Source organism: Acanthochromis polyacanthus, chromosome 3 (genome assembly GCF_021347895.1).
Source record: "Acanthochromis polyacanthus isolate Apoly-LR-REF ecotype Palm Island chromosome 3, KAUST_Apoly_ChrSc, whole genome shotgun sequence".
In the NCBI taxonomy this organism is placed as follows: Eukaryota; Metazoa; Chordata; class Actinopteri; family Pomacentridae; genus Acanthochromis; species Acanthochromis polyacanthus.
This window is the reverse complement of record NC_067115.1, coordinates 44,542,331-44,614,419: the sequence shown is the minus strand read 5'-3', so window position 1 is coordinate 44,614,419 and position 72,089 is coordinate 44,542,331. Positions and strand designations below refer to the sequence as shown.

Here is a 72,089-nt window from a genome sequence, read left to right as displayed (position 1 = left end):
TGAATTTTTTTTGGGTGGAAAAAACAAATTAAAAAAAAAAAGTTTAAGAGCATCCAGAAACAGTCAACCAAAATCCAGTGAATTTTGCTGTCAAATCTGGGAATTTCTTATTTTAAAAAAATAAAATTTTTGAGGGAAACTTTTCAGGAATTTTCTTCCTGAAGATTTTGCAAATTTTTATAAATTTGGGGAAATTTTTTCAGATTTTTGGACTTTTTTCAGACAAGGCAACAACATTTTTTGGTAAGGACAACACGAGGCTTAAACCCAAGAGCACTAAACCTACTGTGAAGCACGGTGGTGGCAGTATCATGCTCTGGTGCTTCACACAAAGTTAATGGAGTATTGAAGGAGGAGGATTACCTCCATATTCTTCAGGAAAGATGTAACAGATGATCTGTCTGTAGATCCACTCAGCGCATTAATCACGGCAGTCTGGCAATACAAACAGGGTTTTTATTCACCGCACCGTCACCAATGTCAATAAACAGTTTTTCCTCTTTGCCTGGCGCTCCACCGGACCTCGTCCGGTCAACAGTCTCCAACTTACGCCCGGTGTTCCACCGGATCTCATCCCGTAAACAGTCTCCAGCTCGTGCCCGGCGCTCCACAGGACTTCGTCCGGTGCACTGCCCACTCTACCGGACCTCGTCCTGTAAACTGTCCTCCACCGTGTGTCTTCTTCTCTTGTCCTCTCTGTCTGCATGCCTTTTGTCCTCTGCTCCAGCCTGCTACTGCAGAGAGAATCAGAGCGGTCTAATCGGTGCCACCTGTGTTAATTAACCTGACGCTGCTTCCACACACCCTCCTCCACACCTCTCTCCCCTGCAGCTGAGCTCTCCCACGCCCATCGCCACAAAAGAATAAAGTCGTTAGCCACAAGTTTGGATCTTGGATCCAGTTTGGTGTTCCAATAAAACAGGAGAGTCAAACTCATTTTAGTCCAGATTCTACATTCAGAACAATTTGATCTCCAGTAAAATCAGTAAAACTACAGCATAACAACCTAGAAATAACCACAACTCCTGATGGTTCCTTTGTTTTAGAGCTAAAATGTTCACATTTAAGGAATTATCTTTTTACAAAACACCAACAACAACCTTAAATTTATGAAGAAAAATAAATTCAGTTCCATCAACATTCATCCTCAGTTTATCATTTCCACATCACAACTTCCAGATCACAGAGTGTCTACAAAAGAACACAACATTTAGTCACCTGGAACTGAACCATGGAGGATTTACTGGAGGATCAACGCCACAAAAGAAGACAAAAAAAAGGAAAAATCAACAAAAAGAAGAGAAAATATTACGAAAATGAGACACAAAATGACCAAAGAACAAAGAACAATCTAGTATTTTACTTTCTGATTAAAACAACTTGTCATCGTCTAGAAATGATTTTAAATTTATAGTTTTACTAATTTACAATCTGCAGTTAATGTCTTCTCTGTAATTTTTACACTTTGATTGAACCCTCTGGAGGACTGCTGTTGGCATGTTTGACACTCCTGCAATAAAACAGTGACCCCAGACAGACATCAACAATGGTAAAGAAATGGTTAAATCAGGGTAGAATTGATAACCTGTGGACCTTAACGATGAAACAAGTCTGTCAGAAAGCTCAATAATGTCTCTGAATTGTATCAATTCTGTGGAGAGGAGTGGTCAAAGATAAAACAGAAACTGGTGGACGGCTACCAAAAAGACATGACTGAAGTGAAAAAGAACAAAAGAATGTTTAAACAAATATTAGAATTGCTGTATGTATATTTTTCACCTTATTTTGACCTGTAATAAACATGTTAAGAAACAAAATGCATGCATTCTGTGTGTTTTAGTGTTTCAGTCATAGAGACTTAGGGGTTGTATACATGGTCTTTGTAAGCATGTGTAACCTTTTGTTCATGACTTCATGCTGCTTTTCTTTACACACGATCAGAGGTGGGTAGCAACGAGTTACATTTACTCCATTACATTTACTTAAAGGCATTAGAGGAGATTTAATTTCCTACGACTTTGAACATAGCATGCGCACATACAACCTCTCCCTCACCCCCCTCTAACCTCCCCCCTCTTAACATTTATGAAGAAACCCCCCCCTCCAGAAACTTGCGTAGGACTCGTGAAGTTGCCTACAGCCGCAGTATAATCAATAATCAATAATACATTTTACCTGTCCAGAAGGACTTTAGCAACCAAGGCATCTGTCTTTAGGTCCATTTGTTGCTTGAGCTGACGCCATCGCCCAAATGACTCGCCAATAATCACTTTTGTTTTTGCATTCTCGCGATCCAGTCGTCTTTTATTTTCTCTGACCTCAAAAAATGCCTTTCTTTTACGGCTGGGTCCCCCTGGATCTTTATCTGCCATTATGTAAAAAAAGATGAGCAAAACAAGTCGCCAGCTAACTACGAAGCTATACCAAAGCAACACATACAGAAAACACGGAAGTCCAAGGCGTACGTAATCTACGTAACTCGGCCTGAGCCGGAAGATTTTTGATTGACAGGAAAGGGAGCAAACCAAACGCCTCGGTCTGAGCGCGTTGATTGGCTGATGTTTTTCAGGTCCTGCCATGTCCACAGTTATTTTTTTATTTTTTATTTTTTAGAAACCATACATACAAGTCCACTAAAGGTCAGTATATTCATTTTATGTGAATCAGACAAATTAAACAAAAAAAACCATCCTCCATAATGCCTTTAAGTAAGGTTTTGAAAAAAATGTACTTCTAAGAGCAGTTTTTCTCTGCCAAACTTTTTACTTTTACTTGAATAGATTTATGATGAAGAAACGCTTCTCTTATTTCGTTACACTGGGCTACACTACACTCGTTACTTTTTTATTTACCATATTACATCTGCTTTATTTTGCCGGACAGATGCCCCCAGTAGATCTACCACATGACTGTGTTTCAACAATCAGACACAGCAACAAGAATCACGGGACTCCGTTTCACCAGACGTCATCCTGTGGTCACATTAGCGGCACAAATTCTTCACACATAGCAGACAGTGAATGATAAAACGAAGGCATTTTCGAGAAACGTGATCTTGCTTCAGAGTCCGACAACATTAGCTTAGCATTAGCATGGATATCTCCGTCTTCAGCTTTTGTCTTCTGTTTGCTAACACGGGCAAAGTGAAGCGTGACGTCAGGCTTGGTAGCTCAGCGTGATACAGCGGGGGGCGGGGGTGATGGGGTCCGAATATTCGGATCTCTAAGTCAATATTCAGATACCACCACAACCACCGAATATTCGGATATTCGGGTCCAGCCCCAGTTGTAATGTTATTTTCTCTCTACTAAGCCTGTGCCATTTGGAGGGAAGGGAAACACAGTCTACCTGGTCACTGGAAGTAGTTTTCACAGTTCAAACACAAAAACGTTACCTTACTACAGGTATTTGTTTCTAAAGCTTTATGTTGTGAAAAACTGAGATTTGGACATTTGTGTTTCTTGTGCCTTAACTTGTCATTTTGTAAAGATGTTGTTTATTTTAGCTAGTTTTTTTATTTTATTATTTGGAAATACCAGAATTTGCACATTATTTTACATTTTTGTCTGTCTGATCTCATCATTTCTAAAAAATAAATCGGACATTACAATCAAACAGTTACTCAGTACTTTCACTACTTGAATAATCTTTTCAGCAAATACTTTTTTACTCTTACTTGAGTCATTTTTTGGATGACTACTTTTTACTTCTGTGAATGTGGGTGTGATTGTGTGTCTGTATATGTAGCCCTGTGACAGACTGGTGACCTGTCCAGGGTGTCCCCTGCCTTCACCTGAGTCAGCTGGGATAGACTCCAGCACCCCCCATGACCCTAGTGAGGATAAAGCGGTGTATAGAGAATGGATATTTTTACTTCTACTTGAGTGACATTATTTTGAAGTAACGTTACTCTTACTTGAGTACCATTTTTGGCTACTCTACCCACCTCTGCACGTGATATTCTGGATACTGGGCTACAAAAAAATGGACCTGGCTTTTAAAGCGCAGAAAAAAATCCCACACATTGCTGCTTGTTAACTGATGAAGAACCCCTTTGGACTGGTGTTTCCAGCCTCTCTCTGCTTTGATTAGTGGTCTAATTATCCTCTTGTGCACTGGATCTGACAATCATTTGGTTTCTTTCAGATCAGATCTCCTTTTTAAAATTCATTTTAAAGCTTTCTGTGGGTCAGATTAACATAAATCATCAAACCATTTGACAGTTTAAACAAACATTGCAACAGAACTTTTCGTTGCTCCATCTTGGTTTAGCTCATTTCTAATAATCTAAACTGTGAATCAGCTGAAGACAACACGTCTGAAACCAAATGAACTCATCCTAAGTGTGAAGCTGCAGCAGAGACCCTGTAACATACCGTAAATTCCCGTGTTGTGACCGTGTTTGGGGAGCGTAATGACTACCACATGCTGCTGTGTGTTTCTGTGTCGCAGTTTGTTTCCAGTCTGACTCAGAACATAATGGCTGAATTCTGAAGCATGTGCATCTCCAAAGCCACATGATGAAGAAAGAACAACACCATTTAAAGCCAGCAGATGAAATGACTCACTGCTGAACCGTCTACTGCCAGTGAATCTGGTGGTCTTTCTGGTGCTCCGATGACTTCAATCAGCCCCGTCCGGTTTGGGTGGTCTGTTGTTTCGGACAAATATGGAAATCTACCACTCCAACTACAGACGGTCGACCGTTCCCAAACAGACCAGTAGGTAGTGCTGACAGTAAAAGTACTGCTTTGGATGTATTTTCACTGCTTTTGGTTTGTGGGGTAAACATCTGTGGTGTCGCTCATCAGCCTCAGGGATCTAAAACCTGGAAGGAATCCACGTGGGAGAGACCAAACCACGGCATGCACCATATACCAACAGCATCCCAGCAGAAACCTAAATGAGTTTGACACCAGCTGCACTAGTGGCGTTTTGGCGAAGCAAACTGGGATTTTATGAATTTGTTGTGGTGAAAAAACAGGAAGTGAAATGGCAACCGTAAAACCAGGATCAAAGTCAGAGTGTGGAAGCTAGCGCTGCAAGCTAAACACCAGATCCAGCAGATATCAGGGTGGTCTGGAGGAGTGGGAGATATCTGGAAACCGAAAGGCCAGTGGGTCAATCAGTCCGTCAGCGTGTACTGCTGAAGAACCAGGACAGAAGAAAGCCTCAGGACAGAGAGATGATCCTCACTTCATCTTCAACCAGAAGGTCACCATGAGGTCAGGATCATCCTCGACAAATTAACCTGTCCTTCAGCAGCAAACCACCTTCTCTGTCCACCATAAGGCCTCTACATTAGGTCCTCGAAGACTTAACTGACGTCACAGCTGTAGAGCCACATGGTTCCAAATGGTAGGTAGGTAAGGAGGAATGGGGAACACTGCCATGACAGAACAGAGCTTGAAAACAATCCATCCATTGCTACGTGCATTTGACTCCATTCACACTTTGATTAGCTTGTTTGGAAAAGTCTGCAGATATGTAGACAGATACTACCGGGAAGTTTGTTCAAGCTCACGTCAAATCTTAGTTCTCAGCTCACCTGGACGCACCTGCAGGATTCATGACATCACTGCTGGTTTGGAGCCAATCACAGTCCAGTATTCAACATACAGAAGTGTAAATCAGACATGTGAAGTGTCCAGGTCTCAAACACTGAGAACCTAAATATTCAGAAAGGCTTTGTTTTTACATTTAGTAGAAATATTAAAGCTGCTGTCCGGAGTTCCTGTTTGTTTTCAATTTATGTATCATTGTTTAACAAAGCTTAAATGTGTTAGTCTAGTTCGATACTATAATATAAAGTTAGTATGACGCGATATGAAAATTTGTTCCTGAGCTCCGCCTTCCTCTCATAGACCCCCATGTTATTCCAAAAAGCGCCGGTCGCTGCCGACCAATCAAGTTCGAGCTTCAGCTTTGTCACGCTGTCAATCAACGGTTACGCGCACAGCAAGCAAGCCCATGCAGAGGTGGGCGAGCTACGCACTACGCAACCGCGCACACATTTGTTTTGCTTGTGGAGGAGAGAGCATCAGGGCTCAGCAACTTCCAGAAAAGTTACCAATCCCACGGCTTGTCAGGCCAAGAGACTGCAGGACGTTTTTTGGCTCGGGGTGCTCGCGTCGCTCCCCGACCACGGCCTCCATAGCCCGCCTGACGGCTTCGTTTAGATGCCCGACCTCTGGAGGAAGATGTTGGGGCGTCTGGGACATACTCTTCGTCAGAGGAGTCATGCAATTCTGAACTCTAGATAGAAATAAATAAACAATGTAACACATATACACGCGTAAATGCACTAAGTTTGATAAACAACGTCATCCAGAGGGATACACGAGTGTAATCACATATTGAAACTTTACTCGTTCGTCCTAGCAGATTCATGTTATTTTGGTATTAGGACAAGTTAGACTCAATACAGCATTCTAACGTAATTCCTTTATTATTTACTAAATGTACTAAATGTAGAAGAGGGGAAAACAGCAAAACAGGCGAGATGCTGCAGCACTCCGGGCACTTCTCTCATGTACTGCACGTGCACAAATAAAGGGGTGAAATCAGAGGGAGGGACCAACAGTGTTTTGGGAGACGCTGCGATTCAAACTCCGGACACGAGCTTTAACAGAGATTTTATGGATATTCAACAAGGTAACTTACCATTCACAGTTGACTATTTTACGATGTCTTAAAATGTGCTTCGTGGGTATTTATAAGTTTCATAAAGCACTGGTAAAACAGCTAAATGCACTACATGGTCTGCCGCTAAAATATTGAAGTATTGTACTTGGAGCTGACTGCAGAGTTGGTCAACATTTAAATCTGGCTTTTCAGAAAAATCCCATCATTTGGATGTTGGCATCAATGACATTAATGTGTCCTTCAGTAATTCTTATATGGCATTAGGAGAGAGCTCAAACCAACAACCCCGCTACAAATGAAGGACTTTAGAGATGCTGTGCAGGGAGAGGGACCACAAACACCACAGACCTCACACAAGCATTAATGAAGCCTGTTGCATCCAGTAATGGCCCTTTTTTCTCACAGCAATTGTTTCCATCCAGAGGCTTTTTAATGGCCCAACCACCCGTGAATCCACCACAAGTAGTTCTGATCGTTCTAATCAGCTGAGTGTTACATCCATCCGTTATCTATACCCCGCTAAAGTAGGGGGCTGGAGTCTATCCCAGCTGACTTATGGTTCTTTTCCACCAGCAGCTACTGGACTCTACAGGGTTTGTGAGGTTTTCCATCAGGACGTAGTTCCTGGTACCAGCTACTGTTTTAGTTCCTACTGGGCCGGGGTTCCCAGAGAGCTGATTGGAGCCGATAATGTGACGTCTACAGAGTGCAGGCCTCTGATTGGACAGGGAGTGATGACACACCAGACCTGTGGAAAAATGAAGAGACTTTTCTGTCTTTGGTGGTGGACCAAAGAATCCAGAGGGAGCTGGATGGAGAAAGTTCATCAGGAGGTCTCTGAGCAGATGTCTGTCCATGGATACAGCAGGACAATGAAGCAGTGTCTGGAGAAGATGAAGAAGCTCCAAAGTGACTATCACTCCATCAAGGACCACAACGGTCGGAGTGGGTCAAACCAGAGGTGGTGGAAGTGGTTTATCCAAATAGACGCCATTTACGGCACCAACCGGTGATCAACGGGAGGAAGAGTGACCTCGACCCCACCACTGGATTATTGGAGACCATGTTGGAGGACGGAGAGTGTTTTATGACTCCACCCACGATGAGGTGGTGCTCAGCTGGAATGGAAAACCACCGAGCTGAGTAGGTACTAATGGAAAAACGCATTTAGGGTGAAGGCAGGAGACACCTGGACAGGAAACAGTCAATCACAGGGTGACACAGAGAGAGACAGTTTAGAATCACCAGTTAACCTCAGCATGTTTTGGACTGTGGGAGGAAGCTGGACAACCTGGAGAAAAGCCACACATGTACAGGAGAACATGGAGACTCCATGCAGGAAGATCGAGGAAGGCCGGGACACGAACCGAGGATCTTCTAGCTGCAAAGCAACAGAGCTAACCACTGAACCACTGTGCAGCCCTTAAGTGTTTCACATGAATGCTTTTTATGATGTTCATGACTTCTAATGTTCTTCTACCAATTCTGCACTAGCCGATCATAATATACAAAAAAACGTGTATTATCTAATCACTTCCATTTCTTTATTCATTTGGACATTCAGTGCATATTAATGAACGTACTATCTCATAAAGTTCACACAAAGTTGTCGTGAATGAGCTGGATTTAGCACAAGGCTAATTTCCATCTGTTGTTCCAAACATAAAAGAAAAGCAAACAGAGTTACTGATGTATAAAAACCAGATAGTAGAAACAAAATGATGAATTAGCTCTGTTTGGGTTAAACCTGACCTGAAGGGCTATTATTTAGTAAAGTGCTTTCTGAAGCCTGTCATAAAGTGCTTCAAGTTAAAGTGCCTGTTTTTAAAATGTTCTCAGCGTTCCAGCATGTAGATGAACAGATCTGGTGCTGGTGGAGGGGCTACATTTGTTCTTTGTTGGAGCTAGGCTGGTGCCATCATCCCACAGAAACACACAGAAACATGAAAGTGATAACTGGACTGCTGATCATTTGCTAAGTGTTGCATTGTTGCTTCCTGAAAGCTGAACTGCTAAAGAATCCACAGCTGAGTAGTACTTGGAGTCATGACATCTACACATGTACATGTAAGTATAATCAGCAATCATGAAGCTTTTTGTTCCAAAGAGAATCCCAAAAGGACTGAGATGAATAAGTGATCTCCACATGGTAATGACTGGTCCCTGAAACCACAGTGACTGCAGCAGAGTGCAGTAGAAGGTAAAAACTGCTCATTATGCAGCTGTGTGTCCTCCTTCCCTCTGAGACCAAAGCAGACTTCAACCGATCGATATCAGATCAGACCAGCTGGCAAACACGCTGTGATCCTCTGGCATGCTTACTTTCTCAGAGATGTGGGACCAATTACTGCTGCTGATTCCAAGCAGGAATGTACTCTGTGTGGATCGTTTGTTTAATGAAGTCAGGGAGAGAAGCAGAAAGTCTGGGATATTTTGGTCTGCCTCACAACAAGCAGCCAACATGTCACCATGACTCTTAAACCTCATTTATTCTCCTTCGCTCCACAGAACGTCTGGACAAAGCTCCACTAAAATGACTTTTCTCAGCTATTAAAGATCAACGAGATGGTGATGAGTAGGGTGAATTATTATTATTTATTGCACTGGGACGAGCAATAAATTACACGTGAAATTCCACACGTCCTTGTGATTGGCTGAAAAACTTTCAACAGGATTTAAAAAAATTTTTTTATTGTGTATTATGATTTACAATGGTTAGCATCGACGGAATGGGGTGAAAGTAAGCCGGAACGGTCCGGAACTATTACTAATAGTTCCGGCAAGAATTTAAAACTACTTTCACCCCTGGGTGGTCAGGTAAGGCGACATACTCATCCAGGTGATTCTTCTTCTGTGTGATTTTGTCCGTGTGCTTTGGTTCGTTATCATGCTGGAATATCCTTCCTCTGCAGACTGGGAGTCATCATGTCTGCCAGTATTTTAGTTTTTCTACAGACATTCATGGTGCCATTTATGAATGTCACCTTTAGCACTCATGCAGCTTCATATCTTTACACTCCTACCTCCATGCTTCACTGTACTAGTCCTCCAGGTTCACACCAAACATGCTGGACTCTATTTGAACAAATTTATCTTGGTCTAATCTGATTAAAGGATGTTCTCGATGTATTAGTCAGGCTTCTTCTGGTGCCCGTCTGTTGTTCAGATGTGAAAGCAGGTCTCTATCTGTGGTATCAGGAGGATACCGCTGTAGTTGGTAGTTCTATGGCTCATCCCCAACCTCAGAATTACTGCAGAAACTGATCTTTCTTTATCCTTTTCCATCTTTGGAGAGTCTCACAATTAGATTTTCAGTTTTTTCTGGCAATTCTTTTCTATGTGGAGCCATAAGACAGAGGTCCAAAACTAAGGAAGTTTTATAAACTTGTTCTTGCAGTTAAGTCAACTGTAAATCACATGTATTTCTAAACTATGTGTTTTTTAATGTTAAGAAGAGGAAATGCTCTGCTGGTTTCCTTAGAAAAGTCTCAGAGAGTCACACATGAGTGCAAAGACGAACGAAATAACTTCACGTGGAGAGTTGTAATCTAGAACAAAGATGCATTCTAGGGGGAACATATGTTCTCATGGTAATTCACAAACATAAAATCGTTTACCCTTTTAAACTGGAAATGGTTTTTAATAAGCAAATACTACCATCTGGCCAAATGGAAAATATACAAACTCTTCACATGAGACTCAAGCTTCACATCATAATAAGCAATGTTTGGTTTTCCATGAAGAAGAAGAGGTTCCATGAAGAGAACGTCTGACTTCATCTTCATCTTCTCCACTGTAAACATTCTGTTTAATGTTCAGGTGTCTGAGGATCTACAGAGATGGACCCTCAGCTTCACTGAGCTCCACGATGAATTTCTGCTTCTTCTTGCTCAGCCTGTCGTTTGTTTAAATTTAAGGTGTGCTTCTGGTATTAAAGGCCTGTGGAGGGGGAATGATAAAAAAAAAATGAAAATAAACTCAAGAGGAAAAGGCTGGGAACTGTGGCTTTTCTCTTCCCCATCATCCTCCACCACAAACCTAAAAACCAGACAGATAGGCTCAGATATTCTGTTGGAAAGTAAAAGGATCCAGCAAGAGCAAAGGAAGAGAAAAACCATTCCACTGAAGCCAATAAAAGTCCTAAAAGTCAAAACAACTCGAACAAACCCAATAAAAGTGGGAAGAATTTGAACAAAGCTGAAGAAAAGTATTTCCAAAAATGAGAAAGAAGAAATCAGAGCAGGAACCACAAGAGAGAAGAAGGTTTTAAAAATGCTTTTATAGAACTGGAAGTTTACAGCAGAAGAACGCTGGATGAGATCACTGAGGGAAACATGGAATTATGGTCTGTGGAGGAAAATGATCCATATATTAAACCATAGCTCAGTAATATACACTGATCAGCTACAACATCATGAACACTGACAGGTGAAGTGAATAACATCAATCTTACTGTTCTATGAGGAGTTCTGCTGGAGAACCTTGGATTGTAGCGTCTGTGTGGATGAGACTTAGACACTGAAATAATCGTTGTCCCAGAGCAAAAACACTCCTTCATGCAAATAACAATCCTTAACATCACTGGTCTAGCCCCACAGGAAAACACACCCCACCATGTCCCAAGAACATCGACCAATCAGGAACATTCTGAGGAACAAGACAGTCACCCACGATGTTGATCTGACCTCCAAACTTCCGACACCCCATTCTGATCAAACATCAACAGGATGCAGAACCCAAAGGATCCACTGCCAACGTCATGGTCCACACCCCATAGCACGTCCTGATTGGTCCTCTGATCTGGACCCCATAGGATGCCCTGATTGGTCCTCTGATTCACACCCCATAGCACGCCCTGATTGGTCCTCTGGTCCAGACACCATAGCACGCCCTGATTGGTCCTCTGGTCCGGACCCCATAGGATGCCCTGATTGGTCCTCTGGTCCAGACCCCATAGAACACCGTGATTGGTCCTCTGGTCCGGACCCCATAGGACGCCCTGATTGGTCCTCTGGTCCGGACCCCGTAGGATGCCCTAATTGGTTCTCTGGTCCGGACCCCATAGCACGCCCTGATTGGTCCTCTGGTCCGGACCCCATAGCACGCCCTGATTGGTCCTCTGGTCCGGACCCCATAGAACACCGTGATTGGTCCTCTGGTCCGGACCCCATAGGACGCCCTGATTGGTCCTCTGGTCCGGACCCCATAGGATGCCCTAATTGGTTCTCTGGTCCGGACCCCATAGCACGCCCTGATTGGTCCTCTGGTCCGGACCCCATAGCACGCCCTGATTGGTCCTCTGGTCCGGACCCCATAGGATGCCCTAATTGGTTCTCTGGTCCGGACCCCATAGCACGCCCTGATTGGTCCTCTGGTCCGGACCCCATAGCACGCCCTGATTGGTCCTCTGGTCCAGACCCCATAGGACGCCCTGATTGGTCCTCTGGTCTGGACCCTATAGAACACCCTGATTGGTCTTCTGGTCCAGACCCAATGGTTCAGAGCATTTTCGACAGCGTAAGAGGGACCAGTACAGTATTAGGTAGGTGGTCATGATGTTGTGCCTGATTGGTGCATGAAGGGGTTTAGATGAACAGATCCCAGTGCAGTGTCTTGGTGAATGAGAGCATTAAGGCATGGGCTGTGTGGAATAGTGGTGAGTCACAGCAGATTCAGTAGGAATAAGTTCTGTAATGGTTTGATCTAAGGTTCAACATCTGGGCAGTTCTCACAACACTCCCACCTCTAGTTCCATTCAGTGTCACTCTGGAGCTGTAGATCTTCTGAGGTTGTTTCTCAGCTGCTGTATCCAAGGTCCAGACTAAACTCAGTCTTCAGGTCCATGTGGACAGAGACCCAGTCAAGTGCAGTAAAATAATAAATATATCTACATGGACGGATACCACTGAAGAGGACTTATGTTTAGGATTGGGCAAACCGGCTCTTGAAGAACTTGAGAAAAGAAGCCAAACTTGCTTCATTTCTTGTCTTCTGGTCACTGATGCTCTTAATCAGACAGATTCAGCAAATTCACAAACCTCTGCAGACCACAGACAGTCTGAACTCTGATCCACAGACGGTGTTCAGTCCTGACATCTTAATGTACCTGACCTGTGACCTCCTGCAGGTTTGGGGCTGATATCAGCGGTGTGGAGGGAAACCAGCACATGTTGCTGATCTAAACCCAACACCTTCAGAGCAGACAAACACTGCAGCCAGTCAGGGAACAAGCATGAGCCTGATGCTTCTGATGTGCTCTGAAAATACTGGATATTTCTGGAGAAGAACACAGAGATCTTCAAGCTAAACCAGGGGTGTCCACCATGAGGCCCGTGGTCCAAAAGTGGTCCTCCAGAGGGTCCAATCCGGTCCTCAAAGTGTAAAAATTACACAGAAGACATTAACTGCAGATTGTAAATTAGTAAAACTATAAATTTAAAATCATTTCTAGACCATGAAAGGCTGTTTGATCAGAAAGTAAAACACTGGATTGTTCTTTGTTCTTTGTTATTTTGTGTCTCATTTTTGTAATTTTTTTCTAGTTTTTGTTGTTTTTTGTCTTTTTTGTCTGACTTTCATCTCATGTTTTTGTCATTTTGTTTCTCATTTCAGTCGTTTTGTGTTTCCTTTTCGTCTCGCTAATTTTGTGTTTGGCTTTATTCATTTTTTGTCTCGTTTTTGTTGTTAGTCCATTTTTTTGTAGCTTTGTAACTTTTTTGTCGAATTTTTTTGTCTTTCTTTGGTTTGGTTTGAGTTCTTTGTCAAATTTTTGTTTGTTTTGTGTCTTGTTTTGTTATTTCTTGTCTTATTTTTGTTGGTTTTTTTATCTGAATTTCATCTCATTTTTTATTGTTTTGTGTTTGCTTGACTTGTTTTGCGTGACATTCTTGTCGTTTGTCCATTTTTTGTCATTTTGTGTCTCATTTTTGTATATTTTGTCTTGTTTTTGTTGTTTTTTGTCAGATTTTCGTCTTATCTTGTGGTTTTGTTTCTCATTTTTGTCGTTTTGTGTTTCCTTTTTGTCTTGTTTGTGTTTTTGTCTTATTTTTGTCATCTTGTGTTTCGCTTTGTTGTTTTGCATGCCATTTTGTGTATTTCTGTCTCGTTTTCGTCGTTTGTCCATTTTATTTGTTGCTTTGTAAGTTTTTTGTCTGTTTTTTGTCTCTTTTTCTTTTTTGCTTCATGTCATTTGTCAAATTTTGTCTCAATTTGTGTCTTGCTTTGTAATTTATTTGGCTCATTTTTGTAATATTTTGTCTTCCTTTTGTTGTTTTTTTATCTGATTTTCGTCTCATGTTTTTGTCATTTTGTGTTTTTTGTGTCATTTTGTCATTTGTCCATTTTTTTGTTGCTTTGTAACTTGTTTGTCTCATTATTTGTCTCTTTTTTGTTTTTTTTACGTTTTGTGTCTTATTTTCACAATATTTTGTTTTGTTTTTGTTTTTGTTTTGTCTTTTTTATCTGACTTTAGTCGTTTTGATCGTATAGTAAATCAGGTCCACTTCAGATCAAACTGGGCTGAATGTAGAACTTGAACAAAATGAGTCTGACGCCCCTGATTTAAAGGGTCAGTTCACCTAAATGCCAAAACTATATACACTGCATTGTATTTTCACTACGGCAGGAACACTAAGAGGGTTCAGAAGTGTCTCAGATAAACCGTATGACTACATGTTAGCGTGGAGCTGAATTTTCTCCTCAAACACTGGACATGAGAAGCTTCAGAGAGGTGAACGCTGTGCTGCTGGGCTCTTCTATTGATTCTCTGGTCCAAAATAACACGAGGGCAGCGTGAAGCTAAATAAATCACACATGGAGATTAGCATTAGCGGTTGGTTAATATACGTCTGCAGGCCTGAGGAGGACTGATGACTGCAAATGGTTTTCTGGAAGCCTGCAAATGAAAATAAGTAATTAAACTCTGATTCAGCATAAAGCTCCCACCACAATCTATAGTGTAATTATGTGACCTTGGAGACTCATTGATTGGGAACAGCAGAGGTTTAGCGACGATACGCTGGTTTTATGTAGTCAGTCTTTCCTTAAAAACAGAACATTTGGCTGTTTAGTAGCTTAAGATGATCTAAAGTTCAATGTTATTGTTAGGAGGCCTCTAGTGGTCATGTATGTCCACCTGATGGCGCCATCTACTGGCTTTGGTAGTTCTGACAGGAGCAACGAAGGTCAGGTGATGATGTTCGAAAGCAGGGATTCAAACTCATCTTAGTCCAGGTTCCACATTCAGTCCAGTCTGATCTCCAGCAAAACCAGCAAAACCAGTAAAACCAGTAAAACCACAGCATAATAACCTATAAATAACCACAACTCCTAATGATTCCTTTGGTTTAGTGCGGAAATGTTCACATTTAAGGAATTATGTTTTTACTAAACTTCATGAACAACCTGAAATTTATGAAGAAAAATAACTTCATCCTCAGTTTATCATTTCCACATCACAACTTCCAGATCACAGAGTGTCTACAGAGGCTGCATCCATATCTCCACCCTCTGGACTTGCAGACTGAGCCCTGAGGGACTTCAGTCATACGTAATGTGACGTCTTTACGTAAAGTCTGCAAGAGCGGGAGTCTACAGCATTATGAATGGAGCTAATAGACAGACTTGGAGTCCGTTTCAGTCGTTTCCGTGACACTGTTTGAAAAACTATCATGTATGCGCTATAATATTAATTAATTTGGGTATTACTTACATTGGAGGACTTGCTTTCGTCCTTTTCCCGCCATTATTTTTCTCAGCTCATGATTTCGGCTTCAGACTGCACAGCTTTTATAGGCCAGACGCAATACAAAAATCAAAAAATTTCAATGTCATGTCCGTATTGCAATGAATTGTGGGTAATCAAACTGGTGAAGTCTGCAGAAGTCTGCACCCCAAGCAGACTCTCTGGAAGTCTGCAGAAAGTCCGCTTGAGACCCCTTGTGGACTGGATGAATCGTGGATTTGGACAGCCCTCAGCACTCCCGTGAACGCGCCCCACAAAGTCCACGAGTTCGCAAGTGCGGTGAAGTCCAGAGATTTGGATTCAGCCAAAGGAACACAACATTTAGTCACCTGGAACTGAACCACAGAGGATTTACTGGAGGATCACAACCACAAAAAAAGACAAAATATTACAAAAATTAAACGTAAAATAATAAAAAATGAGACAAATGACACAAAACAAAACAAGACACCAAAAAGTTACAAAGCAGCAAACAATGGACATAAATGAAACAAAACATGACAAAAAAAGGAACAAAACACAAAAAACCGGACAAAAAACACAAGCAAAGCAAAAAGGAAACACAAAACGACAAATACAAGAAACAAAACGACAAAAACATGAGACGAACGACAAATCAGACAAAAAAGACAAAAGACAACAAAAACAAGAAAAATATTACAAAACGAGACACAAAATGAGAAAAGAACAAAGAGCAGTCTGGTATTTTACTTCATGAGCAAAACAACAACTTGTTCTTGTTGATTTTGTCGTTTGTCTCATGGTTTTTGTCGTTTTGTTTCCGTTTTGGCTCACTGGTGTTTGTTGTCTGATTTTTGTAATTTTGTGTATCACTTTATTTGTTGTTTTCTGTATCGTTTGTGTCGTTCGTCCATTTTTTTGTCACTTTGTAACTTTTTTGTCTCTTTTTTGGTTTGTTTCGTGTTGTCTCACTTTTGTCGTTTTATGTCTCATTTTTGTAATATTTTGTCTTGTTTTTGTCTTTTTTCTGTCTTCCTTCTGTGGTTGTGATCCTCCAGTAAATCCTCCATGGTTCAGCTCCAGGTGACTAAATGTTGTGTTCCTTTGCAGACACTCTGTGATCTGGAAGTTGTAATGTGGAAATGATAAACTGAGGATGAACTTATTTTTATTCATAAATGTCAGGTTGTTCATGATGTTTAATAAAAGATAATTCCTTAAATGTGAACATTTCTGCACTAAAACAAAGGAACCATCAGGAGTTGTGGTTATTTAGAGGTTATTATGCTGTGAGTTTACTGGTTTTACTGGAGATCAGACTGGACTGAATGTGGAACCTGGACTAAGATTATTTGACATTTCTGGTGCAGATGATGTGAAAGAAAAGGTTGTTAGATGAAAGTGTTGACAGGACAGCAGAGCTTTCTGTTTTTCTTTGGTTTGTTACTGAGAATCCAGCTCAGAGGGAAACACAGCAGACAGCGCCCCCTACAGGACGGTCAGCGGCTGCAGCCCAACGTAGAATCTGTGACAAAGTTTTCATTAAACTCTTCTAATAGCTCTCTGTGTTCTCTGAAGACCAGCTGATGAACTTTCCTTCCACACATCTGAGCTGAAGACACAACAAGCTTCCCCTTCTGTCACTGGATCTGCAGAAAACAAAGTTACATGCTGAATTTCATGCTTCAATTCTGAGTATTTAGTGATGGAAACTGGCTTCCTCTGAGTTACAGCTCAGTTATTCCAACTGTTTCCATCTCCAGCTTCCACAGACGGACGTATTACAACAAACCGAGGCCTCGTTTCCCCACGAGCATCTGAAGACAGAGACCATCACAAAGCTTTTCCTCTGAACCTTCTGAAAGTCCACAAGTGTTTCCTGAAGGCGTTGGAACTCACAACGCTCTTATAAATGATCTAAAGCAGGGATGTCGTTCTAGTCCAGGTTCCACATTCAGCCCAGTGTGATCTCCAGTGGACCAGTTTTACTGTACGAGCAAAACGACAAAAGTCAGATAAAAAAGACAAAAAAAGACAAAATATTAGGAAAATGAGACACAAAACGTCAAAAAAAAGAGAGAAACGACACAAACTAAAACAAATAGAGACAAAAAAATAAGACAAACAAATTACAAAGCAACAAAAAAATGGACAAGCAACAAAACAAGACAAAAAAACACAAAACAACAAAAGAAGCACACAATACAACGAACAAAGCAAAATATAAAATGACAAAAATAAGACAAAAACACAAGCAGGATGAAAAAGAAACACAACAAAAACAAAATATGACAAAAATGAGACACAAAAGAACAAAGAACAATCCAGTATTTTACTTTCTGATCCAAACAACTTGTCATGGTCTGGAAATGATTTTAAATTTATAGTTTTACTAATTTACAATCTGCAGTTAATGTCTTCTCTGTAATTTTTACACTTTGAGGACCGGATTGGACCCTCTGGAGGACCACTTTTGGACCACGGGCCTCATGTTGGACCCTCTGGAGGACCACTTTTGGACCACGGGCCTCATGTTGGACCCTCTGGAGGACCACTTTTGGACCACGGGCCTCATGTTGGACCCTCTGGAGGACCACTTTTGGACCACGGGCCTCATGTTGGACACCCCTGGTTCAGATTAACACACTCCAAAGAGGCTTCAGGAGCTCCAGAACTGAACGCAGCGACCACAAAGTTGTCATTTTTAATTCTGCAGTAGTTTTGTTCATAGTGAACACCAGCGTTCTGAGTTAAATCAGATTAATCATGTCTAACAGTCAGAGACACAAACACACTGTTAGTTTGGATCATTTTCATTTGGTTAGAACACTAATTTGACAGTTTTACCAGGATCTGAACAAACAGAAAATAATTGTTGACAAAATCGAGACCAAGCACATGGACACTGCAGCAGACAGGTTCCTGCATGTGGCCACTGAATGATCAACAAACCAGTTATCCTCGTCTTTTTTCATCGTTGTGCAGAAACGTGTACAGCTGTGAGGAAGTGTTTCCATACACCATGAATATCACTGCAGTCCTGAGCTTCCAATGGCGCTGAACTCTCCAGATGGAATCAGTGAAACCCATTTATTTCTCCTTTTTAATAAAAAAAACTAGAAAGCATTTTGGCTCCTTCATAGATTCTCTGTTTTATGAGTAACTCTGCAAAACACACATGCATAGACGTACAGTTTGTGTGATGCAGAAAGCTGTTTTAACCACATTTTCATACCAACAACGTCCCCTGAGCGCCTCTGATTGACCCAAACAGACCTGAAGACGACAAAGCTCGACTGGAACAGGTCAGGAAAGTCACAGCTCCTCAAACTTCACATTTCCATGACAAACTTGTGCTTACAGCTGTGTGTTTGCAACATTAATTAGAAGTGTGTTGCTGGGAAAAGCTCAGCTCCAACTGGAAACAAGAAATAAAGTTTAAATCTGATCGATAATCTGGATCATGAGTTTATTGATCCCTATGTTCACTGGAAATCACAACTCTGTCATCAGAAGAGAAAGCATAAAACTGTCCACAAGCACAGCTCCTGTACAAGTCATACGAGTCACAGCTTCATGTTCCTGCTCAGAATCAGGACAGCAGCTCAGTGCTGAGCTGGGAGTGGAACCAGTGGAACCAGTGGAACCTCTGCTGGCTCCATCAGTCCGCTCTTTCTCCAGCAGGTTTGTGTTTGAGGGCCGCCTCAGAGCGGACGGAGCTCCTCATGGCTCTCTGCATCAGCCAGGTGGCCAGGTGGACGGAGACAAAGGCTCCACCGGCCGCCCACATCCAGTTCCTCCTGATCCAGCTCTGAGGCTTCATCACAGGACGCTCTGCAGGAGGAGCAGAGATCACAGATCAGACGGAGAAATCAGAGCACAAACAACCGGCATGTCCACAGAAGAAACAAAGGACGACGAGTCTTCCATCTTCTGGCCCTGGTCTTATGGAGAAACCTCATTTACAACTATGGTTTTATTTGAACCCTTGTGCCGTCCTGCAGGTCAAACTGACCCGTTTTAAAGATTGAAAATGTGGGAAAAAGTTACATTTTCACAGTGAAAACTTTCACAATTTTAGGAAATGATTTTGGTGTAAAAGAAGGAAATGTTAAAAAAATGTTTCTTTAAGAACATTCAGAAAAAAAATCAAGTCTTTAGGACAGACGGACAGACAGACAGACAGGCAGACAGACAGTTATACAGAGAGACAGACAGACAGTTATACAGAGAGACAGGCAGAAAGACAGGAAGACAGACAGACAGGCAGACAGACAGGCAGACAGGCAGACAGACAGGCAGTTATACAGACAGACAGACAGTTATACAGACAGACAGACAGACAGACAGTTATACAGAGAGACAGGCAGACTGACAGACAGACAGACAGACAGGCAGACAGTTATACAGACAGACAGGCAGACTGACAGACAGACAGACAGACAGACAGACAGTTATACAGACAGACAGGCAGACTGACAGACAGACAGACAGACAGACAGGCAGACGGACAGGCAGTTATACAGACAGACAGACAGACAGACAGTTATACAGACAGACAGGCAGACAGGCAGACAGACAGGCAGACAGAGAGACAGGCAGAAAGACAGGAAGACAGACAGACAGGCAGACAGACAGGCAGACAGGCAGACAGTTATACAGACAGACAGGCAGACAGACAGGCAGACAGACAGACAGGCAGACAGAGAGACAGGCAGAAAGACAGGAAGACAGACAGACAGGCAGACAGGCAGACAGACAGGCAGTTATACAGACAGACAGACAGTTATACAGACAGACAGACAGACAGACAGACAGACAGACAGTTATACAGACAGACAGACAGACAGACAGACAGACAGGCAGACAGACAGGCAGACAGACAGGCAGACAGGCAGGCAGACAAACTCGGCTCACTGCACAGACGCTCTGAGGAGTTTCATACCTCTGTTTACTTGCTCTTGGCTGCAGGAGGAGGGGGAGGCGCAGCGGCAGGAGGAGAAACGAAGGCGACGATGCCCGGCTCAGGGATGTAGTCCTGTCTGTCCTTGTGCAGCAGAGGGTTTGCCTTCAGAGTGTACCAGCCCCAGTGGATCAGCCCCAGACCTGTTCCCATCACAATCAGCACCTTGTAGTTATTCCAGAAGTCCCGCAGACCCATGACTTGACAGGAGGAGCTGGAAGAACAAGCAAACATGACTCACACCTCACAATACTACTGGACCAATAAGGCTGAAATGCAGGGGATTCAAGTGTTAGACCAGGGGTGTCCACCATGAGGCCCGTGGGCCAAAAGTGGTCCTCCAGAGGGTCCAATCCGGCCCTCAAAGTGTAAAAATTACAGAGAAGACATTAACTGCAGATTGTAAATTAGTAAAACTATAAATTTAAAATTATTTCTAGACCATGACAAGTTGTTTGGATCAGAAAGTAAAATACTGGATTGTTCTTTGTTCCTTTGTGTCTCATTTTTGTAATATTTTGTCTTGTTTTTGTATTTTTTTGTCTGACTTTCATCTCATATTTTTGTTGTTTTGTTTCTCATTTTTGTTGTTTTGCATTTCCTTTTTATCTTGCTTGTGGTTTTTTTTGTTGTGCCATTTTATGTTTTGCTTTATTCACTGTTTTGCGTGTCGCTTTGTGTTTTTTTGTCTTTTTTTTGTCATTTATCCTTTTTTGTTGCTTTGTAATTTGTCTACTTTTTTCTCTTTTTTGTTTTATTTCATGTCGTCTGTCAAATTTTTTGTCGTTTTACCTCTTGTTTTTGTTGCTTTTTGTCTAACTTTTGTTTTTCATCTCATGTTTTTGTCGTTTTGTTTGTTTCAATAAAAACACTAACAGGGTCAGTGATTTTGACTCATTTTTGTGTCTTTGAGATAATTTTTGAATCATTTAGGACAAATTTCATGCCATTGTGCACTAATCTTTAGTAATTATGGATCATTACCAAGTCATTCTGGACGGGTCAATATATAATTGTGGGACTTTTTGTATTATAATTGGTATTTCAGTAATATCCAGTCATTTTTTTATTATTAAGTGATGGTTTACATAATAAATAATTATGGAATTTGTAAAGACATGATCATAATGAACATAAAAACATTAGTTTTTTTTTACGTTTAATAAAAATGTATGCAAATATATCCGATGGACTTCAAATGTCGCTCAGTATTGACCCGACTAAGTGGGAGAACACACTCTGAATACGTACAGTAATATCTTCCTGTTGTTATTATTGGGCTATGATCTGTATTTCCTTTTTAGTAGATACAACACAGGGTTAAATGAAGGGTTTAACCTCATAAAAGTGTGGTTGCTAAATAGAAAGAGTACAGCATGAAATATCTAATTAATTTGTCTCGCCTGTCAGGTATCAACAACACAATCAGAGGTTGTTTACTGTGTGTTTATCAGATTTAAATCACACAATCAACTGCAGCTAAGAAAGCTAACAATGACGCGATGCTAGCAGCCTGTTAGCCGGATGTCTAGCCTGTTCGACCGCCTGATTATAAATCTGAGCAGGAGGAATCAAACTTAATCAAAGTTAACATAAATAAATCAATTAAGTAAGATGCTTCACCTTCAGAGATCAGCTGTTGCTCCTGCGCCGACCATGATGTCCGGATCCGGATTGAAGGCGACTGACCAGATGCCTGAACTGTGTATTTCGCTGCGTCAAGTAATTAGCCTAACTGTTCAAAACAGAGGTAAATTTAAAACACGTGTATTCTTATATATTTTATATATAAGTTTACAGGTTACGTGAATTAAAACACAACCCCCAAATACGTTGGTGACTGCATAACTGCTTTTACACACAGGCAACACAGCAGCAGCCTCACACGTCACGTGATATGACGGCGGAAGATTAAGCCCGTGAAAGGGCGCTGAGTTGTTCCTTTCAAAATAAAATAACTACTATTCTAAAAATATTAACGATAAAAATTAGTAGATAGATAGATAGATAGATAGATAGATAGATAGATAGATAGATAGATAGATAGATAGATAGATAGATAGATAGATAGATAGAATTCAATAATATAAAGATTTCGGTTTCTTTTCTAAATATATCATACTGAAAGCAAAACCTGAGCAGTCATCCATCCATTATTATAATCCTCATTAACATAAACCTACTTTCAAGAACCACTCATGATGAGTATATTTAAAGATATTTGTCATCATTATAAAACATGACTATTATAAGAAATATAGAACAGTGATTTCCTCACTTGACACACAACATTCAGGCGTGCTCCAATCAAGTGCATGAGGACTTGGGGCCATCCCACTAACCAACCATCAAGTGCATGAGGGCTCCATCAAGGACATTTTGAGCTTATTACTTTCTGTTCGTCTGTATTTCTACAGACTTTTCCTGAGTCAGTTACCCATGGTTCATTTGCTGTGACGGAGCCAAAACAAGTAGTGGAGCAGGAACCAACCCCAAAGTTACTAGAAAAAGTTTACATGTAAATAAGCACACGCAGCTCACAGCTGACTTACAGCCACTGATGTGTGTAGTTGATTGTCCCATAATGACGTGATGAAAATCATTTTTTATTGTATGTTGTGAGTGTTACAAACTTGAAATTCACTGAGGTAATCCTTTGCGAATCCGTGCCCCCTCACAGCTTCCAGTCTTTGAATTGCACTTCAAAAGGACCAGCTGCTTTACAGTCAGGTATATATTATCTGGAGCTGCTTCTGCTAACAAATGTCTACATGAGCAAAGCATGTTCTGCTGTTAGCAGAAAGATTGAACACAAGAGTTTTCATGCACTCCCAGCATCTGAGGAATTAATGATCCAGTGGATTACTCTTTTTTCCTGTTGGCAATGTTCCAACGACAACAGGATCATCCAGAGTGTTAGCACACGGTGTGGCTTATGTAGCTAATATTGTCCTTAGCTTTGGTTGTGCACGCAGGTCAGAGCAGACATTAGAGACAATGGAAACTTCAAGAACAATGTAAAATCAAAGAACAAGAACTGGATGGGTTACTGCCAGAGAAAGTCTTGGTCTCACAGACAGACTGACATCTGTGTGGACTGTCCTGTGGGTAGCTCTGGTGCTATGTACTGTCAATCACAGACACAGAGAGAGTCTTCTTCCTGAAGGGGTGTGGAGCCCCTTAAGCAGCAAGCAACAGACACTGAAGCAGCCCATTTAGACCAGGCCTAGAGTCAGGGGTTACAGTCATGGTGGAATGAACTGTGGGTAATCTGTTTTTTTGTAAATTCGTGTCATAAAAGTCAGAATGTACTGACGAGGATTCACAGTGGAGAAGCAGTAAAACATAACTTCCAAAAAGGAAGCTGTTGTTTTTTTAAAAGTTACAATAAATAGAGAAGTGTCTCAGTTATCATTTAAGACTATTGCCATGGCGACAGAATATTCACCATCAAACAGAAAGTTGTTTTCAGAGGCTAGAATACTGAAAACACATCAAAGCTTGTCTCATGGGTCAGAAGTGGTGAAGATTTTTATTTTTGTGGGCGTTGTTGATGGATATGACCAAATGGCTCAGTGAACCAGCTATAAAATTTTAATAATTTAGCCTCAAACTTCATCAACATGTAGGAAGTTAAACTTAGATTTACATCCATTGTGCTACTTAAATATATATATTGTTCCTATATATATATCTGGCCCTAATTCTTGGGACTGTCTTGGGACTGAATGCCTCTATATGTGTTCAGTGACTGCATTGGAGGGTTGGTTAACCAAACAATAGTGGCAAATAAAGCATGAGTGTTATTACTATTTCTATTGTTGATACCAGAGAAGCGGTACAATCTAGTTTTTGCAGATGCTATAATGAATCTGAAGCTTTTTCTTTCATTCTGCCCTCCTGGATTCTCTCTTCTGATTTTTGGAATTAAAATGTCAAAGAAGATTGATCAGTTTGACAGAGCTTCCATGAATAGCATCCAAATACATTTTCTGGACAGTCTTAGACCCTGTTTGAATATGTGTGGAAACTGATGCAAAGAAAATGTTCAGGTCTGAAGGGAATCTAATGAGGGAGTGAAGGAGAATCTAATCTGGACACTAGGGGGCAGAGTGGTCATAACGAAAGAAAAGAAGAAGTACACAGCTACAGAAGCCGAACTGGAAATGTGCTTGAATTAAAATACATCCTTAAAACCAACAGCTATGTTTCCACCCTTTTTTTAATCAATTCTAGAAAGACTGGAAACGTTAAAGTTGAGAGCTGCTTCAATCAGAACTCTTGCGTTGCTGCTACTGTCCAACCATGTTTTCATTAGAAGCATGAAAAGTAGCTGCTAAGAACTGATAAAATCATTAATAATTAGAAGGACTTGCAGAAATTTCTGGCACAGTTAAACATTCTGTCTGACTTTAGGTGGTGGAGTGAGCATTAGTGCTTTCTTAATTGACTTGTTGCTGTGTTCGTCTCTGCAGCAGACAATCAGTCCACGTTCTGGCTGGAATAGATGCTTTTGATCTGATGCAGGGTCAGAGGAATGCCAGCCATGTAGACCACAGGGTCCACCATGAGGCCCGTGGTCCAAAAGTGGTCCTCCAGAGGGTCCAATCCGGTCCTCAGAGTGTAAAAATTACAGAGAAGACATTAACTGCAGATTGTAAATTAGTAAAACTATAAATTTAAAATCATTTCTAGACCATGACAAGTTGTTTGGATCAGAAAGTAAAATACTAGATTGCTCATTGCTCTTTTGTTGTTTTTTGTCTCATTTTTGTAATATTTTGTCTGTTTTTGTTGTTGTTTTGTTGTTTTCTGTCTTTTTTTATTCGACTTTCATCTCATATTTTTGTTGTTTTGTGTTTCTTTTTCGTCTCGCTCATGTTTTTGTCTTTTTTGTCATTTTGTGTTTTGCTTTATTCATTGTTTGCGGTGTGTGTGCCGTTTTTGTTATTTTTTTGTGTTTTGTCTCGTTTTTGTCATTTGTCCATTTTTTTTGTCGCTTTGTAACTTTTTAGTTGAGTTTTGTCTCTTTTTTGTTTTGTTTGGTGTCGTTTCTCAAATTTTTTTGTCGTTTTGTGTCTTGTTTTTGTCATTTTGCGTCTAATTTTTGTAATATTTTATCTTGTCTTTGTCTTTTTATTGTCTGATTTTTGTCATTTGTCTCATGTTTTTATTGTTTGTCGTTGTGTGTTTCCTTTTCATCTCATTTTTGTCATTCTGTGTTTTGTTTTAATCGATGTTTTGTATCATTTTTGTTGTTTTGTTTTTTTGTCTTTTTTATCTGACTTTTGTCGTTTTGATCTTATAGTAAAACTGGTCACCTGGAGATCAAACTGGGCTGAATGTGGAACCTGGACTAGAATGAGTTGGACACCTCTGATTTAGCCGATCTACCGTGAAGGCCTGACTCTTGGACTGCAGCACCAATGTTTTTGAATGATTGAAAAACAAAGCTAACTTTCAGTAGGATTAAAACCCTAAAGGTTCACTAAAGGTCCCATATCACACCCCTTTTCTGAAAATTAAAGTCCTCAGAATGTGTAATTGGATTTATCAGCTCAAAAATATCACAAATATGGTTTATTTTACCCTGACTCCACTTTCTCCTTGCAGCAAGAAGATCCCCGGTTCAAATCCCGGCCTGGGATCTTTCTGCATGGAGTTTGCATGTTCTCCCTGTGCATGCGTGGGTTTTCTCCGGGTACTCCGGCTTCCTCCCACAGTCCAAAAACATGCTGAGGTTAATTGGTTACTCTAAATTGTCCGTAGGTGTGAATGTGAGTGTGATTGTGTGTCTGTATACACACGTGGACAAAATTGTTGGTACCCCTCAGTTAAAGAAGGAAAAACCCACAATTCTCACTGAAATCACTTGAAACTCACAAAAGTAACAATAAATAAAAATTTATTGAAAATTAAATAATCAAAATCAGCCATTACTTTTGAATTGTTGATTAACATAATTATTTAAAAAAAACAAACTAATGAAATAGGGCTGGACAAAAATGATGGTACCCATAACTTAATATTTTGTTGCACAACCTTTTGAGGCAATCACTGCAATTAAACGATTTCTGTATTTGTCAATGAGCGTTCTGCAGCTGTCAACAGGTATTTTGGCCCACTCCTCATGAGCAAACAGCTCCAGTTGTCTCAGGTTTGATGGGTGTCTTCTCCAAATGGCATGTTTCAGCTCCTTCCACATATGTTCAATGGGATTCAGATCTGGGCTCATAGAAGGCCACTTTAGAATAGTCCAACGCTTTTCTCTCAGCCATTCTTGGGTGTTTTTGGCTGTGTGTTTTGGATCGTTGTCCTGTTGGAAGACCCATGACCTGCGACTGAGACCAAGCTTTCTGACACTAGGCAGCACATTTCTCTCCAGAATGCCTTGATAGTCTTCAGATTTCATCGTACCTTGCACACTTTCAAGACACCCTGTGCCAGATGCAGCAAAGCAGCCCCAAAACATTACTGAGCCTCCTCCATGTTTCACCGTAGGGACAGTGTTCTTTTCTTCGTATGCTTGCTTTTTGAGTCTATGAACATAGAGTTGATGTGCCTTACCAAAAAGCTCCAGTTTGGTCTCATCCGTCCAAAGGACATTCTCCCAGAAGCTTTGTGGCTTGTCAACATACATTTTTGCAAATTCCAGTCTGGCTTTTTTATGAGTTTTTTTCAGCAGTGGTGTCCTCCTTGGTCGTCTCCCATGAAGTCCACTTTGGCTCAAACAACGACGAATGGTGCGATCTGACACTGATGTACCTTGGCCTTGGAGTTCACCTTTAATTTCTTTGGAGGTTGCTCTGGGCTCTTTGGATACAATTCCAACGATCCGTCTCTTCAATTTGTCATCAATTTTCCTCTTGCGGCAAACGTCCAGGGAGGTTGGCTACTGTCCCGTGGGTCTTGAACTTCTGAATAATATGAGCCACTGTTGTCACAGGAACTTCAAGCTGTTTAGAGATGGTCTTATAGCCTTTACCTTTAAGATGTTTGTCTATCATTTTTTTCGGATGTCCTGGGACAATTCTCTCCTTCGCTTTCTGTTGTCCATGTTCAGTGTGGTACACACCTTTTCACCAAACAGCAGGGTGACTACTTGTCTCCCTTTAAATAGGCAGACTGACTGATTATGAGTTTGGAAACACCTGTGATGTCAATTAAATGACACACCTGAGTTAATCATGTCACTCTGGTCAAATAGTTTTCAATCTTTTATAGAGGTACCATCATTTTTGTCCAGGCCTGTTTCATTAGTTTGTTTTTTTAAATAATTATGTTAATCAACAATTCAAAAGTAATGGCTGTTTTTGATTATTTAATTTTCAATAAATTTTTATTTATTGTTACTTTTGTGAGTTTCAAGTGATTTCAGTGAGAATTGTGGGTTTTTCCTTCTTTAACTGAGGGGTACCAACAATTTTGTCCACGTGTGTATGTAGCCCTGTGACAGACTGGTGACCTGTCCAGGGTGTCCCCTGCCTTCACCAGAGTCAGCTGGGATAGACTCCAGCACCCCCCATGACCCTAGTGAGGATAAAGCGGTGTATAGAGGATGGATGGATGAGTCCTGGTTCTAACCCTGTTCTAAATGGGTTTCACCGTCTCTAGCTATCCACACCTTCTTCCAACAGAAGACTCTCTCTGTGTCTGTGATTGACGGCAAAACTGTTGTTTTTAACTCGTGTGAATATGGTGGGTTTGTCAGACAGTTCTGCGGTTGCAAAATCTGTGTTTTAGAGGTGTAGCAGCAGTTTTTCTTGAGTTCAAGATGCACTCAAGCACAGCAAATAACATCAGAGCACAGTGAACCACCCAGTCCTTGTTAATCTGACCATCTCTCAGCTTACCTTTGATCTGTGGGCATCCCATCAAAGCTAATGATAACATACATTAGACACACAATATGCTAACCTTGAGGATATTTCTATTGTAAAGCAACAAAATTCCGTGGAGTTTCCTTGGATTGTGGGTGTGCATGGAGATTTGTGCTTCTTCTTACAGCCCATTTGGTGTACATTTTATTCACTGAGCACTTTTCAAGTTAAACCTCGTGTCGTCCTGCAGGTCAAAATGAGCCGTTTTAAAGTCTGAAAATGTGGAAAAAACCTAACCCTAACCCTAACCCTTCACAGTGAAACTTCTAAGGTCCACATTTTCAACATTTTTGGGAAATTTCTGACCATTGTTTGGTGGGAAAAAGAAATGTTAAAAAACAAGGTTTCTTTAAGAACATTCACATAAAAACCAACCAAACCCCAGCGAATTTTGCTGGATTTTGGTACACTTTTATGTGAATGTTCTTAAGAAAATACTAGAAGTTTTATGTCATCACATTATATATTTTTAGGATTTTTGGAAGACCTTTATTATTATTTTTTTAAAAATATTTACAAGAATTTTCTTGCCAAATTTGGGGGATTTAAAATATTTTTTAGAATAAAACTTTTACAGGAAACATTTCAGGAATTCTTGGAATTTTCTTCCTGAAGGTTTTGCAAATTTAGAGTTTGAAAATGTGGAAAAAATAACTTCCGATGTCCGCATTCTCAACATTTTGGGGACTCAAACCAGGGATCTTCTTGCTGCAAGGCGAAAGTGCTAACCACTACTCCACTGTGCAGCCCTATTTCTAGGATGTTTTTGGAAAATTTTTACTTATTTTTGAAAATATTTACAATTTTTATTGTTTTTAATTTTATTTCTTGCCAAATTTGGAGTTTTTTCAAAAAAATAAACCTTTAAGGGAAACTTTAAGGAACTTTCTTCCTAAAGATTTTGCAAATTTTTATAAATTTGGGGAATTTTTGTTTTTTTTCAGACAAGTGAACAATATTTATGGTGCCGTAAATGAGGACAACAGGAGGGTTAAAAAAGATCCCAGAACAACACTAATGAACACAAGTAATCATTACAGTGGACTGGAAGTCTTTCAGGATGAACCTATAGCTCCATATGATGGTGCACATATTAAAAACTGTTGTCTTTGTGCGACCCCCTCTATTGTCCTGATGGCTGGGTATTAAATTTGTTATTGTTTAGGAGATTGAGTGCGTGTATTGACGTGAAGCTTGGTCATGTGAGCCCCTGCTGTCATTTTAATCTAGTCTTTGTGTATTCTGTGAGAACCCCCTCCCCGACATTAGTGTCAGTGTGTCACTTGAGAGGATTAAAACTTCATCTCAGACACAGCTAATGTACCAGCCATGTTTAGCGGTGATGATAAAATGTTGTAGCAAAACAAACTGAATGACCTACAGGGTCAATATATAACTGCAGGACTTTTTGTATCATAGTCGATCTTTTTGCTGTTTTCAGGAGTAAAAGTGAAATGTAAAGTTATTTATAAAGATGTTGTACTAAACCTGTTGTCTGTTGACTACTTTATATGAAATAAGTCAGAAAGCCTTGGAGTCTTCCAGTCTTTTCTTCAGGAGGAAATGACATCATGTGGAGCAGGTCATGTGATCTGGAATAAACACACTTCCTGGAGAGGAGTTTTTGGAACGGGGAACTTAGTGGAAAGGGATTTAATTTGTTATTTTACGTATAAAATGTGATACATTGACAAAACAGAAATATCTGTCATGATTATCTCAACTTAATAAAAAGAACAGAATCCAAACTATTTGTGAATCAGCTCATTTTATTATTGTTTAGCTCATTAGAAGGTGGTTGGTGTTAAATTCAGACGTTATTTAGTTGACATTTTAGTGATATCCAGTCATTTTTATTAATAAGTGACTGTTTCCAAAATAGAGCTACACAGTGGAGTAGTGGTTAGCACTTTCTCCTTGCAGCAAGAAGATCCCCGGTTCAAATCCCGGCCTGGGCCTGGGATCTTTCTGCATGGAGTTTGCATGTTCTCCCTGTGCATGCGTGGGTTTTCTCCGGGTACTCCGGCTTCCTCCCACTGTCCAAAAACATGCTGAGGTTAATTGGTTACTCTAAATTGTCCGTAGGTGTGAATGTGAGTGTGATTGTGTGTCTGTATATGTAGCCCTGTGACAGACTGGTGACCTGTCCAGGGTGTCCCCTGCCTTCACCCGAGTCAGCTGGGATAGACTCAAGCACCCCCCATGACCCTAGTGAGGATAAAGCGGTGTATAGAGAATGGATGGATGATCATAATGAACATCTTAAAAAAACTCAATTTTTGAGTCATTTTTAGCAAGTTTTATGTCAACTTAAATCTTTTCTCATTATTTTGGATAATTTTTGTGTGTTTGGGATAATTTTCAAGTCAATGAAGACAAATTTCATGTCATTCAGACTAATTTTCTGTTATTATGGATCAAATTTAAGATATTGTGGACAATTTTTGAGTCATTTTGGACAATTTTCAAGTCATTTTGAACAATTTTCTTGTCATTTTAAACAAGTTTTATGTCAACTTGGATCTTTTGTCATCATTTTTGGATCATTTTTGTGTCTTTGGGATAATTTTTGAGTCATTTATCATGAATTCCATGTCATTCTGGACTAATTTTCTGTGAATATGGATCATTTTCTAGTAATTCTGGACAGGTCAATATATAATTGTGGGACTTTTTGTAACATAGTTGACATTTTAATGATATCCAGTCATTTTTTTTTATTAATAAGTGATTGTTTCCCTAATAAATGATTATGGAATGTGTGAAGACATGATCATAATGAACATAAAAACATTATTATTTTTTTTTACAATTAATAAAAATGTATGGAAGATATATCTTGTGGTAATCTACCTGTTGAAATCAGGCAGGAGTCTTCCATTGGTGTATTCAAAACAAAGCTGAAGACCTATTAGTTTACTGCTACACATGAGTCTTAAATAGTTTGTTTTACTGATGTCCTTTATCAGTATGTATGTATTTCTGATGTTTTTATTATTTTTATCTCAATGTTCAGCATTTGGACTAAATACGCTTTATAAATAAATGTATTATCATTATTATTATGGACTTCAGAAGTCCCTCAGTTACATACTGACCCTCCTAAATGATCTGCTGCAGCTCTGGACTGGGGAATCAATTTAACCACGATTTCGAGCAATCATGACGTCCGCTGTAATCAAGGCAGTGGGCGGGCTCACGGCTGCAGACGCAATGGGATAGGCTCGCGGCTTGATTGACACTCACGTCATCCAGTGAGAGTTACTTTCATTGCAATAATTCCGCTGTTGGACTCTGGCTTCAGAATTTTGTGAAAAATATGTCGGCCTCTGGGAATGTTTCACCTACCAATTTTACTGTTGTGTGAGAGGAGCACATACTTCTAATGATATTGTATTTATTTGGCTATATTCCCAGATTGCGGCTGTTGGAAATAAGTTAGAAAGCCCGGAAGCTTGTAGAAGCGGCTAGCACCGTTAGCTACCTGTGGTTAAATATCGTCAGTCTTATCGGTGGCTGGTCGCTAGCTAACCGTGTCTCTGTAAAACAGCCTGGTAGTGGGACAGCCAGCCACTGAGGCTAGTGGACGTGGATATGGGGATAATAGTGGATGAAAGGACTTGTCTCCCAGGAGGAAATAACGTGACTGAGGCTGAGATATCCCATTCACCGGGCCATTGTTGAAGCAGGTGAGGTGAACTGTTAGCCTGCCGTTAGCCACGCTTCGCTCACTGCTAGCTGATGTAAATGTTAAAAGAGGAATCTGTAACGGATATAAATGTACACAGAGCCTTACCAAGCACCGCTCATGTGTGTGTGGATGTCATACATGTTCTTTATATTCCGTTACTGTCGTGTCAGCATGCTCGGTACGTCTCCATTTTATTTCTATTTCACCGTAATGAATTCTCTGCTGACAGAAGCTAACATTGAAATATAAATCCATCCTCATGCTGCTCCTCAGCCCTGGGTCCTGGTGTTTTTATCGTCCTAATTAACATTCTGCGTCCACACCCCTGCTCGAGAATCACAGCTATCCACAGCTATGGGCTGAACACGGCATTATTACCGACACATTCCCCAAATTTGACTGGGAACCGTTATTTCCTTCAAAGCACCGGAAGCCCCCGCAAGATTATAAACCGATTTTAGGACCGTATTCTAGAACCGAGCTGAGAAGAGGACATGTACGTTTGGTTGGAGTTGTCTGAAGAGAGCCTGCAGGGCCGTTTGAGTCGGTGTGAATCAGGGTTTGCGTGTCCGTCCACCATGCTCTGTTTAATGTAGACCATTCATGGACGCTACAGAATTAAATTGAGGTGATAATGGAGCACTGGAGAGACACCCATGATCGAGTGGTGAAGTTGTGGCTAAAGTGTGATCGTTTTGCTGCTTTCGTGCATGAACGATGCACTGCAGCTGCCAAACACACCCAGGATTCATGTTAGGAGGTGCTGCCGATGGTGTGGGCTTCCTGAGAGGTACTGAGGGATCTTCTGCCTTCTAGGATTCTGCATCATGGTGTAAAAAGCACAGAATGAACCGGAGGATGGATCTCATTTCTGTGTGTTCCTTCAAGAAATGCAGATAAACCCACCAATGTATAGAAACGTAATAAGGTCAACCATTTTTGAACGTGTTGGGCTGTGAATCCTGGCTTTATACAGCATGTCAGAGTGGGTTTATACTCTACTGTACAGAGATGCACAGTTTTGGAGGTACCAGGTGTTACAAACCTTAACGTTGGACCTGATGTTTCATATTATTAGGGTCCGAGCACCAAAGATGACCCTATTGAAACCCATGGGTTTATTATTATTATTATTATTATTATTATGATGATTTTTTCCGTTCTTTGAAACTCAAATTTGGTACCCTAAAAACACTTAAACTCGTGAAACTCCGCAGACACATAAGGACCGGCGAAAAATTTGATATTTTAGGGAAACTTCAAACATTTTCTATGACCAGTACGTATCACTTATTATCCCCCGCCTCCACGAAGTGGAAAAGGGGGATATAGATTTGGCGTCCGTCCCAGATGAAGGGGACAGCTTTTCTCGGAAACTATTACAGCTAGGATCACGAAATTTATTGTGTAGCTTCACACCATGGACACCTTGACCAAGTTCGAAAATGAGACCTGTGCGATAATATTTAACAGAGTTATGGCCCTTGATCACTATTTTGGATATAGACTCATAGACATCACATGTGGCGGGGGATATTGATGACCATGTCGTCTTGTTGTTATGAAATTTGATACACATGTGTAACTTATCAAGATGCACACAAATGTAATCGACAACCATACCCAAAAACCAACAGGAAGTCGGCCATTTTGAACTATGTGTCGTATTTGACACACAATGTGTCATATCACCCCTTCTTGTGTCACCATGATGCAGGAAGTGATGTATAACTAGGGCTGGCCCGAAATAGTGGTTTCTGGCCTCCGAATATTCGGGCCCTATTAAAGACGAATATCCGGATATTCGTTCCGCCCCGTATCGTCCGACCGGGGGGGGGGGGGGGCGCGGCGACGGCGGAGACGGCCCGAATATTCGGATCCGTTCGTCTGGTCTCCCGGGTCCACATTTTGCCCTCTTGTAGTCTTTAGTTAAACTGAAGAATTCCCAAACACCGGTCTTCAGCATCTTCTGTTTATGTAACAAAGTGAAGCGTGATTTCAGAGTCGGCAGCCACCCGACCATTCGGGTGGTGTTTACAAACACGAATGCAGGAGCCGAAATGAGCCGAAGAACACGGCGGGATGAGCCGAAATGGGCCGAAGGCTGACGGAAGAGACGAGCTCCGAATATTTTCGTCTGGGGGGAGGAGGGGGTGATCACATAGACATATGTGTATATGTTTATGTGATCACACGAGGAGATGAGCCGATGTGGGCCGAAGGCGGAGGGAAGACAGTAACGCTGCATATTGATGTCCGACGGCGGCAGGAGGTGGGTGGGGGTAGCGAATATTCGGATACCAAAATTAATATCCGGATAGTGCCGTAGCGAACGAATATTTGGATATTCGGGATATTCGGGTCCAGCCCTATGTATAACTAGCCTGGACATGCTCTGATCTGCTTCAAACTTTGTGTGTGATTAGCATCCAGCCCTGATAACCCATAGACCAATATACACTCACAGTGATAGCGCCACCTAGTGGATGGACAGGACATGCTGCATATCTGGCCTGTACATGCTCCATTCTGCCTGAAACTTTCTGTATGTGATCAGAGTCCGGCCCTCATCACATCCATAGGCCGAAATGTATCCGTGATTTTCATTTGTATTCCACCCCAACATTTCACAGGTGTAAAACAGTTTAGCTCAGCTTTACTGAAGAACATCAGATAACTGTTTTTCATGGTCTTTAGCAGTAATTTTTGTTGATAAATGAGACATTGCAATGGGACATGTCTGCATCTTCAAACCAGACACAAGGAAGTGAATTCAGTGACGTATGTGCATTATGTTTGGACTGCTATGATTGGTGGAAGTCACGAGAGGCGGGACAAAATAGCGGAAAAGTTGCAGTAAATGGACAAAATTGCGAGGTCGTGTAGAATTCATGGAGATTGGTTGAATTTGTGTTTAGTGTTGTGATTGCAAAATTGCAAATTCTTGGAGTGACTGACATTACTTTCTAGTCAGCTTGGAGGACTCCGTCCCGCAAATACAGGCAGTAGATTGTCCATAACGTATTCCATGCATGCCCACTACTGCTAAGCCGCCCTGGTCATGTAGTAACTGTGTGGGCTGCTTACTGACTGTTAGGGCGCTGTGCGGAAACTTGGGAGCTTAGAAAGATGACTGAATTTTTGTCAGTCAGACATGAGCAAAGATGTGGAAAGTATGACACTGCTGTTAGGGATTACACAAAGAAAGAAAACAGTCTCCTAAAATTAAGAATCAGTAATCTCACTCCATGGACAGTTGTAATGTGGGCAGGTAAGTTTTCTGTCCACGTTGTTGAGTAAACTGCCCTTTACTGTATAACTGGTTTGGTAGGTCAGTATCCTGTAATTCAGACTTAATAAAAACATGTCCAGGACTTGGTGTGGCTATCTATTTTAAGCTCGTGATTCATTTGTGAGTCTTTGTGTTACCATTCAATTTAATATTCTCAGTTTAGTACAAACAGATGGGGGCGCTGTAGTTCCACTTAAGTGTCTGCCAAACCTCTGACTACTGTCTTCTGGTCACAAAACATGAAGAAAACATGAAACGCAGTCAAAATAACTGGTCATGGTGTAGGCTGTTCGTGAATTACACACAAAAGGAGAGATGTATAAGAGTATGCAGCTTATTTTTTTTAAGACATCTTGATCTTTATCTTGTATGAAAATCCTGAATGAATATAAGTGTGACTTACTGAGTAGTGTCACTGGTTAATGGGTGTGTAAACAAGATTACACACAATTTACAATACAGTTTGGAATCACAGGAGTGTGGATCTTTTTTTTTTTTTAAAAGTCCAAGAACACATCCACAGTTCTGTTGTTTGGTCCTCAACCCAAGACCGTAATTAAATAATAAGAGAGACTTCAATCATTTTGACTGTAATAATCAATGCAAATCACTGTATTGATTATTAAAGTGCTTGAATGGGGCTGTGGAAGTTTTGCATTGTTCAGGTAATGCGGTTTGTGTTGGTCAGCCAGTGTTACTTTGTAGAGCTAGAGTTCAGTGCCAACATTAGTCTGTAGGTGATGTATTACTTGAAATTTGAATTTTAAATGTTAATGAACACGATTACAAAAATAGATTTTTTATGTTGCCAGAATTGTAGAAGATAAGAATAGTGGTAGTGTTTGGTTACTCCAAGAGTGATAACATGCAAGTACAGTTAATGACTGAAAGACAAAACCTTCAGAATCTGGTAAGGAAAGTGGTCTATTACATAAAACTATGGAGGAAAGTTCTGTGGTCAAATGGAACAAAAAAATCTGCTATTTGGCCACAGTGACCAGAAACATGTTGGGAGGAGAGAAGGTGGGCCTTTAACCCCAACAAGACTAAACCTGCCTTTAAACATGGTGGCGGTGGTATCATGCTCTGAGGCCGATTTGGTGCCAGTGGGTTAGTTAACTGGAGCTTTACTTAAAGTAAATGGAATAATGAAGGAGGATTATCTCCACATTCATCAGAAAAACCTGAAGGTTGAGTTTTGGATGCAGTTGGGTGTTACAACAGGACAGTGACCGCAAATACACATCAGAGGTGATAAATACATGACTCATTTAGACTTTAACCAAATATGAACATTGCTGTATGTGCTGTTCTTATTGTTTTTTTCTTAAGTTTTACTACTTTCTACATTGTAGATAAAGACTGAATACATCAAAACTATGAAGCAAGAAATATGGAATTATGTAGGAAACAAACAATTGTGAAATAACTCTAAACATGTTTTATATTTTAGATTCTTTGCTTTGATTGCTGCTTTGCAAACCCTTGGCTTTCTCTGGATGAGCTTCATGAGGTAGAACCTGAAATGGTTTCACTTCACAGGTGTTCCTTGTCAAGGTTCATTTGTGGAATTTCTTCCTTCTTAATGGGGTTGGGACCATCAGTTGTGTTGTGCAGAAGTCAGGTTGGTCCACAGTTGACAGCCCTATTTGACAACTGTTAGAATCCATATTATGGCAAGAACCAATCAGCTAAGAGAAACAACAGTCCATCATTACTTTAAGAACTGAAGATCAGTCAGTCTGGAAAACTGCAAGAACTTTGAATGTGTGTCAAAGTGCAGTCATAAAAACCATCCAGCTCTACGACCAAACTGGCTCCGTGAGGACCATGCAGGAAAGGAAGACCAAGAGTCTCCTCTGCTTCTGAGGAGAAGTTCATCTGAGTCTTCAGCCTCAGAAATGGAAAGTTACAGCAGCTCAGATTAGAGTCCAGATAAATGCCACACAGAGTTCTAGTAGCAGACACATCTCTACATCACCTGTTCAGAGGAGACTGACCAATCAGGTCTTTGTGGTCCAATAGCTGCTCAGAAACCACTACTAAGGAAAAGCAACAAGCAGAAGAGATTAGTTTGGACCCAGAAAAACCAGGAATGGACATTAGACCAGTGGAGATCTGGGCTTTGGTCTGATGAGTCCAAATGGATCTTTGGTTCCATCCACCGTGTCTTTGTGAGACCAGAGAAGATGAAGGGATGATCTCTACATGGATGGTTCCCACCGTGAAGCATGGAGAAATAGATGTGATGGTCTCTACATGCATGGTTCCCACTGTGAAGCATGGAGGAGGAGGTGTGATGGTCTCTACATGCATGGTTCCCACTGTGAAGCATGGAGGAGGAGGTGTGATGGTCTCTACATGCATGGTTCCCACCGTGAAGCATGGAGGAGGAGGTGTGATGGTCTCTACATGCATGGTTCTCACCATGCATCATGAAGGAGGTGGTGTGATGGTCTCTACATGCATGGTTCCACCATGAAGCATGGAGGAGGAGGTGTGATGGTCTCTACATGCATGGTTCTCACCATGCATCATGAAGGAGGTGGTGTGATGGTCTCTACATGAATGGTTCCACCATGAAGCATGGAGGAGGAGGTGTGATGGTCTCTACATGCATGGTTCTCACCATGCATCATGAAGGAGGTGGTGTGATGGTCTCTACATGCATGGTTCCACCATGAAGCATGGAGGAGGAGGTGTGATGGTCTCTACATGGATGGTTCCCACCGTGAAGCATGGAGGAGGAGGTATGATGGTCTCTGTTGGGGATTTATTCCAAACTGAAGGAACCCTGAACCAGCATGGCTACCACAGCATCCTACAGCCACATGACATCCCATCAGGTTTTAGGTTAGTTGGACCATCATTTATTCTCCAACAGGACAATGACCCCAAACACACCTCCAGGCTGTGAAGGACTATCTGACCAAGAAGGAGATGATGGAGATGACCTGGCCTCCACAGTCACCTGACCTAAACCCAATGCAGATGGTTTAGGATGAGATGGACCACAGAGTGAAGGTAGAAGGACCAACAAGTGCTCATCATCTCTGGAACTCCTTCAAGACTGTTGGAGAACCATTTCAGGTTCTGCCTCATGAAGCTCATCCAGAGAACGCCAAGAGTTTTTAAAGCAGGAATCAAAGCAGCAAATCTAAAATATACAACATGTTCTGACTCATTTCACACTTTTCTGTTTCCTACATAATTCCAGATGTGTTCATTCATAGTTCTGATGCCTTGAGTAAGGATCTACAACGGAAATAATCGTGAAGATAAAGAACCCTTCAATGAGAAGGTGTGTCCAAGCTAAAGACAGGCAGTGTATGTTTGTCATATTTCCAGGTGACCTGTAGTAAAGATGTCTGTGTTTTAGTCATTCCATCATAGAAAATAGGAGTTGTCGGAGTCACTGGAACCTCAAGACTTCCACGATATACATGGGCTTCAGAAGCGTATGTAAACTTTTGTTCACGGCTGTATCTGCAGCAAATGTTGAGTGATGTCAGCCTTTCCAGTGTGGCTGCTTTATCTTCACCTAAGCTAACAGTAATGCTTAGAGACATACTGTACCCCAAAAAATAATAGCAAATGAATAGTTTCATTACCGATGAAAGATGGCTACAACTGGATATCCTTGCCTGATCCAAAAATTGCAGTAACTGTGGAACCACCACAACTAATCTCATGATATGTACTAGTTCCTGACTTCGTCCAGAGGTCCCATGTCGGCTGTGCAAACATCCTAAAACGTTTGTACTCCAATTATTTGGTTGTACCGATGACAAGAACACGCTAAAGATGCTGCGTACCCTCTTGAATTCTGACCGGTGACTGTTTGGGCTCTGTATTAGGATGATCAAGTGCAGATAGGTTGGCGCTTTAGCTGTCCGTTTGCCATGTCTTATTGTTCAGTGGACAAACAAAGAACCAAAAAAATGTATTTTTGTCTACTGGAGTTTCTGATCTTCATACAACCCTTTGTTCTTCTCATTTTTACTGCAGGTGCAGCGTCTTGACCAACTATCGGACTGGATTCACTTTTTTTGTGACTGAGGACGACCTGTAGAGTTCTGCTATTTGATTCACATCTCACTTATGATCTATGAGCGAGGAGGCCAGGAGGAATGGGAAATGTTCTTCCATCCTGTTTTGAGGTTAGAGAATTGGCACTTCAAACCTGAAAACCTCAAGATACAACTGGCTTTTGGGATCTTCGTTTTCCACATACGAAAGCTTTTTGCTTTTTTGTTGAGGCTCTTTTTGGGACGTTATCTGGAGAGTGTGTTGTTGTGGGAGGGTGTTATCCAAGCCTGAGTGCTCTCTGCTGGGAAAGGAAGTCAGAGGGAAGTCCCTGGAGAAGACTGCAAAAAGGAAAGAACCAGCACTACCACTAGGAAGTAATCAGCATCTGGTCACACCGAACCCTCAGGGCTCCAGCGCAGTGCAGTAGATCTAGCTGTTCCTCTACGACTTCATGTACATGGATACTAATGGATAGTCCACTGGATTATCATCTAGACACAATCACCGCCTGCTTTTTGTCTTCTTATCATGTCCACGGTGTTGCTGGCAGGTGAGGTGGTTTAGATCTGCCACCAGCTGGGTTTAGGGATGCCCCGACACAAGAAAACCAGGCTGCTCCACTGGCCCGCTTACAGACTGCTGCTTCTAATACCAGCCCTGAACTGAAAAACGGCGTCTCCTCCTCCAACAGCGAGCAAGGGGTAAACGTTTTTAATTTGCAAGACTTTATTTCAGCCTGCTACGCTACGAGTGCTGAAAACCTTCTGTTGGAATGAACTTTGTGTTGATGCAGACTTTGCTACCAGACCTGCACTAAGCCGAGCAAAACCACCGAAGAAGGAAACAGAAAACATATTATCTTCTCAGGCCTTTTTTCTTTCAAGCTTTCCTCTTTTTTTCCCCCCCCTCTTTCTTTCATTGTTTTACTATGTCCATTTCATACCAAAACAGTCCTACCTCTGCCTGCTCTCGTACCATAAAATCTAACCATCGGACTAAAATAGTTCACGTCTGAGAGGCAGTTTAGCAGAACGTTCCTCTCAGTTGTCACACCAAAACACTAAAGAAGATTGTTGTGTTTTAACCAAAAAGGGCCCACTGTTGTGTTCTTGGATTGGTTCACCTTGTTCCACAGCAGGCTAGTTTACTCCTTTTAGACTGATTGTAGAAGTGATCACTTTCTGTCAGCCTGTCATTAACTGGCTGTGTTGGTGAACGGAGTGGAACAAGCGGTAACAGTCGCTCGAACACGTTTGTCTTCACAATCAGGAGCCGTCTTGTTCAGTCGGTCTTCCCAACTGAAGAAACGAGGCTTTTACAGCAGAGAGAAACCGACCGTTCGCTCCTCCTCTCATCTAAGCCCAGCGTTTCCCTCTTTGCCATCTCAGAGATGAAACCCTCTGCGACTGTTTCACCGTCTCTTTCGTAGCTCTTCTTTCCCTGGGTTTCCTTTTTAGCCAGTCTGCCATTTATACTCCCTCACTATCAGTCCACCTAGAGGAGCATTTATCTGTGGATCGCCCCCCATCTTTGGTGTAGCGTTTCGAGGACGTGATGACAGGCGGTAGCAGTAAGAGTGGAGGTCGGGGTCCGTCCTTGTCACCCCTGCCTCACGCCGTGGTCCCGCCCAGCCGACCCTTACGACCGTCCCGCTACGTCCCGGTGTCTGCAGCCACCTTCTTCCTCGTCGGGTCCACCACGCTCTTCTTCTGCTTCACGTAAGTCACAGCGACGATTATAAGCCGTGAGGAAATGCATCTTTGATTGTGACGTGTTTTATTTGTAATGGAGAGCAGGACTCTGTTGTTTGTCTTATCTGTTTAAATCAGGGGTGTCAAAAGTCATTTAGTTCAGGTTCCAGATTCAGCCCAGTTTGATCTGAAGTGGACCGGACCAGTTTTACTATATGATCAATATGTCAAAAGTCAGATAAAAAATACACAAAAACAAGACAAAATATGGGGAAAATGAGACACAGACTGTCAAAAAATGAGACAACACAAAATAAAACACACAAAAAGTTAGACAATTTACAAAGCAACAAAAAAGAGACAAGAAGACACAAAATGGCATGCAAAATAACGAATAAAGTAAAACGCAAGTGAGAAAAAGGAAACAAAACAGCAAAAACAAGAAACAAAATGACAAAATCCAAACAAAAGTCAGAAAAAAACAACAAAAACAAGACAAAATATTACAGAAACGAGACACAAAATGACAAAAAAATTAGACAAACGACTAGGGCTGGACCCGAATATCCGAATATTCGTTCGCTACGGCACTATCCGGATATTAATTTGGTATCCGAATATTGGCGCGCGCATCCCCCCCCCCCCTCGCCGTTGGACGTCACTGGGCGGAAAGAATATGCAGCGTTACTGTCTTCGCTCCGCCTTCTTCCCACATCGGCTCATCTCGTCCTGTGATCACATAAACATATACACATATGTCTATAACATATACACATATGTCCATGTGATCACCCCCTCCTCCCCCCAGACGAAAATATGCGGAGCTCTTCTCTTCCCTGCGCCTTCGGCCCATTTCAGCTCATCCCGCCGTGTTCTTCGGCTCATTTCGGCTCCTCCGTTCATGTTTCTTACCACCACCCGAATGACGTTACGGGGCGGAACGAATATCCGGATATTCGTCTTTAATAGGGCCCGAATATTCGGAGGCCAGAAACCACTATTTGGGCCAGCCCTACAAACGACACGAAAGTAAACAAAAAAGACATGAAATTCAACAAAAGTTACAAAGCAACAAAAAATAAACAACAAAAATGAGACAAGACACACAAAACGGAATGCAAAACAACGAATTTAGCAAAACAAAATGACAAAAATATAACAAAAAACACAAGTGAGTGTAAAAAAGAAACAGAACGACAAAAACGAGAAACAAATGACAAAAACGAGAAGAAAGTCAGACAAAAAAGACGACAAACATAAGACCAAATATTACGAACCTGAGACACAAGATGACAAATGTGACAGACACGAAACAAAATAAGACGAAAATTTAGATGTTACGAAACAAAAAAATGGATATATGACAAAAACACAACAGCATGCAAAACAACGAATAAAGCAAAACACAAAATGACAAAAATAAGACAAAACCACAAGTGAGACAAAAAGAAACACAAAATTTTAGTGTGTCATCTTCTTTCAGCTGATTGTTTTGCTCCTACAGACCACAACTTTACTATTCAGGATGGTTTCCTCTGCCTTAAAAAGACCGATAAAACCGACACCAGATCAGCTGTTTGGGTCTTAATGGGTTTAACAGAGAATTAAGTAAATGCAGGTTAGAAGTCAAGCGTGCAAATATGAATCTTAATCACTTTTTAGATCTTTGTCAATTTGTGTCTCATTTTTGTAATATTTTGTGTTGTTTTTGTAGTTTTTTTTTGGCTGACTTCTGTTGCTTGTCTCTTGTTTTTGTTGTTTTGTTTCCTTTTTGACTCGCTTGTGTTTTTTGTCATTTCGTTTCTTGCTTTTTGTCATTTTTTGTCTCATTTGTGTCGTTTGTCCATTTTTCGTTCACTTTGTAACTTTTTGTCTGATTTTTTTTGTCAATTTTTTGTTTTGTTTCGTGTCGTTTATTTAATTTTTTGTCATTTTTCTCGCTTTTTCCATTTTGTCTCATTTTTGTGATGTTTTGTCTTGTTTTTGTTTCTATTTTTTTTGTCTGACTTGTTTTGTTGGTTGTTTCTCGTCATTTTGTCTCGTTCTTTTCACTTTGTGTTCCCTTTTTGTCTCACTTGTGTTTTTTGTGTATTTTTTGCTGTTTCGTTTCTCGCTTTTGTAATTTTTTTGTCTCGTTTGTGTCCTTCTTGTAACTTTTTGTCGTGTCATTTGTCCATTTTTTTCGTTCACATTCTAACTTTTGTCAAATTTTTTTGTGTCGTTTATCTAACTTTTTGTCATTTTTTCGCTTTTTCATTTTGTCATTTTTGTAGTATTGTCGTTTTTGTTTCTATTTTTTGTCTGACTTGTCGTTTCTCTCGTTTTTGTCGTTTCTCAGTTTGTTTTTCTTTTTTGTCTCGGTTGTGTTTATTTTTTTGTCGTTTCGTTTATCGCTTTTGTCATTTTGTTTCTCGCTTTTGTCGTTTTGTCTCATTTTTGCAATATTTTGTTGTTTTTGTTTGTTTTGTAAAAAGATAGTTATTTAAATGTAAACCTTTTCAGAATGTACATTTTTGCACTAAAACAAAGGAACCATTAGGAGTTGTGGTTATTTATAGGTTATTATGCTGTGGTTTTACTGGTTTTACTGGTCCGGCCCACTCCAGATCAGATTGGACTAAATGTGGAACCTGGACTAAGATGAGTTGGACTCCTTTAGTCAGGACAGTTCGAAGAGATTCTCTTGTCTTTATAGTCTGAATATTGAAGCAGATAATTTAATAACGACCTGTAAACGGTGCTGAACCTTGGATTGTGTCAGAATAGGAGTGTGAGAAGAAATGAACGTAGACTGGGAGTGTCTGTGCGAGAACATGGATGTAGCTAAAATGTGGGAACATCTGATGGACGTGCACGTGTGCCGGCCGGCCCGTTGCCTTGAATTTGTGAGACAATCTAATCTGTGTGTCTGAGTGGTCAGGGCGGTGGGCAGTCAGATTAGTGAGGAGAAAATAGGCCAACATCTGTCACCCTGACAAAAGCTCATCATCCAGTCTTTCACTTCTCCTCCAAGAGTCTCTGAATGTGTGTGTCCCTGCCGTCAGCCACATTTCCTCAGCGGTGGATTAATACAAAGCCTGATAACAATTAACCAATAACGACTGGAAAAAAAAAAAAAATCAAACATGAGACGCAAAATGACGAAAGTGAAAAACAAAATTACAAAAAATTTGCTGAACAACACGAAACAAAACAAAGGGACAATAAAATTAGACAAAAAAAGATAAAAGGCGACAAAAAATGGACCAACGACACAAACAGACAAAAAGTTACACAAGTGACACAAACGAGACAAAATTGATAAAAGTGCGAAATGACAAAAATATAACAAAAAACACAAGTGAGCGTAAAAGGGAAACGCACAGCGACAAAAACGAGAAACAAAATGACAAAAACATGAGATAAACGACAAGTCATACAAAAACAGACAAAATATTACAATGAACAATCTCGTGTTTTACTTTCAATCAAAACAACTTGCCATGGTCTAGAAATGATTTTGCATAAATTGCAGTTAATGTCCTCTTTGTAGAGTCGTCCTGTGGGCCGGATTGGACCCTCTTGTGGGCCAGTTTTGTCCCGCGGGCCGCATGTTTGACACCCCTGGTCCAGACTGACTGATTAAATGCTGTTTCTTTTGGTTCCATAGGTCTAATAATGGTTGTTCAGGGTTAGAGGTGATTTATTAAAGCCTCATCCTTTAAACGGGTCGACCCTGGATTCCGCTTTTAGTTTGACGTCTCTGTAAATAAGTCAACGAGTCTCACTTTAGTGAAAACTAAACAGTTTTATGGGTTGTTAATGTGACAGAATCTGGTTTTGTTTCAGGTGTCCGTGGCTGTCGGAGCGTTTCTCTGTAGCTGTGCCCATCTACAATGGAGTCATCTTCCTGTTTGTTCTGGCTAACTTCTGCATGGCCACGTTCATGGACCCTGGGATCTTCCCCAGAGGTGAGTTAACGGCTAGTTAAAGGTGAAGAACACGTGATCTACGCGTGTTTACACAAGATGTTGGTGCATACGAGGGTCATGTGTGTTTTCTGTGCAGCCGAGGAGGACGAGGACAAAGAGGACGACTTCCGCGCTCCTCTTTACAAGACGGTGGAGATCAGAGGGATCCAGGTCAGGATGAAATGGTGTTCGACCTGCCGCTTCTACCGGCCGCCGCGGTGCTCCCACTGCTCCGTGTGCGACAACTGTGTCGAGGTGCGTGCATGTTCCAACACGGAACACGGAACTAAGTCAAAGAAATACTTTCCTTTAACCCTCGTGTCGTACCGCGTGTCAAATCGACTCGTTTTAAAGTTTGAAAATGTGGAAAATAGAATATATTTTTACACTGAAACTTCTGATGTCCACATTTTCAATGGTTTTGGGAAATTTTTGAAAATTTTTTGGTGGGGAAAAAAGAAATGTTGAAAAAAATGTTTCTTTAAGAACATTCACAAAAAAATCAACCAAAATCCAGCGAATTTTGTTTAATTTTGGTTGATTTTTATGTTCAAGAAAATATTGAAAGTTTTACTGATATATATGTATATATATATATATATATATATATATATATGGAATCACTTTAGATATTTTTAGGATTTTATGGAAGATTTTTACTCATTTTTTGAAAATATTTCCAAGAATTTCTTGCCATGTTTGGGGGATTTTTCTTTTAGATTTAAAAAAAAAAAACTTTTAAGGGAAACTTTGAGGAATTATTGGAATTTTCTTCCTGATTTTTTTTTGCAAATGTTGAGACATTTGGGGAATTTTTTTGCTGAATTTTTGGATTTTTTTCAGACAAAGAAACAGTATTTTTTGGTAACAACAGGAGGGTTAAAGGCTACTTGTGGACAGAGTGTCAGTTTTGACTGTTCAGAAACTTGATGTACCTGTAATCGTTGGTTCTGTTTCAATAAATAAAGGATGCTAGAATCCTTCTCAGTAAATGTATTTATTTGGAATGGTAAGACATGCCTTTAAATGTTGTCTGAACCATGATCTCATTCTGAAGGACTTCGACCACCACTGTCCGTGGGTGAACAACTGCATCGGCAGGAGAAACTACCGTTACTTCTTCCTCTTCCTGCTGTCGCTAACGGCTCACATCATGGCCGTGTTTGGTTTCGGCCTGCTCTTCATCCTCTATCACCGGCAGAACATCGACCGCCTGCACGCCATCGTCACGTATCCTTTAATGTGTTCAGCGTCCATCCGTCCATGATCTATTCACCGCTTAGTCCTCATTAGGGGGGCTGGATTCTATCCCATCTGACTGAGGGTGAAGGTTCAGAATCAATGATATACAGTCTATCACAGGTTCACCTGGACAGAGAACAGTCTGTCACAGGGCTACACATAGAGACAAACAATCACACTCACATTCACACCTACAGACAGTTTAGAATCACCAGTTAACCTCAGCATGTTTGTGGACTGTGGGAGGAAGCTGGAGAACCTGAAGAAAAGCCACACATGTACAGGAGAACATGGAGACTCCATGCAGAAAGATCCAGGAAGGCCGGGACACAAACCGAGGATCTTCTACATCAGGGGTGTCCAACTCATTCTAGTCCAGGTTCCACATTCAGCCCAGTTTGATCTCCAGTGGACCAGTTTTACTGTACGATCAAAACGACAAGAGTCAGATGAAAAAAAAGACAAAAACAGGACAAAATATTGCAAAAATGAGACAAACGACACAAAATAAAACAAAAACGAAACAAAAAATTAGACAAACAAGTTAGAAAGTAACAAAAAATGGATAAATGACAAAAATGGCACGCAAAACAATGAAGCAAGCAAAATACAAAATGACAAAATAACACAAAAACCACAAGCGAGACAAAGAGGAAACACAAAACAATAAAAACATGAGACAAACGACAAAAATTAGACAAAACAACAAAAACAAGACATTACAAAAATGACACAATACAACAAAAAAATTGACAACACAAAATGAGATAAAAAACAAAACAAAATGGCACACAAAACAATGAATAAAGCAAAACATATTTGTTTCCTTGTTGTCTTGCTTGTGGTTTTTGCCTTATTTTTGTCATTTTGTGTTTTGCTTTATTTGTTGTTTTGCGTGCCGTTTTGTGTCTCATTTTTGTCATTGTTTTTTCTCGTTTGTCGTTTTGTTTTATCTCGTTTGTCCATTTTTTTGTTGCTTTGTAACTTGTTTGTCTAATTTTTGTCTCTTTTTTTGTTTTATTTCGTGTCGTTTGTCTGTTTTGGTGTTTTGTGTCTCATTTTTGCAGTATTTTGTCTTGTTTTTGTTGTTTTTTTTCTATTTTTTTTATCTGACTTTAGTCATTTTGATCATACAGTATAACCGGTCCACTGGAGATCAGACTGGGCTGAAAGTAGAACCTGAACTAGATTGAGTCTGACACCGCTGCTCGAGCTGTTTTGTAATCTACGATGTCCTGAGATGCTCCTTGACCCGTGGTGCTCCCAGTCTGGCTGTAATGTGTGTTGCTGGCCTGTTCTTCATTCCTGTTGCTGGTCTTACTGGTTTCCACATCGTGCTTGTGGCCAGAGGCAGAACGACCAATGAACAGGTAGGAAACTGAAGATTATGTGTTTATATTTTATAGAAATCAGACATCTTTCTACTGTTTTCTTCCTTTGTGACTCGCTGGTTGTGGATTCTACATGCATCTCCATACGTTCCTGTGTTTCTTCAGGTAACAGGAAAGTTCAGAGGAGGAGTGAATCCTTTCACCAACGGCTGCTGGAAGAACGTCTCTCACGTCCTCTGCAGCTCACAGGCACCCAGGTGCATTTTTTACAGTTTCTTTTCATGACTTCTCCTGTTTAACTGCCTCCCTCTATGGTTGGGAGTTCACAAACATGACACAACCTTCCAGAAGCTTGTTTTTACTGATGACGCCTCAGCATTTCACCAAGACGTTTCTCAGAATACGCTGCTAGGGTCTGGCTCGGTTTCACTTTAAATGCTTCCTCATTTGGGAAATTATTTCCTTCAAAAGTCGCTCACATTATTAAAACTCACTCAGTTTCCAAATCAGACTCCTGGAAACGTGTATCAACTGTAATATCCTGCTGACATGTGAGCGTTTAACCCACATGTTGATTAGCAACCTGCACATTAGTGTGTGAATGTGTGTGTGTCTGGGTGAATGGGAGCAATTGTTGTAAAAGCGCTTTGAGTACTCTGATGAGTAGAAAAGCGCTATATAAGAGCAAGTCCATTTACCATTTACCATTTACCATGTATGTTTGCTGAGCTGAACTAAAGAGAGCAGATGAGCTAACTTCATCTCTGCTTTCTTTACACCACACTGCAGCATCTTTGAACTTTATACTTCGTTGTGCAATGATTCCAGTTGGTTTAAAAACTTGTGGTTTGTTCAAGTCAATTTGGGTAGAAGGTCCTAGGACCCCTGACCATCACTAGACCACCGGAGAGCAGTGATTCTTACTTCTCTGGGGTCATCGGGTGGAAACCTCCTTCAGCGGTGTTTCTCCTGTTTAGTCCCACAACACCTCCAGGAGACTGGGATGAACTCTGGCATCCCAGATTCACCCCTCCAGTGCCAGTTCACTCTGCTCCTACACAATCCAGCCAGCACCGCCACGTTCAGCTGACCCGTTTAGGAGAAGCTCCAGGCAGTGACCAGATGCTACCAGTTAGCTAGTGCGAGATGCTGAATACCTCGTGCCAACTGCTACAAACATGATGAAGAAACTATACATACAACCTCTCCTAACCTGCCAGTGCTAACTTTAAATGCTAGTGCTAGCTGCAAGACTCCTGCCATGTCAAAAGCAAACTTACCACTGACAAAGAAACTACACAAGCCAGCTCACCAAACTTGTTAGTGCTACATGCTAATGCTAACCGATAATTGCTAAAATATTTCAGCTAAGCAGACTTCATCTAAGATGTAAGTACCATTTGCTAACTGCTAATGCTGTCTAAAAAAGGAAAGACAAGTACACAGCCACTACCTGACACCAGACTTACCTGAGATGTCTGCATGGTCCTAAAGAGACTCTAACAGGCCACACCCCCTCCTGATCTACACTTCCTCTTCCTGGATCTCTGCCCATTGGAGGAGGGAAAAGAGGGCGGGGAAAGCAGAGTAAAGGAAACGACTCCTCCTTCACCGCCTCCATTTCACCCCCCAACTATTCCTGTTACTCCTATTCCAGGAGTGTCCAACATGAGGCCCGTGGTCCAAAAGTGGTCCTCCAGAGGGTCCAATCCGGCCCTCAAAGTGTAAAAATTACAGAGAAGACATTAACTGCAGATTGTAAATTAGTAAAACTATAAATTTAAAATCATTTTGAGACCATGACAAGTTGGTGTTATGCTAAAGTGAAATACTAGATTGTTCACTGTTCTTTTGTGGTTTTGTGCCTCATTTTTGTAATGTTTTATCTCGTTTTTGTTGTTTTTATGTCTGACTTTTGTCGTTCGTCTCATGTTTCTGTCCTTGTGTTTTTTGTTTTTGTCGTTTTGTGTTTCTTTTTCGTCTCGCTTGTGTTTTTTGTTTTTGTCGTTTTGTGTTTTCTTTTTCGTCTCGCTTGTGTTTTTTGTTTTTGTCGTTTTGTGTTTTCTTTTTCGTCTCGCTTGTGTTTTTTGTTTGTCTTTTTTTCTTTTTCGTCTCGCTTGTGTTTTTTGTTTTTGTCGTTTTGTGTTTTCTTTTTCGTCTCGCTTGTGTTTTTTGTTTTTGTCGTTTTGTGTTTTCTTTTTCGTCTCGCTTGTGTTTTTTGTTTTTGTCGTTTTGTGTTTTCTTTTTCGTCTCGCTTGTGTTTTTTGTTTTTGTCGTTTTGTGTTTTCTTTTTCGTCTCGCTTGTGTTTTTGTTTGTCTTTTTTCTTTTTCGTCTCGCTTGTGTTTTTTGTTTTTGTCGTTTTGTGTTTTCTTTTTCGTCTCGCTTGTGTTTTTTGTTTTTGTCGTTTTGTGTTTTTCTTTTTCGTCTCGCTTGTGTTTTTTGTTTTTGTCGTTTTTTCTTTTTCGTCTCACTTGTGTTTTTTGTTTTTGTCGTTTTGTTTTCTTTTTCGTCTCGCTTGTGTTTTTTGTTTTTGTCATTTTGTGTTTTCTTTTTCGTCTCGCTTGTGTTTTTTGTTTTTGTCGTTTTGTGTTTTCTTTTTCGTCTCGCTTGTGTTTTTTGTTTTTGTCGTTTTGTGTTTTCTTTTTCGTCTCGCTTGTGTTTTTTGTTTGTCTTTTTTCTTTTTCGTCTCGCTTGTGTTTTTTGTTTTTGTCGTTTTGTGTTTTCTTTTTCGTCTCGCTTGTGTTTTTGTTTTTGTCGTTTTGTGTTTTCTTTTTCGTCTCGCTTGTGTTTTTTGTTTTGTCGTTTTGTGTTTTCTTTTTCGTCTCGCTTGTGTTTTTTGTTTTTGTCGTTTTGTTTTCTTTTTCGTCTCGCTTGTGTTTTTTGTTTTTGTCGTTTTGTGTTTTCTTTTTCGTCTCGCTTGTGTTTTTTGTTTGTCTTTTTTCTTTTTCGTCTCACTTGTGTTTTTTGTTTTTGTCGTTTTGTGTTTTCTTTTTCGTCTCGCTTGTGTTTTTTTGTTTTTGTCGTTTTGTGTTTTCTTTTTCGTCTCGCTTGTGTTTTTGTTTTTGTCGTTTTGTGTTTTCTTTTCGTCTCGCTTGTGTTTTTTGTTTGTCTTTTTTCTTTTTCGTCTCGCTTGTGTTTTTTGTTTTTGTCGTTTTGTGTTTTCTTTTTCGTCTCGCTTGTGTTTTTGTTTTTGTCGTTTTGTGTTTTCTTTTTCGTCTCGCTTGTGTTTTTTGTTTGTCTTTTTTTCTTTTTCGTCTCGCTTGTGTTTTTTGTTTTTGTCGTTTTGTGTTTTCTTTTCGTCTCGCTTGTGTTTTTTGTTTTTGTCGTTTTGTGTTTTCTTTTTCGTCTCGCTTGTGTTTTTGTTTTTGTCGTTTTGTGTTTTCTTTTTCGTCTCGCTTGTGTTTTTTGTTTTGTCGTTTTGTGTTTTCTTTTTCGTCTCGCTTGTGTTTTTTGTTTGTCTTTTTTTCTTTTTCGTCTCGCTTGTGTTTTTTGTTTTTGTCGTTTTGTGTTTTCTTTTTCGTCTCGCTTGTGTTTTTTGTTTTTGTCGTTTTGTGTTTTTCTTTTTCGTCTCGCTTGTGTTTTTTGTTTTTGTCGTTTTTTCTTTTTCGTCTCACTTGTGTTTTTGTTTTTGTCGTTTTGTTTTCTTTTTCGTCTCGCTTGTGTTTTTTCTTTTTGTCGTTTTGTGTTTTCTTTTTCGTCTCGCTTGTGTTTTTTGTTTTTGTCATTTTGTGTTTTCTTTTTCGTCTCGCTTGTGTTTTTTGTTTTTGTCGTTTTGTGTTTTCTTTTTCGTCTCGCTTGTGTTTTTTGTTTTTGTCGTTTTGTGTTTTCTTTTTCGTCTCGCTTGTGTTTTTTGTTTGTCTTTTTTTCTTTTTCGTCTCGCTTGTGTTTTTTGTTTTTGTCGTTTTGTGTTTTCTTTTTCGTCTCGCTTGTGTTTTTGTTTGTCTTTTTTTCTTTTTCGTCTCGCTTGTGTTTTTTCTTTTTGTCGTTTTGTGTTTTCTTTTTCGTCTCGCTTGTGTTTTTTGTTTTTGTCGTTTTGTGTTTTCTTTTTCGTCTCGCTTGTGTTTTTTGTTTTTGTCGTTTTGTGTTTTCTTTTTCGTCTCGCTTGTGTTTTTTGTTTTTGTCGTTTTGTGTTTTCTTTTTCGTCTCGCTTGTGTTTTTTGTTTTTGTCGTTTTGTTTTCTTTTTCGTCTCGCTTGTGTTTTTTGTTTTTGTCGTTTTGTGTTTTCTTTTTCGTCTCGCTTGTGTTTTTTGTTTGTCTTTTTTTCTTTTTCGTCTCACTTGTGTTTTTTGTTTTTGTCGTTTTGTGTTTTCTTTTTCGTCTCGCTTGTGTTTTTTGTTTTTGTCGTTTTGTTTTCTTTTTCGTCTCGCTTGTGTTTTTTGTTTTTGTCGTTTTGTGTTTTCTTTTTCGTCTCGCTTGTGTTTTTTGTTTGTCTTTTTTTCTTTTTCGTCTCGCTTGTGTTTTTTGTTTTTGTCGTTTTGTGTTTTCTTTTTCGTCTCGCTTGTGTTTTTTGTTTTTGTCGTTTTGTGTTTTCTTTTTCGTCTCGCTTGTGTTTTTTGTTTGTCTTTTTTTCTTTTTCGTCTCGCTTGTGTTTTTTGTTTTTGTCGTTTTGTGTTTTCTTTTTCGTCTCGCTTGTGTTTTTGTTTTTGTCGTTTTGTGTTTTCTTTTTCGTCTCGCTTGTGTTTTTTGTTTTTGTCATTTTGTGTTTTCTTTTTCGTCTCGCTTGTGTTTTTTGTTTTTGTCGTTTTGTGTTTTCTTTTTCGTCTCACTTGTGTTTTTGTTTTTGTCGTTTTGTTTTCTTTTTCGTCTCGCTTGTGTTTTTTGTTTTTGTCGTTTTGTGTTTTCTTTTTCGTCTCGCTTGTGTTTTTTGTTTTTGTCATTTTGTGTTTTCTTTTTCGTCTCGCTTGTGTTTTTTGTTTTTGTCGTTTTGTTTTCTTTTTCGTCTCACTTGTGTTTTTTGTTTTTGTCGTTTTGTTTTCTTTTTCGTCTCGCTTGTGTTTTTTCTTTTTGTCGTTTTGTGTTTTCTTTTTCGTCTCGCTTGTGTTTTTTGTTTTTGTCATTTTGTGTTTTCTTTTTCGTCTCGCTTGTGTTTTTTGTTTTTGTCGTTTTGTGTTTTCTTTTTCGTCTCACTTGTGTTTTTTGTTTTTGTCGTTTTGTTTTCTTTTTCGTCTCGCTTGAGTGTTTTTGTTTTTGTCGTTTTGTGTTTTCTTTTTCGTCTCGCTTGTGTTTTTTGTTTTTGTCATTTTGTGTTTTCTTTTCATCTTGCTTGTGTTTTTTCTTTTTGTCGTTTTGTGTTTTGCTTTGTCGGTTGTCTAATTTTCTCTTTTTTGTTATATTGAGTGGCTTTTGTCTCGTTTGTTTGACGTTTTGTGTCTCATTTTAGTAACGTTTTGTCTTGTTTTTTTGTCTTTTTTTAATCTAACTTTTGTCGTTTTGATCATAAAGTAAAACTGGTTTTCCATCCCCTCTGCTCATCTTCTACATATCTAACCTTCTTCCTCTCATTGGCTGCCTCCACTGGACAGTTAACTCAGTCAGATAGGCTCTTTTCATTCACGTTGGGATGCTTACAGTGAGGAAACTCGTGTCTGTGCTCTGTGCAGGTATCTGGGCAGGAAGAAGTGCGTGCAGAGTGTGTTCGTTCAGCCTCCTTTTCTGAGGCCACAGCTGACCGAGGCCCAGCTGGCTGCAAAGATCCTGGACAACGGTATCCAGGGAGACCTGCACAGGGTAAGAACAGCAGGATGGGAGCTCATTCAGTTCCACAAAACAACTGTAACAGTACGAGTTACAGGACAGGAATCGGTCCCAGTCCAGAGCTTAAAAATGAACAGAATGGTCCACTACGAGGGCTCTAAAGCATCCGTCATTCCTTTTTGTCTTGCTTGTGGTTTTTGTCATTTTGTGTTTTGCTTAATTCATTTTTTGTGTATCATTTTTGTCATTTTGTTTCATGCTTTTGCCATGATTTTGTCTCATTTTTGTCACCTTGTAACTTTTTTTGGTCAAATTTTTTTGTCTTGTTTCATGTCGTTAGTCTCGTTTTTGTCATTTTGTGTTTTCTTTTTGTCTCGCTTGTGTTTTTGTCTGTTTTTTTTGCTTTGTTTCTCGCTTTTGTCATTTTGGGTCTCATTTTTACAATATTTTATCTTGTTTTTGTTGCTTTCTGTCTTCCTTTTGTGGTTGTGATCCTCCAGTAAACCCTCCATGGTTCAGGTCCAGGTGACTAAATGTTGTGTTCCTTTGTAGACACTCTGTGATCTGGAAGTTGTGATGTGGAAATGATAAACTGAGGATGAATGTTGGTGAAACTGAACTTATGTTTCTTCATAAATTTCAGGTTGTTCATGAAGTTTAGTAAAAAGATAACTCCTTAAATGTGAACATTTCTGCACTAAAACAAAGGAACCATTAGGAGTTGTGGTTATTTAGATGTTATCATGCTGTGGTTTTACTGGTTTTACTGGAGATCAGACTGGACTGGATGTGGAACCTGGACTAAGATGAGTTTGACTCTCCTGATGTATATCATTGATTCTTTGTCTTCTTTCTAGTCCAAGTCCAGTCTGGAGATGATGGAGAGCCAGTCGTGTGACGCTGAGCCTCCGCCTCCTCCTAAACCGGAGCTCCGCTACCCTGGAATCACCAGAGGAAACACGGAGGGTAACGCCGTCTACAAGAGCTTTGTCTCAGCTTCCTGTTTCTGTGTAGATTTTTACTGTGTTGTTTTTTTTAAATTGTTTTTTTCTATCAGAGTGCAGTCTACTGAACAAAGCCCCTCCCACCCCCACCATGTACAAGTACAGGCCCACCTACAGCCCCAGCAAGAACCACACAGCGCTCACACATGCTTATGCCAACCAGGTAACGCACCAATGGACACACACTGAAAACTGTCTTTATAAAGTAGATCAGGGGTGTCAAACTGAAATTCTAGTCCAGGTTCCACATTCAGCCCGGTTTGATCTGCAGTGGACCAGTTTTACTATAAGATCAACACGACTAAAGTCAGATAAAAAAAGACAAAAAAACAACAAAAACAAGACAAAATGTAGCGATACAAAACAACAAAAAAATGAGACAAACGAGACAAACACAAAACAATGAATAAAGCGAAACGCAAAATGACAAAATAAGACAAAAAACAAGTGAGATGAAAAGGAAACAAAACGACAAAAACACGAGACGAACAATACAAAACAAAAACAAGACAAAGTATGACAAAAATGAGACACCAAATGACAAAAAAATTTGACAAATGACACGAAAAAAACGAAAAAGAGACAAAAAATTACCAAGTGACAAAAAACGGACAAACAACAAAAAACATAAAACGACAAAGCAAAAGACAAAATGGCAAAAATAAGACAAAAAACACAAGTGAGAAGAAAAGGAAACGCAAAACGACAAAAACAGGAGACGAAAGTCCGACAAAAATGGCAAAAAACAAAAGCAAGACAAAATATTACAAAAATGAGACACAAAACATCCAAGGAATGAGACAAACGCTACAAAATAAAACGAGACAAAATAGTTTGACAAAAAGTTACAAAGCATAAAAAAAATGGACAAACGACAAAAACGAGACAAAAAACACAAAGCGGTTAAAAACGGCACAGAAAACGGCACGTAAACCAAAACACAAAATTGCAAAAATTAGACAAAAACCACAAGCGAGACAGAAAGGAAACAAAAGACAACAAAAATCAGACCAAATATTACAAAAATGAGACGCAAAAGAACAATGAACAATCTAGTATTTTACTTTCTGATCCAAACAACTTGTCATGGCCGCGTTCGGCCCACGGGCCTCATGTTTGACACCCCTGAAGTAGACTCATGGATAAAGAGTGTGTTTTGTGTGCTTGTTTCTAAGCAGAGGACTAAGCTTCCATTTGTCGCTGCTTCCACTGCTTTTATCGCTTTGATTTCAATCTAATGCATGTCCATCTCTTTGTTTTTTTCCTTTTTGTTTCCTGTCGGCCGTCTTGGTTTGGTTTCTCAGTGGCTTTCTGTTGATCAGTATCAGTAAGTGATTGCTCTGAAAGCATTTTTCCATTTTGTTTCCTGTCTCTTTCAGTTTGCTCTGGACATGAGTGGAATACTGTATGAGAATATTTAAAATGGTTAGTGACCAGATTAAGACACAATAAAAGTAATGAAGACAAATTCTTTGAATAAAGCATTGGATTGTACGTGAACAAATCGGGACTTTATAGATCAGGGGAGTCAGACTCATTCTAGTTCAGGTTCCACATTCAGCCCAGTTTGATCTGCAGTGGACCGGACAGTAAAACCACAGCATAGCAACATTTAAGGAATTATCTTTTTACTAAGCATCATGAACAACCTGACATTTATGAAAAAAATAAATTCAGCCTCAGTTTATCATTTCCACATTACAACTTCCAGATCAGAGTGTCTACAAAGGAACACAACATTTAGTCACCTGGAACTGAACCAGAGGATTTACTGGAGGATCACAACCACAGAAGACAAAAAACAACAAAAACGAACCAAAATGTTACAAAGATGAGACACAAAATGACAAAAATGATACAAACGACGCAAAAAATATTAAAAAAATAGACAACACAAGCTAGACAAAAGAAAAACACAAACAACAAAAACATGAGACAAACGACAGAAGTCCGAAAAAAAACACCAAAACATGACAAAATATTTCAAAAATGAGACCGAAAATGACAAAAGTGAGAAACAAAATGAGACAGACGACACAGAACTAAACAGAAAAGAGACAAAAGACTGTACAAAAAGAAACAAAACAACACAAAAATAGACAAAAAAGCACAAGGGAGAGTAAAAGGCAACACAAAACAACAAAAACATGAGACAAATGTCAGATAAAAAAACAAGACAAAATATTACAATAATTAGACACAAAATGACAAAACAATGAACAATCCAGTATTTTACTTTGATTTACTTGTCGAGATCTATAAATAATTTTAAATTTATACTTTTACTAATGGATTGGATTGGACCCTCTGGAGGACCACTTTTGGCCCACAGGCCTCATGTTTGACACCCCTGGTGTAGACAGTTGTTTCTACTCAGTCTTTGTCTCGTCTTTCTCTTCATACTCATGTCCAGCACTCACTAAAATCGTGCTTCTCTGCTTCTCTTTCTCTTTAGTTTGTTCTCCACTTTTTGGCCCCATTTTAGTTCCACTTTCTGCTGAACAGACTTAATGACTCCTGTAGATTCTCTCCAGAGCCTATCAAATATACATTTTAATAATATTGTTGTGTTTTAGTTATAAATATTGGTGCAATCTCAGCATTGCCATGCAACCACTTGTCATGGGGACGAAACTCTCTTTATCCTGTATGTCTGTGGTACAGCTGATTAGTGGTCGAGTGCTTCATCTTGAATACACACAACCCTTATTCACACTGTGGTGACACTTCCAGCTTTGTTTGGTTTTTAGTGATGTTACAGCCTGGCCGCACTAAAACAATGAGTTTTACTGTTGAGTATCTGATATGGAGAAAGGAAGATGTGACACACCAATATAACTGATTATGAAGACAAATAAACAACATCCAGAGCTTGAAGTCACTAGACCTTCATCAGAACAGGTGGCTAACAAACCAGGCTAGCTAGCCAGTCTGATCTGCAGCAGCAGTGAGCTTTAAAGTCCCCCTCTTAACCTCTAAAAACTCACCTGTATCTATCAGAGTTACCTATTTCAAGTAGTTTTCCATGAGAAGTATTTCTGCAGTGAAATGTTCTGAATCCAAGATCTTTTGTATGAATCAAATTAGAGACAAAAGTTCACACTTCAATACTTAATTTCAGACACGGGCCCCTTTTCCACCAACCTGGTCCCAGTTCTAGTTCAGAACCAGTTCCTGACTGAGCACTAGGTCTTCGTTTCCACCACCTAAGCACTGACTCCAGGCTCCAGAAACTGGAGCTTTTCAGGCTCTAACTCTTTACTGGACCAGAGTTAAGAACCGTCAGGGGCAGGGGCTGGGGGTGGGGCTATGGTGACCGATGATCAGCGATGAAAACACAGAACCACCATTTTTAAACAGCCGAGCCAGTAGTATGAACAGTAGTAGTAACAGTAGTGGTAGTAGTAGTGTTTAGTGTTTTGAAAACTGGTAAATATGGACACCAAATCCAAGCAGCCGTGGTCAAAGGAGGAGACCCAGTGCTTCCTGGAACTGTGGTCCTCATATGAAATTCAGTCGAAGTTAGAGGGAGCCTCTTTGTTTAACCGCTGCGTAGTGGAAGCTAAGTAGCTACGCTAACGCTAACACACCACTATAAGAATCCAAACATCTCTGACAGTTACTGGTCTACTCAAACATAGTCGCTGTTGCCTATGATGAAGACAGGAAGCTGCTAACGGTTTGTTTCTGGATGTAAGTTTGCAAAGTCACGAATTCGTTACAAATGTTGTTGAACAGCTGCACATGCAGTGACGTACTGACGTTGTACGGTGACACCATGACTTGGATCTAACTTGGCTCCTCTCCAATAGAAAAGGTTCTTAGGGGATGAGGTTTGAACCAACTAAGCACCTGGTTCTTTTTGATGGAAAAGGGCTAAGTGAGGTGTACGAAGGCAAAACTACAGAAATGGTGTTGAAATATTACAGACCTGGTTGGATGTGTTGCTGAATGGACTGGTCAGACTTTACCAAAACCAGCATTGAAAGTACAGCATAACAATAATAATAATAACATTAAAGAGGAAGAGGAAGTTCTAATCTGGTACAGAAGCAGCTGGAGTGCAGTGTCAGAAACCACCACTAGAGGGACTGAACTACCACATATCTGTCCACTCTTTATCTGCTCAGCTTTCTGATGTTTATTTTCCCCCTCTCTTTCACCTCGCCTCCTCCTCCTTGCCATGCTCCTGGCGTCTCCAGTTGAGTCGAGGGGAGAGTGTCGGCAGCGCCAGGGACTCCTCTTCTTCCACGTCCTCCCTCCTCCAGGCCAGCCAGCAGCCTGGTTTCCGCTCTCAGCCCAGCCTGGACCAGAGAGACGCTTCATCTGACAGAGTGGGAGAAGAAGGAGGAGGGGAGAGGAGAGAGGGAGCCAGAGAGGGGGCAGGAGGAGGCATTCCTGGGTACTCCCTCGGCGGGCGCTCGTACCCTTCCTTCTCTGATCCTACCGTTCTGGCAGGAGTGGCATCACGGTCCTCCAGCTCCATGCACACCTCTGCAGGCGCCGCCCAGGTCTCTGAGGCGACCACCACCTCGGCCAGCTTCAAGAGCTTAGCCAATCAGACGCCCCCGCCTCACCACCCGTCCCGCAACGGGAGCCTGTCTTATGACAGCTTGCTGGCAGGCGGCGATGATTTTGACAAAGAGGTGGCGGCGGGTTCGGGGGCCCCTGAGGTTTCCGCTGGGAGACCCTGTACACCCGCTGTCGGCTACAGCTCCCCCTTCCTGTCCTCGCAGCAGAGAGATCCTGAGATGCCCTCCCTGTCCTCCCAGTCGCCTCATCATCACCATCGAACCTCCTACCACCACCAATTCCTCCACCGCTCCTCCTCCTCCTCCACATCCTCCTCCCCACCACCACCCCCAGAGAGGGAGCGGCTGCTGGGTGAGCCCCACGCCGGCACCCATGCCCTACCAGCCGGTCAGACCGCCGGTAGCCTCTCCTCCTCCACCCAGCCTCCTCCTCACCACCACCACCACCATCATCACCACCACCACCACTCCCATCACCACCACCACCACTCCTCCTCCACCTCCCGCCCTCCCCGTTTCGCCGGCCCTCATGCCCCGCCCCACCACGCCTACCCCTACCGAACCCGCTCCACTGACACCCCTCTGGGCTCCTCCTCCACCTCCACCACCCACCCGTCTCGCTCCCCTTATCCCCCGCCTCTCGGGAAGTCGCTCTCGTACTCAAGTGCCGCCGCTGCCGAGATGCAGTACCGACTGGTCCGCAAGGCTTCTGCCTCCGCCGGGGCAAACGCAGCAGGGGTAGGAGGAGGAGGAGGAGGAGGAGGTGGAGGGATGGTAGGAGGAGGAATACAAACGCCGAAGTGAGTATAAGTTTCACCTTTTGTCAGGGTGATTGGTTATCACCTTTCTCTGAAAAAACCAGCTGCCCGCCTGAAAACGTGACTACCTGATTGACTGCTCCTCCTCCTATCCCCTTCTCTCTTCTTCCTCCTGCAAGATTTCCTGTGAGTTCCTCTTTTCTCCCTTTGCTTGTGTCCCATTCATCTGTGATGTTCCTCGCTGTTATGTGTTGTCTGATTCTTCTTTTATCTGCATTATTAATACATTTAGTGCCTGTTGTCCTTTTCAGATAGATCTGTGTCCATACACTCTAAAACAAATGCATGTCAATGGAAAAGTCACAAAAACATTATGAAAGTCACAAAAACAAGTAATGAAACTACTAGAGTTCATGTTGAGAACCTGGTTTATTACAGCAACTGCGAAACATGATACAAAACTGTAATTAAGCAAGAATAAAGACAGGCAGGGCTTAATGTTATCAAACTCTGTAGACAGTCTTAGCATCAAATTATAATTATTCAATTAAAAATATACAAAAATGTACATTTAGAGTCCAGAACTAGTGGGGCTGATAATGTATTTTATTGTCTTATGAAACATAGAATATAAAAAGACAAATATAAAGTAACATTTTCTATGGAGACATTTTGGAATTTTGATGAATGGAACATCGGCGCTTTTCCACCAGCAGCTACTCTACTGGGTTTGTGAGGTTTTCCATCAGGACGTAGTTCCTGGTACCAGCTACTGTTTTAGTTCCTACTGGGCCGGGGTTCCCAGAGAGCTGATTGGAGCCGATAATGTGACGTCTACAGAGTGCAGGCCTCTGATTGGACAGGGAATGATGACACACCTGACCTGTACCGTGGGCAAATGAAGAGGTTGAGACTAGGGCTGAAACGATTCCTCGTTTCCGAGTTATTCTAATCATTTGATTACTATAATTCCTCGAGGCAGAATTCTCTGAATGGAGGCTTCATTTAATCAACTAAATGCTAGACCCCAGGTCACAAAATGACGGACTGCGGTCCGAGGCCAGACCCAGACTTCATTCAATACAAACCGATACAAAATTACTTATTTTTATTTTTAATGTTTATTTGACAGGGACGATACATACAACATTGCCACAAAAGGGAAAATGGATGGACATAAGGCCTCTAGCTTCGGCTAATTTGCAGTCTTTGTCCCTGGTCAGGCGATTAAAATACAATGAAATATATTATGTCACATATACAGCAAATAATACAATGAATAAATAAAAACAGTTGCAGTTACTGATAAAAGAACACTGGGTTGGGTGTAGCATTGAACGTTAATAATAAGCTGTTGACAGTTAACTGTTCACACTTCTGCTGCTGCTTGAGCCAATATTTAACTTTCACACTAAACCTCTTCAGTTCTGTTTGGGATTTAATTTGACAGGACACTTCTATTTTATCCAGGTCAGCTTTTCTGTTGTTTACGGCAGGAGTGTCCAACCAGTCCACGGTCTAAACAGTCGTCTAAACTAGCCGTCAGTGAACAAAAACGAGGACGGATTCAGCTGCTGCAGCTTATTTCTCGTCTCAAATGCTTTCAGAAATACTTTTCCCTGAAGTGTTTTTGAAATAAAAGAGAGCGTTTGTGACCGAGGCGCTGTGTTTATGACTCGTGTGCCGAACTGTGGAGCTGAAAGCTTGGTCATGTGACCATGTAGTGACCCGCTAGTGACTGCTCACCGTGTGTGCGATTTCAGATGCGTCATGTTCACATGCTTGAAAAATGCACCTAGTGGTCATGTACCTTCACTATATGTTTTCTGTAAGCATTCAGGCACCGTGTGGCGCCGGTGTTTGACTCAAACAAAAAAAAGAAAAGACTACATTGCCAATGGAGTTCATCTACCAATGGAATTAGGGGAAAGCAGCTTTTGCTTTCAACCAAACTAATATCACTAGCCAATGGGAAGTAGAGTGGAGCAGCAGGACAATGAAGCAGTGTGAGGAGAAGCTGAAGAAGCTCCAAAGTGACTATCGGTCCATCAAAGACCACAACGGCCAGAGTGAATCAAACCAGAGGTGGTGGAAGTGGTTTCTCCAAATAGACGCCATTTACGGCACCGACCGGTGAGCAACAGGAGGAAGAGTGACCTCGACTCCACCACTGAATTATTGGAGACCATGTTGGAGGACGGAGAGTGTTTTATGACTCTCCCCATGATGAGAAGGTGCTCAGCTGGAATGGAAAACCACCTAAACCGAGCCGAGTAGCTACTAGTGGAAAAGCGTCTATTGTATGTGTTCCACAATGAGCAACAGCACCAGGTTCAACAAGTCTGCATTGCTGTTTTAGATCAGATTTGTTTTTCTTGTTCCTCTTACACTGTGGCACAATCTGACATTTGCTTGAAGACGGTTTCATCATCGTCCTGTCCCATGTTCTGTCTTTTTTCCATCCTGCTTACCGTGTTATTTGCCGTTATTCCACCACTGCCTACTGCTAAAGTTCTTAAACTGTAGCGTCTTATTGAGCATGTTCACTGTGATATTTACAGTTCAAACACTGAAGACTTAGCTCCAACAATTTCCACATTTTGGTTTCAGCGTTTATTGTAGTTTTACACTCTAATGATTAAGACATTATATCTTTAGGGATTAAAGGAATTATTTTTTGTAATTATACATTTCTTGACCATATCATCACTGTTGGTTTTCCATCATACTTTGTTACTTTAGCAGTTAAACTGTGGAAACTAAACATTATTAAAGCATATTAAAATTTACCATAAAAAATGGGACAGTCACTATCTGTAACATTTTTAGTGTGATGATGGTAATAAGACTACTGCTACTAATGTGAGTTCCTAATGACAAAAGAGAACATAAATACACACATAGAAAACATTAGGTACAGTCTGATTTGTTCTACCAACAAAAATAAATCCAGAAAAACACATAAACTAACAGTTATAAATGAATTTCCATTTGATTTAGGGAAATAAGTGTTTAACTCCTCAGCCAAACATGACTTAGTGGAGTAACCCTTGTTGGCTCGCGGACACATCAGGCGTTTGTTGTAGTTGGTTGCCAGGTTTGCACACATCTCAAAAGGTATTTTAGACCACTCCTCTTTGCAGATTCTTGGCAGATTCTTAAGGTTCCAGGGCTATTTCATTGAAGCTTCAGCTCCCTCCATAGATTTTTCATTGGACTAAGATCTGGAAACTGGCTAGGCCACTCCATGACCTAAATGGCGTCTTCTTAAGCCACTCCTTTGTTGCTTTGGCCCTGTACTTTGGGTCCTTATCTTGCTAGAAAACCCACCCATGACCCATTTTAAGTGGTCTGGCTTAGGTAAGGAGGTTCTCCCCCAAGATTTCATGGTACATGGCCCCATTGATTGTTCCCTCGATGCAGTGCAGTCGTCCTGTACTCTTGGTAAAGAGACTGCCCCAAAGCGTAACAGACTTTAGGGATGGTATTCTTGGGGTTTCCCAGCAGTGATCTGGATGCAGTTCTGCTGGCACCAGTCCACCAAGTTCTGGATCAGTTCTCTGTACTCCCTGTCCTCATCTGTGATGAGGAAACAAGTGCAGTCATCAGAGAACGTCTGCAGGTGACCGTTGGCTGAGTTGTACATGAAGTCTGCACTCTACAGGGTGAAGAGGAAGGGAGCCAGGACTGTTTCCTGTGGTGCTCCTGTATTGCAATCAGTGGTGATGGATTGACAGTCCTGTAACCTCAAACCTGTGGGCAGCTGGTGAGGTAGTCTATAATCCAAGCTGCAAGGTGGTGGTACACCTCCGTGTGCTCCAGCTTGTTCCTCTGAAGTCTGGGCTGGATGGTATTAAAACCACCTGAGAATTCAAAAAACAGGGTTCTCACAATGCTCCCAGCTTTCTCCAGGTGAGTGAAGGATCTGTTGAGGAGGTAGATGCACTTCGACGACAGGTTGAGGTGAACTGTAGCGGGTCCACTGATGTGTTCAACGAGTGGAAGTGGACAAGGACCAGCCTCTCCAAGGTCTTCATCAGGTGTGATGTCAGAGCTGCTGGTCTGTAGCTGTTGAAGTCTTTGGGATAAGGGGTCTGGTACCACACGAGATGTTTACCACACCTTTGGAAAACATCTCCCCAGTCTCAGACTCATGGTGAACATGTCATGTGAACAGCTCCAGTGTTCTGTTGTCTCTGGTTTGACATGGAACATATTGGGTGAAGGTGGGCAGAGAGACGTGGTTGAAGTCACGCTTTGTCTAGTAGCAGCACCTCTTCATGAAGGAACAACAGCTGATCAGCGGTGTAAACAACCCCGTACTGAGTCTTCAGCTGTAGTAGAAAACATGGTGAGAAAAGGTAAGTTAGCCAAAGTGAGACAGGAAAAAAATAGTGTCCATGGTACTCTGCTATGGTTAAAATAGAAATACCACTGTGAGTACTAAAAAAGAACAACATAATTAAAGAGGAGAAAAAATGGTCAGAGGTGAGTGAGAGCTGCTGAAACAGGCTGCAGAAGTAAGAATATATGACCTGAACTGATGCCAAAGAGCTCAATTTTGGTTTCATCTGACCAAATCACATTCTCCAAGCATCCCGAGTATCATTCAGACGCTCACTGGCATCTCTAAGACGGGTCTGATGTCCCTTCTTGAACCTTTCAGGAGATGCAGGATTTCAAACTGTTACAATGCAGTGTTACTGATGGCCTTGAGATCATTACCAGGTTCCTCCTGCATAGTTCTGGGGTTATCCTTGACCTTTCCATAGATGCTGCATGAGGTGGGATCTTGTGTGGAGCTCCAGGGCGAAAGATTGTTGTTTTGTCTTTATTCCATTTGCGAATGATTTCGCCGACAGTTGTCACCTTCTCACCAAGCTGCTGGCCGATGGTCTGGTAGCTCCTTCCAGTCTGACATCATTAGGTAGCTCTTTGGTCCTGTCCATGGTGGTGAAGTTGAAAATGCAAAGTGTGATTGTTTGGACAGTTTTGTTTCACACATGAGCACGTAACCAGCTGAGGTGATCAGAGTCAGAATGCAGAATGGACTGATGTAGGTGCCTCTTGGCCAGTCTGTGCGAGCCACGATTCTTGCTGGAAGGGGATCAGATACTTATTTCCCATGATCAACTGGAAATGAAACTATAACTTTGAGAAGATGTTTTGTTGTTGTTGTTGTTATTATATGTCCTACTATTAAAATAGGCCTCATTTTTTTTGTATGTGGCCAAAAAATGATGAAATATGTCGGGGATCAAAACTTATTACCTTCACTTGTAGGTCTCAGCTGTTAATGGAGTTTAGACATTCAGTGGTGAAATAGTGATTTGTGACATTGCTGACATCTCCATGTCTTCCTCAGATTAAGTCTGGACTTTCTGCAGTGAAATGTCACACCTAATGCCTCTTTGTCTGGCTTTGTGTTTTCGTAAATACAGGGATGATCTGATCCAGATGAAACCCCTAAGTCGGACCAATGGCGACCAGCCCTTGTCATCCACGTCCTCCTGCTCCGCCCCTTCCTCTCCCTCTCACCCCGTCGGTGGGTCTGCCCAGCCTGGAGTGGCCTATCTCAACACAGTGCTGACACTGAGTCCCCCTCACAAGCCCCAGGGTGTGGAGGTGAAGAAGGTGACGGGTGTCGGGGGCACCACCTACGAGATATCTGTCTGAAACGCAGCCGGCCTCCAGTCCAAGCATCAGTGAGACAAAGCGGAGATACTGCTGTCTTCTACCTTTTAGAGAGAGCTCTTGGTTGAACATGATAGAAGAAACCACCTACCTGCTGCATGACGTGGACATGTGCCGCTGGGTGGAACTACTTTGTCTGTCTCACCCCTTATTGGCTGTTTGACCGTGGAGATAAACTGACCTGCACAGAAACTCTGCTGGTGAAATGAGAAGAAGAGCTGGACTGTCATTGGACTATAAAAGACTACTTTTTTGGATCTCACTGGACCAAACATGAGCCATTTGGCTTATTTCTGTAGGTTGTGTCTTCACTGTAGCTCAGTAGGTAGAGCAAGGCGTTAGCAGTGTTCCACTAGATGAGTATAGTAGTGAAAGGAATCACCACTGCCAGGTTTAGGGCTGGATCCCACTGGTGCCACCACCAACATCTGGAATGGAGTTTCAGGTCTGTATTTTTTTTACAAAGGTTAACGTGCACTTGTGAACCAAGCTAGGTTAATTTAGCAAAACTTGGCATCTCATTCTTTATTTCACTGTTTTCATGCTGACATTTAGATCCATGATCACAACACAGCATGATGATGATGGTAGTAAGACATGGTCCATGGAACCCAGTCAAAGCAGATCCATTGACAGCAGACACCAGTTCAGTGGCAACTTAGTGTGTGATCAGACAGACTCAAGTAATATCAGATTACATCAAAGTTGGTATTTAATAGAAGTTGTGGTCCAGGTGTCAAAGCATCCACCAAACGATGCATGCTGTGGTTGTATTGGACCAACTCAGTTTTATTTTATTAATATAGCTCAGATTCACAACATGTTATCTTCCAGCTCTTAGCATAGCAAAGTACGGACCTTACTGATTATAAACAGACAACAGAAAACCCAACAGTCCAAAGTAGCCTTTAGGTTCCTTTGGAGCAACAGTGGGAAGGAATGAAATAACTCCTAGAATGAGGAGGAGATAAATAAACCTCAGACAGAACCAGGCTCATGGAAGGTGACCATCAGCCTCGACCGTTTGGGTGAGCGTAGGGATGAGGGGGTGGAGGGTAGCAGGGATGAGGCCAGCAGCTCCAGATCAGAGACATCCATGGAGAGAACAAACACAGGACCTCTGGGGAAATAGTTAGTGACAGTAGTCTACACCTATAGCAGCATAACTAAGGGACAGCTCAGATAGGAACGTTTTCAGCCAAATCTTTAAAGTAGAGAGGATGTCTGCCTCCTGAACCCAAACTGGGAGCTGATTCCACAACAGAGGAGCTGATAGCTGAAGGTTAACCTGTAGTCTGAAAGTGAAGGACTCTGCTAGGATGATCTGGAACAATAAGGTCTTTAATGTAAGATGGAGCTGCTCATTAAGAGTTTTATATGTGAAAAACAAGATTTTAAAGTCTATCCTGGATTTTACAGGGAGTTGATGAAGAGAAGCTAATGTGGGAGACATCTGATGTGTCTTACTGGTTCCTGTTAGAACTCTGGCTGCAGCATTAAGGATCAGCTGGAGGTTTTTAAGAGACTTAATGGAACATCCTGACAATAAGGTATTACAATAGTCCAGCCTAGAAGTTCTAAATGCATGGACTAGTCTCTCAGCATCACTTTGAGACCAGATGTTCCTGATTTTTACAATATTACGTAGATGGCAGAAGGCTGTCCTAAAGACTTGTTTAACGTATGTTGAAGGACAAATCCTGATCAAAATATCTCCCAGGTTTTTAACAGTAGAACTAGAGGCTAAGGCAGCGCCATCTAGAGGAACTATCTGGTTAGAAAACGAGTTTCTGAGGTATTTGGGGCCAAATATAATAATTTCAGTTTGTCTGAATTTAAATGAAGAAAATCCCAGGTCCTCCAGGCCTTGATGTCCTTCAGACATGTTGGAGTTTGACAAACGGACTGGTTTTGTACAGAGTCAGTTATACTGGTCCTAACACAGAACCCTGTGGAACCCCATAACTCTGATGGAAGAATCATCATTGACACAAAAAAACTGTAATCTGTCTGATAAATATGTTTTAAACCAGATTAGTTCCTTTAGTCCCAGTAACATGTTCCAGTCTTTGAGAGCCAGTAGAACCAGTATAGAAACCAGTCCACTGTCTGAAGCTACTACAGGGTGACCCATAAGTTTGGAAACAAAGTTTAACTGCAGTGTCTATTCGAGTTGGGGGTGCATGAATTCACTCTTATTTTACCCATTTTTGTTATAGCATAATAAAATAACTTAAAAGCATAGTATTTGCCAAGTGCCATACCTCGGTAGAAAATGAATAGAAGCATAAGGTCCAGGTATGCTGGAGCAGAACTTCAAAATGCAGGCCATCAGTGTCAGATTTCAAAACTCTTGATGGTAAAGTATCTGACAGCTTTAATTTTTTTAAACATCCAAAAGTACTATGAGGCAACATTTACTGGCCAGTCTGAGGAACCTTCATAAGCATGAATGAAGATACATTCCAGAAGATACCAGTGTAACCAGGTGGTGGAAACGTTCACGTCTTTGTATAAGAAACAAACATGAACATGTCTAAATATGTTTGTTTTACACTAATCTGTTACTCTTCTGAACATATCTGTGGTACTGATTTATTGAAATAACATGTATTATTTGGATTATAGACTTTTCATTTGTTTCCAAACCTTTAGGTCACCCTGTAGAAGATCATTGGTGACCTTCACCAGAGCTGTTTCTGTACTATGATGGATTTTTAATCCTGTCAAAAACTCTTCAAACCATTTCTATGCAGATAAACATAATTGGCAGCAACAACTTTTTCAAGAATGTTAGAAATAAAATGTAGGTTGGATATGGGTCTATAATTGGCTAAAAGACCTGGATCCGGGGTAGGCTTTCTGAGAAGTGACTCTATGGAACTGTAAAAGCCTTCAGTACATAGCCTGTTGGTAGAGGAGTTGATATTTAATACTAAAGATGTCAACACAAGTCCAGTGGTGTGATTACAACTGAGTTGGTTTATTAACCTTTTGAGGACAAACCAACTGTATCTGCAGAGTTGAGGCTTCGTTCTCATCCACATAGAGATTAAAATCACCCATTATAAGGACTTTATCTGTACCAAGAACTCTGAGAATTCAGATCAAAATTCAGATTAGAGGGCAGGTGGTCGATGTCCAACAACTAACACAACTGGTTTGTGAGACTAAGACTAAGGCTTTGAGTTGAATTACAGCTCAGTTTGAGTCTTTTGTTGATTGATAAGTTAGAGTGGAAGATTGCTGCCACTCCTCCTGCTCTGCTGTACTTCTGGGTTTATGGAAATGAATCTGACTGGGGGGAGTTGATTCATTTCGACATGTTCTTCATGCTGCAGCCGGGCTTCAGTAAATCTGTGTGATGACCAGTAGATGAAGTCATATTATTCTGAATTAGGTTGTTCTGAACAGCTCTTCTGGGTGGTCGGGGGGGCAGACACTGTCTCTATGGGATCTTGGGAGGGTGAGAGCCATAAGGAAGCAGGTAAGACTGCAGCTCTTCCTGGTTTCACCTTTGGACTGTCTGCTTTTTGGGTTTCTAATAAATTTGGACACATTCCTGGTATTGAGACGTCTGTCGTCCCTCCTAATGAGACCAGGTTTATCCCAGATAGCAACCAACGGCATGGACGACAGAAACCCTCTGACCTGCCGTCTCTCCCCTTGAGTTTGCCGTCTTGAAAATGCACAACGCTGTCCAGCTAGCAGTCAGTAATCGAGCACTTTGTCGGCTGTTCTGGACTCGTGACAATCTGAAAAAGAAGGACGCCTGTGGACTTTCTGATCCGTGTGAATTGACTTTCCTTTTGATGGAGGGAAACAGAATGTGATGCTGGAGAACAAAAAAAGCTGATTTCCCCTTTGTTCAATACATTTGTTGGTTTATTCCTAAACGATGATTCCATGTTTGTACAGGATGATGTGGTTTAAATGTGGATTTTTTGTAAAGTGGCGTTCGTACTGAACTGCTGCATGCACTACTACTTCAACACGCCACCGTAGGCCGCCGTGTTCGCTGTGGGAGGTCCTGGAGTGTAAATGGAAACCATGCTTTGGCCTTTTATTACCAGACTCTTACAAACAGGGCAGAATTTTCTAGAAAATGAATTCCTTGAACAATTTGCCTTGAAAATTTAAGTGTTATCATTTTTTTATTTCATCTATTTAATTTGACATTGTTTTATATGAATTTATATGGAAATATAGTTATTGATAAATGAAGAGTTTTTAATATCGACTCTAAAAAGGGGTTGTGTGTACTGTTGTGTCACTTTTAGCATCTGGATGAAGAGATTAAATCAGCCTTTCTGACCGTTTCAGTCGATGCTCTTTCCTCTCAAAACATCCGAGTTTCATGAATGTCCCGTGTGAAGACAGCCGAGTCTCCCAGAATGCACTGCTTCTTCATATGTCTTCTTACTTTTAAATGGGAACGAATGCCGTGAGGCTTCAATTTACCCAAATATTGTATGATAACGTCATAATTACTAGATCAAGGAGAGCAAGTCAACTGTCTTTTATGAAGGAGACTAACGTTCCAGCATCACAGGTTTGACTGTTTATAAAGGAGTTATTGTTGGAAAATGTTTTAATGTAGACTGTCTGGGAACTAATGACAGCAGACCTCCTAAAATAGTTGCCCATTTTTAGATAAACTTCGCTTTTCCTCTTTTAACCGTGATTAAAAGGTGAAAGAATCATCCATAACCAGTGCAGCGGTTATCTGGACTCCATGTTACACAGCTGTCATCACTGCGTCTGAAAATACGTGGAATCAGCCTGACTTCTAGTCTGCTTCTCTGGAAAATGATGTGAGCAGTTTAGAGAAACCACAAGTACAGATTAGGAGCAACGAAACATTTGGTCGGTGATCAATAAAGAGCGAGATTCAATTCAGCACTTTGGATTCTGCTGTAAGTTCAGTGCAGTGGGTAGGTAGGGTTAGGGATGGTAGGATTTAAGATCGTAGATTCCTTAGGGTTAGTTTGGTTTGGGTAGGTTTAGGATTACAGACACTGAACAGTTAGAGCAGAATGAACAGGTGAGTGATGGTGAGGACAGCCTGGTTTCTGCTGTGGTGACGCCGGGTAACAAACCCAACTTCATATCAAAGAAAGGTGTGTGTGTGTGTGTGTGTGTGTGTGTGTGTGTGTGTGTGTGTGTGTGTGTGTGTGTGTGTGTGTGTGTGTGTGTGTGTGTGTGTGTGTGTGTGTGTGTGTGTGTGTGTGTGTGTGTGTGTGTGTGTGTGTGTGTGTGTGTGTGTGTGTGTGTGTGTGTCATTTTCTACATTTAACTATCAAAGTGAGGACATTTTGGCCGGTCCTCACTTTGAAACAGCCATGTTTGAGGGTGAAGACTTGTTTTTAGAGAACAGGTATGAATTGAGGTTTGGTTAGGGTAAGGATTAAGTTTAGGCAATCAGTTGTGATGGTTAAGGTTAGGGTAAGGCTCTAGGAAATGCATTACGCCTATGGATGTCCTCACTAAGATAGAAGTACAAACGTGTGTGTGCGCACACTTGTAGCACCTTTTCAGTTCTGAACATCAGGACATTTATCAGCAGGTCCTTTTCATGAACTCACAAATATTTTTGCTGCACAATAACAGATACTTTCAGTTGTGTGTCCTGGGGTTGAGGTTCCTGCTCTAATAATGTGGGAACTAAGACGGAGTTATGACTAGAATCTGACGTTTAAAAAATGTGTTTTATTGAATGATTTCTTTTTTGGTAAAACAAACAAAAAAAACAGCTCTTTGGCTGCTTAAGGAAAACTGTTAAACCAGTTGAAATTTGGCAACTTTGTGGCTCCAGCAACCATCCATCCATCATCTACACCACTTAGTCTTCATTAAGGTCATGGGGGGCGGAGTCTATCCCAGCTGACTGAGGAAGGAACACGAAGGAACACCTGGACAGGTGGCGTCGCTGCCGCTGCAGAACTAACCGACCTGCTGATGTGTCCAGCTGTCAGGGTTCATGCAGCAGAAGAGAAGTCCGACTATCTTTTGAAGAACAACAAACACATCAGAACTCTTCATGTGCACATCGTTTTATTACATGAATAAGAAAACAGACCAGACTTTTCTTTTACAACAACTCGTCCACTCATGTCCAGGAGCAGAAACAGTCTAGAAGCAGCTGAGATGAAATGGACGTGACACAGGTAGAATCTAGTTCAAAACATACAGAAACACAACACAAAACAAAGGAGCAGGTGGAATAAGAACACAAGGAATGTCTTCAAAATGCAAATCTAACAGTATTAAAAAAAACTACAAATGACTCTGAAACAATTTTACTTTGATCAAAAAGAGCAAAAGCAGCAGCTCGCCACCAAACGGTCAGTGATCATTAATGTTGTAAAAGCAGTTTATTAAAATGTGTCAGATAATCCAGGAATGTGAAGTCATCTGAAAATAAGCTCAGTTCATCATGAAGCAGGTTTACAGCACAAAGGATTGGTTTAATTACGGTGACATTTGACTGAAAATCACAGCTTGTGTGAGACTTTCTGGATCTGTCCACAAACGCTCAACTCTGGTGTTCCTCCAGTTAACACGGACGTGGGACCACTTCAGAGAACGTTGGGGTTGTGGATGAGTCCACATTCAGGTCTGCAGGTCTGAGGCTAACGTCAGGACGCTAAATCGAGTCTGGTACACCTTCATCATCATCATCATCATCTCACCTCCTCCGTCCTCCTCCTACTGATGTCAGTGCAGCACCTTAAAGGACGTCTCAGTTCCTAAAACACATCTCAAGCAGTGAGAAGACAGGACCTCTGAGTCAGGATTCACAGGAAGTATCTTCTGGATCTCTGACGGCATGCTGTGAGTAGAACCGACAAACCGATGGGTAAACCTCTGCTCTATTGGTTGTTTTCCACCAGCATCTACTGGACTCTACTGGGTTTGTGAGGTTTTCCATCAGGACGTAGTTCCTGGTACCAGCTACTGTTTTAGTTCCTACTGGGCCGGGGTTCCC

At 41.1% G+C, this 72,089-nt stretch overlaps 2 protein-coding genes across 3 annotated transcripts in view; one reads left to right on the top strand and one right to left on the bottom strand.

Moving 5' to 3' along the window:
• The first annotated feature begins 31,447 nt into the window (after positions 1-31,447).
• LOC110970969 (palmitoyltransferase ZDHHC5-A-like) lies at positions 31,448-69,423 on the top strand. 2 transcript variants are annotated; one of them, XR_007940825.1, is made up of 12 exons: positions 31,448-31,881; positions 39,184-40,922; positions 44,724-44,845; positions 44,943-45,100; positions 45,903-46,075; positions 47,355-47,457; positions 47,584-47,675; positions 53,020-53,146; positions 53,971-54,079; positions 54,171-54,280; positions 58,320-59,593; positions 64,849-64,973. XR_007940825.1 is itself a non-coding variant. In XM_051945426.1 (12 exons), exons 2-12 carry the CDS (start codon positions 40,759-40,761, stop codon positions 65,081-65,083), a joined length of 2,523 nt encoding a protein of 840 aa, XP_051801386.1. In that variant the 5' UTR covers positions 31,449-31,881; positions 39,184-40,758; the 3' UTR covers positions 65,084-69,423. The 2 variants fall into 2 exon arrangements, 1 of the variants encoding a protein (XP_051801386.1); XM_051945426.1 differs by having other exon boundaries at positions 31,449-31,881; positions 58,320-59,449; positions 64,849-69,423.
• Positions 69,424-71,138: 1,715 nt separating this feature from the next.
• The window catches only part of LOC110970968 (thioredoxin-related transmembrane protein 2-B), a 13,427-nt gene continuing 12,476 nt past the window's right edge, over positions 71,139-72,089 (bottom strand). The window contains exon 8 of the mRNA XM_022221287.2: positions 71,139-72,089. This exon is cut by the window's right edge and continues 2,885 nt beyond it. The gene's annotated coding sequence lies outside the window, so the exon portion shown is untranslated.

Excerpts from the sequence above, each read along its gene's own strand:
- LOC110970969 (XM_051945426.1), top strand. The coding sequence starts at position 40,759 with ATGACAGGCGGTAGCAGTAAGAGTGGAGGTCGGGGTCCGTCCTTGTCA. Across the intron at positions 40,923-44,723 it reads ACGCTCTTCTTCTGCTTCAC|GTGTCCGTGGCTGTCGGAGC; the intron begins GTAAGTCACAGC and ends GTTTTGTTTCAG. Across the intron at positions 54,281-58,319 it reads CACATGCTTATGCCAACCAG|TTGAGTCGAGGGGAGAGTGT; the intron begins GTAACGCACCAA and ends TGGCGTCTCCAG.